Genomic DNA, 60,948 nt, shown 5'->3' with positions numbered 1-60,948 from the left:
TTGGATTGTTGGATTAGCTAAATACTCAATGAGACATATGATTTATTATTGGAATCTGGTTTAGGATGATATATGTATGGTGTGTGCTGATATGATGTGTTTAGGATTGTTGGATTACCTAAATAGTCAATGAGACATATGTATGCTGTGTGCTGATATGATGTGTTTATGATTGTTGGATTAGCTAAATAGTCAATGAGACATATGTATGGTGTGTGCTGAGACTGTTACTGAGAATTTGGCATCTGGTTTAGGATGATAAACAACTCTGTTTTGTTTTGAGACTGATATTGGAGTGCTGGGAAATTGTCTAGCTAAATACTTAAATCTGTTTCTGGTTTGTTTGAAATTTGAGCATTGTTTACTTAAATGAATTACTATAGGGACTAATCCCAGCCATACAAGAGATTTACCCAAATGCCAACCACAGATTCTGTGCAATGTATATATGGCAAAACTTTCGCAAGAAATGGAGTGACTTACAGCTAAAAATGTGCATGTGGTCTTGTGCCAAGGCAACCACAACACAAGACTTCAATGCTGCCATGGAGAGACTGAAAAGCATTAATGCTGGGGCTTGGGAGTACCTGCATAAGATTAGTCCCAAACAATGGAGCAGAGCTCATTTCAGTGAATACCCTAAGTTGGACAACTACACTAACAACAACTGCGAGGTGTTTAATGCCAAGGTTAAGAAGATGAGGGGTAAGCCGATAATTACAATGTTGGAGGAAGTCAGGTGCTACGTAATGAGGATTCTGGCTAGGAACAAAAAAGTTTTGGTTGGGTACAACGGAAGACTAGCACTAACCAAACAGAGCAGATTAGAGAGGGAAAAGCGAGAGAGCAACAAATGGATGCCTCTGCCTACTGGAGATGACGCAGGGAATGTGTATGAGGTGCATTGTTTTCCAACGAAGGTAAGTGTGGATCTTGGCAAAGGTACATGCAGCTGTCGACTATGGAAAATCATAGGTTTACCATGTAGACATGCCTGTGCTGCACTGGCTTACCAGAACAGAAGGCCAGAAGAATATGCCCACAACTGGCTCACCATGGGTGCATACAACGCAGCCTATCAGATTACTATGCGTCCAGTTCCAAGCCAGGAGTACTGGGAGCACGATGTTGATACCCTCCCCATTCTGCCACCACGGTATAGAAAACCAATTGGTTGACCTACACTCAAGAGAGACAAGAGAAATGATGGCCCTAAGGAGAAGAGTGACCCTCATAGAACAACGAGGAGGATTGGGACTATTATCTGCAAGTATTGCCTCCAGGTATGGTAAACCAATTATAGTTGAGATTCTGTCCTGTTCTATAGTTATTGATAAATGTGATTACTAGTTCAAATTATGACTAATACGTTTATCATTAGGCTGGTCACAATAAGAGAAGTTGTAAAAAGCGGAAGGAAGCTGCAGGTGAAGGGAGTTCTGCCCCACAAGCACCAGCAGATGTTGAGGATGAGGATTTACTGGCTGAAATGTACTATGAGGAGACCTTAGAATCTACACAGGCTGAACAGGAGGCCACTGAAGAAGGAAACGAATCTGCAAGAACCAACACTCAACAAGTAAGTGCATTGTTTTAATCATTTAACTAAGCTGCCTAGCAAACCTTGTGTGATAATAACTGACTTGTTTTATGGTTTGCAGCAGCCTCACCCAATGCCTCCCCCACCAACTGCACAGCCACAGCCACAGCCAACCAATGCAACAACCAGAAAACAGCTTAAAAGGAGAAGTGTTAAACGCCTGCCTCCGATCGGACAAAGACAGCAGCCAAGTACACCAGCTGCCAACCAGCCAGCAACAACTCCCTCCACACACAACTCTCAAACTACACCACATCCACTACAAGGTGCTAGTGCAGGAACAAGCACCCGGTTTATGCAGTTCATGTCCACACCTGGAGTTGTGACTCCAACAGCTACAGGTCCAGGCACATCTGATAGAGGGAGAGGTCAAGGTAGAGGTCGAGGCAGGATACGGGGGATCAAGCAGAGGAAAAAATGGTTTATCAAGCGGGAGCAGTAACTCGACCCCAATATCATAGACTAATACTGCAAAATTTAGAATCTGGCTTTTTGTTGTTTTTAGGTTACACTTGTGAGATACATAACTCTTGTGTTTTCTGATGCATTTTCATCCTATTGCTTAGTTCTGACTTAGTAAGGCTTTTTTTGAGGGTGTAAATTCAGTGGCCAGTACTTGGCTTTTTTGTCTAATATCAGAATATTTGGTGCCTCCAGCATCCATATATATATATATATATATATATATAATGAACAATTTATTTGTTAAGACAATTATATACTTGCCATCTTTTGCTTCTTTTTGATATCACTTTTGTTATTGTTACAACATTTTCGTCATCCAATTTGTTCCTTACTCATATATTGAAAAGCAAAATTATCAGGTTGCTAATTTCTACCTTACTGTTTGATCCTTAATGTTATCAGAATCATTTTAGATTGCAGCAACAAGTTCAAACATTGTGTATCTACATCAATGTATCACATGAAAAGCAAACTAGTATAGATTAGGAACAATCCATATTATGCCAATATCATTCAAAAATATTAACTATGACAGACCAAAGACCTCTCTTTTTACAAGTTTTATGATTTCATAACCAAATACAACTCACAAAACAGACAAAATGCTATCCCCAGTGCAACAGTAATAATCATCACTCTAATTCCCCTAATTTCACCCCTAATTTCAACCCTAAATTTGTCTATCTTCTTAGCCATAATTGAGGATGCTTGCAGATTTTCCCCCCTGAATTCAGAGTCAATCCATCATCAGGTGTTGCATAACAATGCTCGAACTTCCTCTTGGCTAAACATCTTGCCACGCCCTCCCATCCTTGTTCGAGTTCATCCACCCAAACAAAGTATCTGCAATCTCTTGTCTAAGAGAAAAAAAATCCCAAATTTGTCAACTAAAACTCAGAAATCATTGACTAACCTCAACAACAACAGCAGCTGTCCCGTACCGCCCATAGAGGACATCTGATGAACCATCTGTTAGGGTTCGTAATCGTTCCAGACTCCATCAACACAACATCTCTCCCACAGAAATATTTGCCGTCGAGCTTCTTCTCCTTCATCTTCTTTGAACTTGAAGAACTGCTGCGAGTTCCAAAATTTTCATCTGAGTTAAATCTGCGTGATGACATTGCTGGGGTTCTGAGATCACTCTGGGTTATGGTTCGAATTGCAACAAAATTTCAGATTTGGGGTTATGGTTCGAATTGGGGAAGAGAGCTTGCTAGGGTTTTCATTTCAACCATTACCAGATCCACGTGGATTGGGCTTTGGGAGGTTCGGATTGCCATGTAGGACTATACAAATCCGAAGCAGGTGCCAACCCAAGTCAGGCTATTTTTGTCACACGGAGTCCATCTCTCATGGTTACAAAGTCAGTTTCCTTCTACGATGGGTACATTTGTCAGCGTTCTGAACTATCATGAATACAAATGGTCAATTATTCAATAATCTAATAAGAGAAATAAAAAAGTAAAGTACTTATTAATTAAGAAGTGGGAATTTGGTAGAACTTTTTCTGCCGCTTCAAAATTGATGTCATTATAAGTAAAAGTTTGAGAAATTATTATTTTATTTTGTAAAAATACTATAAATATATTAAATATTATGTATTTATATATATATTTTTTTAATTATATAATCATCTGTAGAATATTCATTCTATAATATCCGCGGAAGTGGAAATTTGGACCGCAACACTTGCTTAAGTCAAAGTAATGATTACTCAACTAATCTAAGTTGATTATAATAGATGAATATTAATATTGATATGTTCATTAATGAATAAGTTAAATTAATATTATTTATCATTATTTCTTTTAAATTTTTATGGGTATGTCTAAAATGCACACAATAACTACGTGTTTATTGAATGCGCCATGTTTATATAGACCATTAGATTTTATTAAATGAAAATCAAAGTCTAATATAAAAGAAGAAGGGTATATCTAAAATGAGTACAATAATTATGTACTTATTAGATAGTGACATTTTACATTTATATAGATCATTAAATTTTATGAGATAAAAATCAGACGTTAATATGAAAGAACAACATTGATGGACTTTAATAAATAAAGAATATCCTAGTACATACCTTAAATGATACTACTTTAATATACAGTCTTTAAATAGCAACAGAATCTTTTATTCTTAAATAATTAAATATAAAACATATAAATACAAAAATATAAGTATTTTTTATTCAATAAAATTAATTATTATGCAAGAAATTTTATAATATTAAAAAATTATATTAAAATAAAATTTTAAATTGTACATAAAAATATAAAATAATAAAAATTTTATTTTATATTACTTGATAAATAATTAAATTATTATATTCAAAATTTATTAATTAACTAATTTTATTAAAAATATTATTATATAAAATATTTTTTATCAAAATATTTTGAAAATATAATTTATTTAAAATATTATATATAATACATGAAAATATTAACTTTTTTTATTTTTTAGAAAAATAAAATAAATAATATAATTTTAAATACATGCCTATCAACTATTATATTATTATATTTAATTATATTAGTAAGATCTAAACTAATCAAACTTACATAATTAAAAATGTAAATTTTGAGATACCGTGCATATGTCTTTTAAATCATGTTTTGATCGAGAAGAGTGTTCAGTAAATTTTGTGATTTGTAGCCATCAATTAGTTATTATTGGTGATTTTAATTATGTGAAATTTTATTTAAAAGTGTGAGATTACTCAATTTACTTTTGTTGATTAAATACTAACCAAATTTTAATAAAACTGGTGGTCCCTAGATTTTTTATTTGATTAATAGACAATTATATTTCACCTCAAACTTGCTAACTCCCTTCTTAAAAAATAAAATGAATTGAATTTTCAGATTGCTTATTTTTTAGCCAGATAGAAGACTACGTCCCATTTGTTTGTGGAATAAGAATGATTGATTCATTTGCTCATATTTAGCAAATAAACACTGAAAAATAAATTTATACTATGGAATTAGTGAATGCTTATATACTGCTGATAAAAAAATCCACATATAACAATCACTCAAACAAGAGATTTCAAGATTAAGTATATTGTGCTCAAAACCTCAAACACCACTAACAGCGAAATACATAGATAACAATGGTTCAACAAGGAATACTAATATTAGGTATAATTTGAGATTATGATGCCTTTCAAAACTTTTATAGAGGCACTTATATCTTGGAGTTTTATTTTATGCAAATTTTATTAAATATGTGAACAAGTCTACCATGCAATTTATGTTTCTTAGAGATGGTATTTCATGTTAATTTTATTGAATATGTGAACAACTCTGTCACATAATCTATATGTTTAGACCACTTTTTTTAATAAAAAGTATTTAAATAATAGCATCTCAACAAATTATGCTTATCAAATTTATTTTGTTCTTGATAATTAAATTCTTAAATAATGACAATATAACTTAAAAAATATTAGAAAAACTACTAGACAAGCATTAAAAATCATTAGTTTAAGATTTAATTGCTTTGTTAGTTTTTATGTTTTTATCAAATTTTTAATATTAAAATTTATAATTGACTTTTTTTTGCTAAATATATTTTTTTCACCTAAGTCTTTAATATCTATTTTTTATTAAAATATAAATGTTTTTTGAAAATTATTTTATCGATTAATCTAAGATGAATTGCAGAATAACAAAATGTAAATCTATTAAGATAATTATGTTTTTTTCTTAAAAATAACTACAAGTAAAAATTTAATTAAAAGATTATCTATTATAAAGACCAAATTATAAATTTTCTATAAATACCTAACTAAAAATTAGTAAAAAAATAAAGTAATAAATAAATCTTGAGAATTTATATTTTGAATATATTAGTCTTTAAAGAAATAAAAGTATCAATAAATTAAAATCCTTTAAAATAGCAAATATGGATACCTTATTTTTAAATTAACCCCTATGATTAGGATAGAATGTCTTAATTTAAACTAACTTATTCACATTTGTTATTTTACAGGACTTTATTAATATTTTTTTTAAGATTAATCTATTCAAAATCTAAATACTTAGAATTTAGGAGTTTATTTGTCACTTTATTCTTAGTAAATTACATAAATGATCAATCCTTAGTTCAAATAAGAATAAAGACCCAATCCAGTCTTTGTTTATTTTTCAGGAAAGACAAGACACCCTTTATCCAATAAAAAGAGACATTCCAGTTCTCAACTTTTTCATTTTAGAATAATACAAACTCATCCGTTAAAAAATCAATTAAATAGTAACAAAAATTAGTTTTGTGAGAATTTTATTTATAATTGATGGAGTTTTAAACACCCCACAAAGTTTTTTTTTTAACAAGATAACCAATTATGACTATTACTATCATCACCTTCTTCATTTTTATCATTATCACTTCTATCTCTACTATTTCTATTGTGTAACCATATTTTATTACCATCGTTATCTTTTCTACTATCATTATCACCAATATAAATATCATCAACATTAATATGATCTCATTTTATTTATTGTTTTATGCTATTTTTTTCTTAAAAGGTCTTCGTATTTTAATCACTTTTTTTTCTTGTGACATTATTTTTAACAATAACGTTTCTCTGTTTTATTATTGTCAGTGAAATTTTTTTTCAAAAGTAAACTTATTAATAGTTCGTAATAAAAGTTTAAAATTTTCACAAATTATAAATAAAATTCTCACAAAATTAATTTTTATTATTATTTAACAGATTTTTTAATAAAAATATCTTATTATTCTAAAATAAAAAAATTCAAAACTGAAATACCCTTTTTTTGACAAAAAAATATCTTGTACTTCCTAAAAATAAACAAGGATCCAATTGAATTTTTACTAATCGAATAATTAGTTTGTTGACGCAACATTTTACACTGGAGTCAAATTTTCAAAATTCAATTGACTAAAAAATATTAAGGCCCTCTTCTTCCCTTTTTTCTTTATACATATATATATATAAAAAGCGCGGGAAAAGCAAGCCTCATTGCCGCCAATAAAATCCCCAAATAAAACCCTCTCTTCTTGAGAAAGGAAAAACAGAACAACCGAGAAGAATGGAGATTCGAGTAAGATGCAACTGCGGAGAAGATAAAGAAGAAGGAAGATGCAAAGAATGGGCCATTGTTGAACTCCAAGGCGTCGTCGAACCCCAACCAGGTTTCCATGACTCCCTCCCAAACCTTCAAATCGGAACTCTCTGCCGTCCTTCTTCTCAGGTCCACAAAAAAAAATCATTTTTTTATTGCACCCCACAAATAAATTAGAGATTTTTGTTGCGACCCATGATTTCTTATGCACCATTGGTTGCGTGAACGGTCCTTGTTGTTCAGGAAGTGTATACTTTGACTATTGGGTATCACGAGCTGACTGGGTCAAAGGTTCCTCTGAAGAAGCCAATGATGGTGCTCAAGAAAGTGAAGCACTCTCCCCTTGACAGAGGAGAAAGCAGCGGTTGTGGTGAGATTGAGCTTCAAGTTGTTGGAATCATTCGACATAGGATCCTGTTCAAGAACAGACCTAAAGCCCTCATTTCTAGTAAGTCATTCCCTATGCTTATATACTTACATCTGTCCCTTGTTGGAATTTCAATATTTGTGGAACAAGGAAAAAAGGGTGCCAATGCTCTATTATATTTTATTGTCACCATATGTTTTTTTTTTTTTTAAATTGATTGATGCCGTCCTCATTCTAATACCTTAGTCCTTTGCTTTTATCTTTAAATAGTGTTTGGTATCATAGTTATTTAAATTTCTAGTGTGCAAATATATATTAAGGGTTTTACTAGAACTTTAGAAGTAGATTTTATTAAAAAAAAAATATATTTTTTTAGTTATTGATTCCTTGAAAGGTATTGAATAATTCAAAGATTTTTATTTCAAAATTCTTAAGAACACTAGTTAGCAAAACATTTATAATAATTTAACACTTAAATTTTATGAAAATACTAGAGTCAAGATATTTATATAGACCACTAGACAAATAAATAGATCTAAACACTTTAACTTTATTCTCTTTAACCATCCTCCTTGTGTTTTGTGGGCTGTTTTTTGACTTTTGCTATTTGTGTAGCATTACTCCTCATTGAATGTGCTATTGCTGCTCTCAGTTTTCTTTATTATTTTACTTTTGATCAAAATAATTGAGATGTTAAATTGTGGACACAAGACCATCTTAGAGGTCATTTGTTCTTTAAGTCTTCCTAAGAAAAGTAAGAATTTGGCTTCATTCTTTTCTGAAGTTACTTTTAGCTAAAGTGCTTCATAAAGTCAAATTCCTCCCCCTCCCTTTTATTTTATTAGGAAAAAAAAATGTAAATCAAACACTTATTCTTATGCTGGCAGCACCTTAGAATTTCTCTTTGTATATTAGGACAGTTGTGGAGCAACATATGACACATCAAAAAAGTGTCAGCATTTACAAGTTTTTTAGCGAGTCCCATTTGTTAGGGAGATTCTTAGGTGCATTCAGGTGTAATACAAAACCGTTGAATGTGTGTCTTATAACTTATGTGGGTCATTCTTCTCTCTCATTTTAGTATTTACATTTTCACTTTAATTTTTATTTAGTTTTTGAGTGCTCTCATGTAGCATGGCATGAGAATATTAAGAATCTTATCATCTGGTGTTATGCCTTTGGCTTTGGCTTTGGCTTAGTGCTTGCTCACTTGGTAGTAAGTGGGGTGTCCCTTTTTCTCAAAGTTTGAGGCTCAAGCAAATTATAAATATTATCATCTAATTAATTTAATATCACATCATTTGAAAGACTATGACTATAACCATCTAAATTGTTTTTGAGTTCTTGAATGTTGTGTTCAACAAAATGATTCCATGAATTCTTACACTATAGGTGGATCAGAATTAAACATAATACTAATAATGGTAAAAGTCTAATAATAAACTAGTTTTATATATTTCTGTTTATCTTCTTAGGCATTATTAATACAAGGAAATTTCAAATTTCAACTAAGATATGGTCCATGGTCTAAGACTTAACATAATGGGAATCTTTTTTCCTTTGGCTCTCTATCCGTATGTACTTATGTATGTGAAAAAGATTCTGATGTAGCAATCTGCCTACCTTAATGTGGGGTCTCACATGGTTCTGCTGTACAGCTTGTATTGCAAAACCACAAGCACTATCTTTCTAGTTTCTATCATTAGCATTTCAAGGAAAAATCCTTTTCACCCCGTTAGGTAATTATCCCAAACATAAAATACAAAGGCATAGAGATAATAATTAAAAAGAAAATTGTTTTGGTAAAGTTGTTGTCTGCCTTTATTTGTCATTTTTTTTACTGATTGATGTTTTGGTGTCAATTGATAAAATTTTTATTTTTTAAAAATAATTTATTAAAATCAGTTTATGAAAGATAATTTTTTTGAAAACTATATCATTTATATTTGACAAATTTAACTAAAATAATAAAAGTGAATTTTCATAATAGATATAAACATAAATGTAAATTTAGATGTTTATTAATATACAAGATTATGTTAGATTTTTAAATTTTAATATGTATGAGCGACTTCAAAAAGTATCTACCTAAATGTAAATGAAATACTTATGCTTCTCTAATAAACTTTACTAAACCAACCAAGTCTCAATATTATTTATTTTCTAAAAAGATATTCAAACATAGTCTTTTTAATTTGCAATCTATCTATTTGAACACGTCACCCATGTCACCTTCTTATCCCTTAAATGTTCTCAATCCAAGATGATCACTCCTACCCTTAAAGAAAACACTGCCTACCCCAATCAAGCAGTCCCAACCATGAAATAAAGCCTTCATAATTTTTCCTTACATGCTTCTTTGTACTAGTATTTGTCCTTCTCAATGCTACCAACTTTTGCAAGTTGCAACTCCACTTTGAATTCTTTATTAATTGCTTTTCTTACTCTTTGTCTTCAAGTAACCCAATTTTCAATGTATAATGCATATCAGGTGGGGGCATGCAACTTCTTCATCACAAAAGATCACATCTTCTAATTAAACTATAGCATGCTAAAATACTAACCCCATGATTTGTTTTATCTATCTCCCATTAGAATACTCACTTCAAATTTCCATTGTCCAATCTTAGTAGCATTCCTAATCATTCTTCAAGCATTGTTAAACATTATTGCCTCAAATCTAGAACTTTACTCTACTTATAAGATTCTACACTACATATAAAAAAATTGCCCCACACGCATTAGCTTACACCTCATGCCTCAAGGTGGGGAAAGAAGAAATTAGCAGATTCTTACAATGAAGAGATTGATTGCTTCTTTAGACATTTCTTTGAACCTTCACTTGTAGTTGCTACACGTGCCTTCATTGTCTCTCTTTTCTATTTTCTCTTTAATGGAAGTTTATTCTTTTTTTGCATACTCATAATATATTATCATTCATATTCTTAGAATAGAAATCTATTATTACATGGCTGCTAGAATTGGAACATAGATGGAAACCTGCTACAAATTTGTTGCTATGTTATATTAGCATTTAAGGGATGATAACCAAATGTAATTTCATTTTGCCATTTGATGAAAGATTCTGTCAAGCAATCATTTCAGTTCTAAAGGGTTAGTTAGATGACTGAAAAAAATCATTGAACAATTTCACCTAATTATTATCCTGATTAAGGCAGTGTTTGATTGAGGAGTAAAAGTAGGTGAAATTTTCTAAGAATGATGGCATTCATAGCTCCAACCAAACATAAAGTAAAAAGGAAAATGGGTAATCAATTTATTTCAAATAGGATATCATTAAAAGTTTATTTGGTATGTTAAAGTTAAACTGTGAAGTTTAAACCCTCAAAATCTGTTATCTATAGTTTAATAACAATTTTTGTGGTTATAAAAAGGCAATTATTTACTGCTTTGAGTACATGCACTTGGCAAAGATTTAACTTAGGTACAGTTGACTCTTCAACTAGTTATTGAGAAAAAGGAAATGATTGGTTTTGTCATTGTCAAATATTTGCATTATGTATAGTTTGTCACCATTTGGAAGGGCTTGCATTTATTTGAAGAAATTAGAATCACAATTGCTAATGTAATCCTTGCTTCTTGTATCCTTTGTTTTTGAAGAACCACAGCCAACATCAAAGGAAAGACAAAAGTCTATCATGTTGGGTTCTGTTCCTTCAAATCAAGCTTTGTGACATTCTAAGTCATTTTCACACTGAAATCACATTAGACCAGAAAGCTGTGAGGAACTTGAAAGAGACCCTTATCATCATCCTCTTCTTATTATCATAGTTTTATAATTATGATAATTTAGAAGCCAAAAATCATCTGAGTCCATCTGTCATTGATTCACATTTGTAATCTTAGTGACCACAGATATGTGGAACACCAATAATGGCAAAAGTGATTGTGATTTATCATTATTGGCAATTTGTCATTATCTTTACTATTTTGTTTTGATGTAAATATATGACTTAAAACTTAAATGATAAAAGCTTGGAACTTGTAGCAAATTATACTATAAAAGTTCTACATAGTTTTTTTAAATGTGTTGATTTGATAAAATACTTTGATCGTTAAAGTTATACTTGAGTCTTAATTTAGTTTTTAAATTTTTTAATTGATTTTGTGATAGAAATTACTGTAGAGACTGACGTGATTAAAATTTAAAAAATTTAAGAACTAAATATTGAGATTCGTGTGAAACTTCAGGAACTAAACTAAATATTTTCTTGAGTTGATTTTATTATTAATGAGATAATTTTGTGATTCTTAACTCTTTTTTTTAAATTCTCATATTTGACTTTTTTCGTCTTAATAATCAATAATAAAAATGAATACATGATAAGATTATGTAATTTTTTTTAGAGAATCTATTCTAATCATTGTAATATATGTAGGGACACATTTTTTAGTGTTATTGTTACATGTTAAGATTTGTATGCAATTTGTTGAGAAGCAATTGCTATGAATCTTATATAATCTTAAAAGTGAGATTAGTTAAGTATATTTAAAAATAAGGAGGATAAAGCTGAGTTTTGCAACCATGGAAGATTAGAATGATATTAGTAAATTGTTAAATGGAGCTGCCACTTCCTTTTTCATTAAATATATAAAGCTGTTTCCTGTGTTGTGTCATGTGAGATGCAAAGCGGTTAAGTTTAACAAATACTATTTGAGTAGATAAGATACCCTTTTTTTTAATACAAAAAATTTAATTTTAATGAATTATTAGTGTAAAGTAGTTTTATACGTATATTCAATTACATAATTTTATATTAATAAAAATAATTATTTTTTACATAGACCACATGAATAGTCATTTAAAAGAATAAAAGTGATTATATCAGCGTAAAACTGCATCAAAATTAAATTCAAAATAAACTTAAAAAATTGGGTCTATGGATATCTACGGATTAAATTTATGTAACTTTTCTTTCTTTCTTTTTTTGGGTGATTAAATTTATATGATTTTTCTCAATTATTTTGACGATGCATTTTCCTAGCTATACACTTTTTAGTTGTGTTGTGTGAGTTATCCATTGGAAATCATTATGTCATTTTGGGACACTATTCAAAAAGTAAACAAATTGAAAATCATTGTGCCTTAAGCCCTTTAAGATTCGAATTGGCTTGATTTGTTTGCCTTAGATAATGAAAGGCACCAACTTTTTTTTATATTGGTTTGTGATGATCAAAATATCTTCTGATTTCTGCTTTTGGTGCATCGAGGGGTTGGATAAGTTCTTTAAATATGAAATATGAATGGTTAATTTTTTTTTTCGGTATTGAATTTGAATATACTATTTTAATGTTTGGTATTTGTATTGTCAATAGAATATAGTTCTAGTATAGTTATATTATTAAATAAAAGAACATATTCAAAAAAAAATTGGAAGAGTTCAAATTTTCAATACTAAAAAAATGCATTACTATTAATTAATAAAAACAAAGTAAGTTTTGTTAAATTTACCAACAAAGTGAAAAATAAACACATTGATTCACGTAGCCATATGTTAGTTTTCTCTTCTATTTTAACATGAACTTCGTTTTATTTTTGGCTTTTAAACAATAAACTTATACAAATTAATAGATTGATTGCTTGATCACACCAAAATTTGTCTTTTGGGATGAACCTAAATCCTCCAAGGAATATTTATCTTGAATATATTATATATATTATCTTAAAATTCTAATTGTCAAGTTCAGGTGTAATATGAAAGAAGCACAAAGTATTTAAATATTTTTTTTCTAACAAGATGAAATTTAATATACTATGTCATAAATGATAAATATGAATAGAGACTAATAATAATATTAATATTAATGCGCGAAAAACAATAAAATATTTACCTACGCTCTAACAAAAACAAAATAAAAAATTCCCACAAAAACGAGTCAACTCGGATTCCGAAAGGGAAAGAACGAGTAGACTCAGTCATTGAACACTTCCCCTGTTCAGAATCGTCGTTCTTCTTCCTCCTCCTCCTCAATATCGCCAAAACCCCATTTATTGAATCACCCTAATCCCTAAACACCACCAGTATTCATTTTCAGAAGCTCATCAGCTCCATAACGATGCTAAAAAAGGGGTGCAATGCAGAGTGCAGGGAACATGTTCGATGAAATTCCCCATATAACAGAGAGAACAAAAACAGAGCAAGCTTCTTCAACCACGGCTACAAAGCACCCACCTCTCCACCTTCACCTCACCATTGTTGCTTCTCTTACCACCACCGCTGCTCTCTTCAATCTCACTCCAACACACCCCTCTCACCACGTTGTTGCCATTGTTGTTGTTGTAGCTGGAGGAACGCTGCACCGTTTCACCATGGTTCACCAGAATGTACCTCCTCACATCTTCCGGTAACCTCAGTGTGTACCTCTCCTCGCTCTTCACTTGCTCCACAACCGTGTGTCCCGTTGAATTTGACTTCAAAAGCTTCGGTTTTGACACAACCCCATCACTACCACCATCACCTTCACCACCACCACCACCACCATCGTTGCTGTTCAAAACCTCGTTTTTCTCGACATGGTTTTGTTCCACCGCGTTGTGCTCTTCACCACCGTTGTTTTCAGCTTCAAGTCCTAGACTTTCTTCACCACTTTGGGGAGTGCTCAATTGGGTCGGAACAGTTATGGCAATTTCGCATGTATCTTGGTTCAGATTCGCGCGACAAACCGGGCACGTGACATGGGAACATAGCCATGAGTCTATGCATTGAGGGTGAAAGACATGGTCGCACTTTGGTAGAAGCCTCAGTGTGTCATAGTCCTTGAAATCAGTTAAGCAAATTGCACATTCCAATGATGCTTTACCTATCTTGAGGTCCTTGATGGTGGGGTAGAAGAGGATTGGGAAAGTGTTGAGGAGTTCCTTAGTGATCCCTTGTGAACAAGAACATGAACATTCTGAGGAGGTTTGGTTGGTTTGGTTTCTGTTGTTGATGTGTGAACCAGTACAGTTACGAAGGTAGACTGTGATGATCCCCATGAAGAGGAAGGCACAGATGATGGCACCTATGGTGATTGCAAAAGAAGGTTGCCAACTGTGGTGGGAGATGTCTGTGGGAACTGGCTCCATGGAACCTTGTGCATGAACTACACTATGACTACCATGGAGGAGGAAGAGGAGGATGAGGTGAAGGTGAATCCATGTGAGATGATTGGGGTGAGGTTGAGCCATTTTTTTAGGGAGTTTGGAAGGAAGTTGTGTAACTTTGGAGTGAATAAAAGTGTGTGATTAGAGGATTTGAGGTGAGTTTTGTTTTGTGTGAGGGGGTGGCTTCAATGAATGAGAGGGTGAAGAGTGATTGTTGCTTGTTGCTTGTTATAAGAGGAGAGAAAGGAGAGTGGGGAATTCCAATGGGGGGTTTCTATGGTGATCAGAGAGGGAACAGGTATGGATTTGGTGTCATTGATAGAGATGGAACGATGAGGAATGAATGGATGATTGAATGAATAGAGTCAAAAAGAGAAACGGGTTAAGAGAGAGAGAGAGAGAGAGAGAGAGAGAGAGGCCAATCAGCAATGCATTGAGGGACTTGAAGAATAAGCCTCTGGTTTTGTGGAGAATGGAAAGAACGGTTAACCTTAGCCTGTTAGCCAAGCACTTTTCAGTTTTTTTTTTTTTTTTAATTATTTTCTCTTTGGTTTTGTTTAGAAATCCTCAAGTCCTATGTAGCAAGATATTTTTTAATTGAGCTTTTTAATTTTATTATGGAGAAGGTAACGGTGTAGGACAGCAAAGAAATTGGACGGTCCGATTTTCGTTTTATTTGTACAATACGGACAGTCCGATTTGCTTCTTTCAAAACACAGCATATCACATACACATTTTTATTTTTCGTGTGGGAGAGAGAAACGTGTATGACAATATGGTGTGAAGAGAGGTATTTTATTTGATTATGGGATGACACAAATCGGAGGCACAATTTATTTGTATTGTTTTGTTTTTTAAACAAATAATCATAAATCGATCGAAAATAAAAAATAAATTAATGTTAAAATCGGACCCTCCGATTTTTATTTTAACAAATAAAAAAAATAAAAAATAAAAATCGAATCCTTTGACTTAGAGTTTATTTTTTTTCTTCAAGCAAATCAGATCCATCAATTTATAATTTATTTTTTTTATCAAATAAATCAAACCGTCCAATTTAAATAAAATACCATATAAAAAAATATCTAATTTTTCAATAACAATATATTACACATATATTTAATCAATATAAAAAAAATTAGCCATCGCATACATGCCTCCCATAACAAAAAAAAAGAGCCTTTTAATTGTGCTTTATTTACTTGTTGGGACATCAATTCGGTGAAACAGATAGTGGATTAGTTGTTAAGAAGATAGGAGTAGCTACAAAATTAGCTCGTCACCTAAGGCCACCTTTGGTTTATGATAACAGAATAAGATACAATATTGATAATATAATATAAAAATAAAAGACACAAAAATTAATATTTTTATATTTTATTTAATAATAAATTAATAAAAATAAAATAAATAATAAAAATTTTAATTTATTTTTATTATTTTTCTTTACATAAAATATAAAAATAATAATAAAAATATATATTTATAAAAATTTAATAATAATAATAATAAATTATATGTTTTTTAATATTTTTATATTTTTTTTAATTAAAAAAATACACAATATATTAATTTAATATTTTAAGGCAACATATTTCTATTTATTTTTTATTTATCAAATACTGTTAGTGTTCTATATTTATAAATAAACACACACTTACTGAATGGTCAACAAGACTAGATGAGTAATTCCTTATTTGAACAGAAGGTAAGGTGCTAATTATTTCCCATTGACAACATTTATGATGATGATGTAACTAGTATAAGATATTGAGGAAGATTATACTATTCTAAGAACAGTGCATTTTATTTAATCATTTCTCTATTATTTTCATATACAAATTAAAGTAAATTTACTATTGGAACCTATTAAATTTAAGGATAAAAATTAAAACCAAAATATTTAAATGAGAGTTGTTAATAAAATTATGAAAGAATAAGAAAATAAAAGATGAAAAATTTTTACTGTTATGTTGTTATTGTGATATTTTATGAGAGAATAATGCTATTTATTTATATTAATTACTGAATTGATTTTGAAATTTAAAATAAACTAAAATAATCAGAATTTTTAAATAATTTTGTTAAAAAAATAAACATAACTAACTTAAAAAAATAAACATAATAAATTTTATTTTTTTAAAAAAATAAAATAATAAATAAAAATAACACACGAATTTAATAGTTGTACTATCAAAATTTGTTAACTATGGAATAGCAATACTCTGTCTATAACTAAAAAATATGTGTATTTGAAGAATAAGTACACACACTGACACACTTCCAATATAGGGTAAAAGAAACACCGTTAATTTTTTGCTGATTGAAAGCAGCGTAAATCATACTCAGCTTCTAAATTCTAAAATTAATGGTGTATCTGTGTTAAAAAAAAAATTTCTTTGCATACTTATATTAAAAATGTTTGTTTATTTATAACATTTTGGATATTTAATTTGTTGTTGTATACTTGTATATATAGCATGCATTAGAAGAGTTTTAACACAAAATATAATATTAATAGAAATTTTTTTACGGTATTTTTTTATCTAATAAATTAAGGTAAAATTTAAACTCCTAATATTTATTTAAATAAATGCATATACTAACTACTCAATCAATTTAAATTAGTTTAGTGTTAGGAGAAATTTAAAACATATTTTGGTACAGATTGAATCCAGCTTCTTACAAAAAAACATTTAATTAACCACTTTTCCCAATATTTGATTTGCATTATTTTGAGAAGCATAATACAGCTAAGTACAGTTATAATATTTGACAAACTCACAAGTCAAGATTATATTATTAGCTAAATTTATTTGAACACATAGCATTAAAAGTATGTGATTTAGCTGAAACTTCTAACCTATGCATGTGACATTTTCTCTACCATAAATTTTGATTTTTTTTGTCTAAAAAGAAAACGTATAAATAAATGAAATAAAATAAAATAAAAATTGAAATAATGATTAATGAATAAGAATAAGACGGAACAGAAATGTATTACGCAAGTATTGTCAAAACTTGATGCCCAAGAAGGCTCTAGAAGCGTCCTTGTCACTTGGCAGCACACATTACCTGAGAAATTAATAGGGTCTCCTCGTTCATACTAGTTGCGAAAATAAGAGGGGAGAAAAAAAGTTATGAAAACTATTTTTAGTGCATTGGAACATTTTACCAAAAATTAAAATTGATAAGGGGAGATGCTAACAAAGATAATTAATGAGAATTAACCAAATTGGTAAAAAAAACCTAATAAATGGAACATGCTAAGATCAGGTTTTTTTTTTCCTCCAAAAATTAAGCCACTTTCAATTTTTGTATAAAACTAGTATATGTTCTCATACTCTATATAGAATAATACTTAAAATTATATAAAAATATTTATTAAAAATTAAATAAAATATATATAGTAATTATTATTATTATAAATATTTAGTATTTATTTTAATCAATACAACTATTAAGAGTTAAAATTTCGTTTTATGTGTGTAGTAATTCATTAACTAGCAATAAATAGGACTGACAATTCATATCCTATCCGCGAATACTCAACCTGGTCCAACCCGTTCGGATAGGGTAGGCTACCTGACCCGCTGTGGTAGGATAGAGATCGGCACCCCATATATAACACATATTTTATAAAAATTAGGTATATAGTAAAGGAGGTGAAAGTTGAACCCACAACATCTCTCATGTAGTAACTTACGATAAGTGAGCAACTACTAAACTAGTTAGTTAATTTAGTAATTTAGACCATTAGTTTTTTTATTTTATTAATATGTATGAAATTCGAAATGATTGAATTTTATATTTACTTTGAAAAAATTGATATTTTTGCAGATAGGATAGGGTTTAGAACTTTAGGATGCGGGTAGGGTTAAGATAGAGTTTTAATAAAAATTTTAACCCGTGGGTAGGGTTAGGGTAGGGTCCATATCCTACCCTACCATACCCGTTGCCAGCCCTAGCGGTAAATCCTTAATAAATGGAGCATCAGTACGTGGTTAGACTCGCCAGGAGTACCCGAATATGCGGGTATCCGACCCGTCCATATATACCCGACTGGGAAAGGTAATAACTTAACTTGAGTCGGGACAGATTTTGCTTAGGACAACGCATGGGCGAATTTAGGATGTACCCGCCCCAGATATATACATATAAACACTTTTTAGTAATTAGGATTTGTCTCATATCACAGATTCAGTGATTCACAACTTCAATCTATACTCTATAGCCATGCAAGAAAAACTCAGTCATCCTCACCTAAAGTCTTCTTCTTGTCGGCTTCTTAAAAAAAACCTCATAACTCCCGTCATTATTGTTGTTGAGCCCATCGCCGCCTACCCCTTCACAGCTCCCATCTTCCTTCACAGCTCATGTCGCCATCTCTGCTTATCCCATTACCATCATTGTTGAGTCTGTCGCCACCTCCCCTCTCTCTCTCTCTCTTTCTCTCATTGTGAATCTGTTAAGTTCTTCTCTTCTTCTTCCACAGACTCATCACTTAGTCGCCACGTTATGAGCACGGACGTTATCGTTGCAGTTTTATCTGAGTCTGTTACCGAATAAAATAAATTTTTTATTCAAGTTGGACCAGTTGAAAATAGACATACATGATATCATTTTTGTATATAATTTCTAATTTTTCTCATCCAAATTTGATCTATGTGGTTGAGTATTTTTGTTTGGCGATCATCGTGGTTTCGTGGCGACACTAACGTGATAAAAGTTACGGTAATTTCATAACTAATATATGAGACAAACCAAATTATTAAAGTAATCATAGACATAACAGTCAGATGTGTGCATAAAATTAAATTTATAAGCTAGATGTGATTATTTAAAAAAAAATATATATATATATGTATAGCCCAAATAAAAATTGTTAAAAAATTATTATTTCTTAATATATTTATGGGCAATATATATATTAATTATAATTACAAATTAAAGAATTTCATATTAAATTATTTATATAACGGTGATCTTATTTATTGTCATAAGTGTTGAATTAAATAAATCATTATTACTTTTGATTTGGATAAATGAGATTAAAATCATAGATATTATTTTATTTGAGTTTTCGGGTTTAATGAGTGTCACATTTCAATATAAATAATGACTTCAGAATTTTGGTCAAATATACCATAAAATTGATTATTGTAGTCACCAAAAAAAAATTAATTATTGTTTTGGAGGAGTTTAGAATTGATCGGTAAAAGTACTTGCAAAGACTCTCCAGTACTTAAATTAGTTTAAGTATGAGATGTACTAATATTAAAGTTAGATTACCTTATTGGTACAGGTGAAAAAAAGTCAGACAGTCAGATGGAGTCTGTAGTTTGGCCTATATTTAGTCTAATTTATGTACTAATATTAAAGTTAGATTACCTTATTGGTACGGGTGAAAAAAAACAGATAGTCAGATGGGGTATGTAGTTTGGCCTATATTTAGTCTAATTTGGTCTGGTCTGTTATAAAATAAAAATAAGTTTAAATTTTTATACAAATTTTAATATGTGAATATACCAGGTTTACACTCCTAATTAGTTTTATTGGCCTGTCAGGTCTGTTTGGATCTGTTAACACATAATTATATATATGAATAATTTTTTTATTATTAACAAAATTATGAGATATTTTAAATTTATTATATTTAATTATAAATATTTTTGTATATTTTAAATATTTTAAAAATTATTATAAATATTAAATATAACATATTATATATAAATATTTTTATTAAAAAAATAATTTTTTTAAAATAATATTTTTATTTTTGTAGGCCTTTTAACAAATTTTAAGTTAGATCAGGCTGAATAACAGACTTCGTTTTCGTCTCCAAAGACTTATATGTCCTGTTACGAAAAGCTCCATGCCACTTGGCCTCCGTTACGTGCCACCTCATCACCACCTCTGACAGCTCAGCCTTTTCTGTCCAATGCAAACGGCTGTATTCAATGGAAGGACATAAATGTCCACGTTTTTCAGGGGTCAGGGGTTTTAATGTATTTTTCGTTACTTGAGGACGAAAATGTCCAAAAAAAAAGGTCAGAGATGAAAATGTCCTTTACTCTTAAAAAAAAGTCTATAATAGACTGCAGGTGAGACTCGGACCAATTAACTACATAAGAGGCCTACTAAAAGTAAAGCTGACTTGATCTAATTTCCACCCCTATTTATTATGACACATTTGGCCTTTTATTTATAATATTTAAGGAGTAATTATCTATGATATATACGAATACGGGACATGACATGAAATGAGATATGCAGGCACACGAATTTTAAAATCTTATAAGACACATAGACACGACATATATATAAAATATAAAGTGTTTTTTAGATAAATTATAATGATATTTTGATATTTTATTCATATTAAAATACAAAATAATTTTTTAACTATTTTTAATATATTTTTTTAATTATACAAAGTATTAAAAATATTTTTGTTTTAATAAATAATACTATATATTATGTTTAAATTTATTTTAAAAATTTATATTAAAAATAAAATTAGACATACTAATACGTGATAATATTTTAATATGTCTAATTGTGGCTGGAGTAAAATTTTTTATTTTTTAATAAGATACTATTAAATATAAAAATTATGCATATTGAACAAATATCAATAATTATTGTGTTTGAAATATATATACAAATATATCTAACATACAGATATAACAACTTAACAAAGTATCTGTCTTTGTAGCTGGTTATAAGGAAGACCTCGATGAAGCTGCACAGTGCACAAGATTTTACATGGATACCATCTTGGTTACGTTTTTATGGGTTACTATGCGCTCGAATGGGCTATTTTTGGGCCAATCATGCTTTTAGGCCCGGTTTAAAAGCTAGACTGCTTCGATAAGTGAAGCTGTTAAAACCACTATCATTCTAATTCATCTCAAATACAAGATCAAGAACAGGCAAGAAACACAACTCAACAAGGCAGATCATGGAAGGGATAGAAAACACAATCATGGAAGGAGATGTTCTAGATCTGGAAGCATCTCATGTTCAACACGGAGATACAGCTCAGAAGCTAGTTGGCAGGGTGTTGACGGACAAGATATTAAACACGGTCACAGTGCGTAAAACGATCTGCAATATGTGGGGAGATCCACAGGGCCTGGTGATCACCAATGCAGGACAGAATTGCTTCATCTTGAACTTCAAATGTCAGGAGGAAGCTAAGAGAGCACATGAAGGTGGACCATGGAGGATTGAAGGGCACATGCTGAGTCTGCAATGGTGGAGATCAAACCTGTCAATCAATGAGGTAAATTACAATCAACTTCCAATCTGGGTTCAGATACATGGTTTACCATATGATAAAATCAATATTAAAAATGCGGAGAAAATAGGAGCCATAATAGGGAGAGTGATAAGTGCTGAAGATCCTTTTGTTGAAGGAAACATGTTAAGATCCTTTCTGAGGGTCAGAGTGGAGATAAATGTTCAAGAACCACTGAAAACTGGGTTCTGGTTTAAAAGGGATGATAGAAGCCATTCTTGGGCTGAATTTAAATATGAAAAGCTATATGATTACTGTTATAAGTGTGGGAGAATTGGGCATGACAAAAGAGGGTGTGAAGAAGAGCTAGTGAAGTCACCAGTGAATCCAGAAATTCCCAGATATGGGCCTGAACTTACAACGGCAGGGCTGAGGTCGATAGAAAATGAGGCAAGAAAGGCAGGCATCAGGAGGAGGAAGGAGGAACAAAACAATTGGGTGGAGGAGCTGTGGGAGGCGCGTGAAAGAAGCATGCAAGGAAGAGAAAGGCTGATAAGACAGACGCAGAGAGATAGAGGGGAGTCAGGGATAGGGTGTGCAAGAAGTTCTCAAGCAAGTGCCTCAGCTAGATCTTGGGACAGAATAGCAAATCTAAAAGAACAGGTGGGAGAGGGACAAGTGGCAGCACAAGAAATGCAAGATCAACTTGAGGGATCTGATGAAGAGAGAAGAAGTGGTGGGAAACACAATAATATAATCAGATTAAAGGATGACAGGACAGCAAATCAGAGAAAAGGGAGAAAGGAAGGGGCCTGCCCACAAAAGCAGCAAGCCAGTGAGTCAGTAACAATGGAAAGCGTGAAGAAGGCCAAGGAAAAAGAAAAAAAAACAGACGAGAATGTGGAGGTAAGCAGCAGGATTCCTACAAAGCAGAAAGAAAAAAGTGGGCCAAGCAGGAGGAAAATAGGTAGTGACAGAAGAGGAACATGGGCTTTCATCAACCAAAGGCCCAATAATAACAAACAACAAATTAGAAGTGGGCCAGGGGAAGAAGGGAGGAATCTTACCATCAGAGAAATACTGGAGCAATTTAACAAAAACATGGCTGGAGAGAAAGGTAACAAAAACAACGGAGAAAATGAAGAAGAGGTGACCCAGAAAAGGAACAACATGGATGAGAATAGAACAGAACAGAAAGGGAAACAAATAATCACAGAGAGCGAAGGAGGATTCTACTATGTAGAACTAGCAGAGGAGGAAGAAGAAATAGAACAGACTAACAGCAAAGCAATAGTTGTGGCAAGGGAATACGAGACAGAGCTTGTTCAAAGGATGAACGAAAAGCTGAAGCTAAAGAGAAGAAGGGAAGAGGACCAACAGGAGCAGATTGCCAAATCCCGGAAAGAAGAAGAGGAAGACATGCAGATGTGGAGGGCCAACAAGAAGAACAGAGGAAACAGAAAGCTAACAGAAGGAGGAACTCATGAGGAAGGATCACTGATCAGAGAGGAATTTGATGACTTCATGGCTGAGGAGGCGGGCCTACACATGCCCCCAACTCAACCATGAGTATCATAAGCTGGAACTGCCGCGGGGTAGCGGCTCCCGCGACAGTTTCTGAACTGCACAGTATGTGCAAACAATTGAAGCCTGCAATAGTATTTCTAATGGAGACTAGAGCTAGAGAGAGCACCATTAAGAAGTTGAAAAAAAGGTTACATTTTGAAAATGTATTTTACATAGAACCCCGGGGTATGTCCGGAGGGCTATGCCTTTTGTGGAATGAAATATATAATGTTGATATTTACTTTTGGTGTGAAAATCATATAAAAACCCGAATTGATGATAGAAAAGGAAAAATATGGGAGTGCAACTTCATATATGGAAATCCATGTTTTGGAAGAAGAAAAGAACAATGGAGAGCTATCACAAGGAATAATAGCAGCAGGGGGGAGCCACAAGTATTCATAGGGGATTTCAATGACATTTTAAGCCAAGAAGAGAAAATTGGCCTACACTCAAAGCCACAAAGTCAGGTGAGAGAATTTAGGGAGTTCGTAGACATGAATTATCTCATGGAATTAGATATAAAAGGAGGAAGATTCACATGGTTCGGAAATCCAAGGAATGGAGTCATCACAAGGGAAAGGATAGATAGGGCATTGGTCAATTGGGAATGGAGGGCACTGTATCAGTAGGCATCACTCAAAGCTCTACCGGCTATTAGTTCAGATCATCGCCCATTGATTCTGAACATGAATCAGATTCAAAAGACAGAGAAGAACTTCAAGTTCGAGGCATTTTGGACTGACCATGAGGAATGTGAGAATATAGTAAGAAGGGGATGGGAAAAGGAAGACATCCAAGGTTGCGTATGGAAAGGAATAACAAGAAGAATCGAAAACTGCAAAGAGGAGTTGACAAATTGGAGTAAGAAGACACTAAAACGAGCAGATAAAGAAATATGCAAATTAAAGGAAGAATTAAAGAAACTACAGGATTCGGACTTATCACAAGAGAAGCAGCAGAGAATTCAGCAAATAAAAGAGAACATAGCTGCTCTATGGAAACAGGAAGAAAAGTATTGGGGACAAAGAGCTAGGTTGAAATGGCTAAAATGGGGAGACAAGAACACATCATTTTTCCATGCCACAACTATTCAAAGAAGAGGAAGGAATCGAATTGACAAACTCAGAAATGAGGCAGGGTTATGGATAGAGGACAGGGAAAGAATCATGAAACATATCGAGGAACAATTCGAGGGGCTGTTTACTTCCAATAACACAAGAAATTATGAATCAATATTAAATAAAATTCCAGCAAGAGTTTCGGAAGACATGAACAGAGTGCTGATCTCAGAGGTCTCAGAAGAGGAAATCAGAAAAGCAGTCTTCAGCATGGGCAGTCTTAAGGCTCCGGGACCGGATGGACTGAATGGCCTATTCTATCAGAAAAACTGGGAGATAATTAAGAAGGAGGTATGTGCAGTAGTCAGGGAATTCTTTCGAAGTGGAGTTATGCCGGAAGAAATTAGCGAAACCATAGTGGTTCTAATCCCAAAAGTGAAGAATCCGGAGGAACTCAATCAGTTAAGGCCAATTAGCTGTTGCAACTTCATTTACAAAATTATAACAAGGATCATAGTTTTGAGGTTGAAAGGAATCCTTGAGGAAGTAATATCCCCTACCCAAAGTGCATTTGTGGGAGGAAGGCTCATACAAGATAATGTAGTAATTGTTCAAGAAGTTTATCACAGCCTAAATAAGAAAGGAAGAGAGGGATCACAAAATATAGCAATCAAGTTAGACATGAACAAGGCATATGATAGACTTGAATGGGATTTCCTTGAAAAGGTGCTCCTGAAATTTGGGTTCGCCGAGAAATGGGTAGACTTGGTAATGAAATGTGTAAGAAGTGCGAATTATAAAGTAAAGGTCAATGGCGAGTTATCAAAGAGGATAAAGCCTCAGAGGGGTCTTCGGCAAGGGGATCCATTATCCCCATACCTGTTCATTTTAGCAGCTGAGGTATTTACAATTTTAATGGAGAAGGCTAAAGAGAGAGGTGATATAACAGGAATAAAGATAGCCCCATCAGCTCCGGCACTCACTCATTTATTGTTTGCAGACGACTGTATCATATTTGCGAAGGCGAAGGAGGAGGAGATTTTTCAGATTATAACCATATTAAATGAGTACACAGAGGCATCAGGACAAAGAATTAACACGAACAAGTCTGGAATATCCTTTGGAAGCCAAGTGCCAATACAAACGAGAGTTGATATTGAAGAGATTTTAGGGATGAAAACATGGGATACACCAGGAAAATATTTGGGGTTACCAGCAATTTGGGGCAGATCACATAACAAAGCTCTAGGATGGATTGAAGAGAAGATTATGAATAAACTAGAAGGATGGAAGGAAAGGTTGCTGAATCAAGCAGGCAAGGAAACGCTAATAAAGTCGGTAATTCAGGCAATGCCAACATACATCATGAATGTCATAAAGCTTCCTAAAAGTTTTTGTAGAAGAATTTGCGCAAAGATTGCAAGATTTTGGTGGGCAGGCTCGGGGAAGGAACGGGGGATCCATTGGAAAAAGTGGGACATCATTACAGCGAGTAAGAGAGATGGGGGGCTGGGGTTCAAAGATCTGGAACAACAAAATATAGCCTACCTTGCAAAACAAGCATGGAGAGTTTTGAAGAACCCGAATGCAGTTTGGGTACAAGTTCTAAAATCGTTATATTTCCCAAACGGAAATTTCTGGACAGCGACAGGCAAAAAGGGAGCGTCATGGGTCTGGAGAAGTATATTACAAGGGAGACAGCTTTTAAAGGAAAACGCAAAATGGAGCATAGGAAATGGCGCAAAAGTTAGCATATGGAAAGATAACTGGATCACCGGGAGAAGCAAGCCATTAAATTCAAACAGCACAAATGATTTGAGGGTCAAGGATCTCATTGTAGAAGGGGAAGGGTGGGATAGAAGGAAGATTGAATGTAACTTTCCCCAAGAAATTTGCAAAGAGATTCTTAGCACCCCTATAAGTGTGATGAATAAAGAGGACATATTATATTGGCCTTGGAGAGAAGATGGGAATTATTCAATTAAAACGGGATACTATGCAGCGAGAAGGAAAGAACAGAGTGACAATCATAGAAACCCATCAACAAGCGAAGATAAAAGGGAGATATGGAGGGAGGTGTGGAGTATGGAAGTGCCGCAGAAGATAAGAATGTTCTTATGGAAAGCGTGTCAAAACATATTACCAGTAGGTTCGAATTTATATAAAAGGAAGATTGCATCAGATCCAAAATGCCAAATATGTTTAAAAAGTCCAGAAACAGTTGAACATGCACTACTATTATGCGATTGGGCCAGGGCAGCGTGGTTCGGAGCGGAGGGTCAATGGACCCCAACAGCTAAAACAGTTACTTCAATCGGGAATTGGATAGTCGAATGTATAAAGAAGCTGAGGGCCGGGGGAGGGGAAAACCAGGAGAGGAGAATCAGCAAGCTAGGATTTCTCATGTGGGAGATATGGAAAACAAGAAATAACAAGTTGTTTCAACAACAAGAGATAAATCCTAGAGGGACAATTTACAGGGCAAAAATACTAGAGGCAATATATTGGAAACTAACAGATACGCAGCAGCCACACAAAAAAGAAGGAAATTACAGTAAGACTAACCTGGTGAAATGGAGGCCGCCCCCTTCGAACTGGCTGAAAGCTAATGTTGATGCAGCATTTAGGAAGGAAACCGGAACAGGCGCAATAGCTGTGGTCATCAGAGATTATAAAGGGAGGATTATATTAGGATTCTCAGGAAAGATTCAAGCTAAATCAAGTATTGCGGCAGAAGCTCAAGCGATAAGGCAAGCATTAATCATACTGAACAACCTACAAATGGATAAAACTCTGATAGAATCTGATAACCTAAAGCTAGTTCAAGCAATAAAATCTAATACACCCATAGGGGAGGCGTTGGCCATAATCCAAGACATTCGAATTCTGATGGAAATGTTACCTGAAAAGGGGTTAACCTGGACCCCCAGAAATGGAAATCGCCTGGCCCATGCAGTAGCAAAAGCAGCAGAAGCGGATACTTTACGAGCAAACTGGGGCACCAATCCACCTGAAGACATACAAATCATAATTGGAAAAGAGATGCATCAGTGAAACAAAAATTGAACAGAAGAACAGAAAATCTGTGACAAAACAAAGAAGCATGGATCGAACCAGGTCAGAATACAGGGAAGGCAGATTTATCCAGATCGTCAACGATCTGAGACAGAAGATTAACATGCAACCCGATGGGATGTGGTTGTAAGGGTATCGCTGCGAGAATGAGAGACAGAGGAGAAACAGGGCAAACTCAGCGACGGCGACCTAGGGCGACCACGGAGGGCAGGTTCATGGCAAAGACTCACGGATGCCCAGGCTAGGCCTTGAACGAAATCTGCCGTGGGTCTCTGGCCGCTCCGAATTGGTGAAGTTAACGAAGACATTCGGCATTGGATCAGGGGGTCGAAGGGGCTGTCTTTGGGCTCTGCGGTGTAGACGGCGACACGATGACGACGAAGAGAGGGCGTCCAAGAGCTGGAAAGTCCGGCCGGCGAGCTTTCCATCCGAGGATGTCAACAACATGCAGAGAGCATTTTAATTTTCTGGTTTGTTGAAGGCGAAGAATAACAGAGCATTCGAACTTCTCTCTCTCTCGCGGCAAGGGAAACGGGTCGGTCAAGGGTAGCATGAATCTCTGTTTTGGATCTGGGCTCTTAATGGGCCCGGGTCCCTGTCCAAAAAAAAAAAAAGATTTTGTTAGTAAAAATTAATGTACTTTATAATTTTCATGTAAAATAATACTTTTAAATAATAAGAGTTTCATGACCAAAAAAAAATAATAATAATAATAATAAAAGTTTTATAAGCTAATTTTTCAGAACATACAATGGCTTTGATGGGTTGACTGGTGTTTATTATTAAAAAAAATTTAAAATTGGTCCGGATCTTGTAGTTAACAACTTAACATCTTAGTTTAATAAGAAAAAAATCAAAGAAATCGGTAGATGTAGGTTAACGTCGTAGTATTTTCACTGTTTCTAATCCAGTGTTCACTTGGGAAAAAGAAGCCAGAATAAATTGTTCCGTTCCTAAAATGGGAAAAGAGAATAAATCTCAGGTTAAAAAGTAAAAAGGCTTTTAAAAAAATCAGTTACTTTGCCATGCAATCATAATAAATTAATAGAGATTTCTTTTCTCCAATGCTCTTTCCAGAAATAAGTAAGGAGAATTTTAAGGTACAGATCACAAAAGGACAAAATCCGTACAGATTTTAAAGATTTTTGCTTAAGTTACACTTTTTATAAAACCACACTTTTAAAAAGCATCACAAAGAAAAGCGTCACCTAATGGAAAAAAGTAAATTAGAGGATTTAAGAGAAGAAATAATTAATCTATCAAAATTAATAGACCAAAAACTAATGATTTTAACTAATGTCAATTGTAATGACATCGAATTCTTAAAATCGATACAACAAACCTAAAGATTAGACCACCTCTAAAATTATGAATATTGATGAAAAATTAGAAGAGGTTACAATGCTTTTTAAACAATTAAAAATGGCTCAAGAAGACAATCTTATGGAACAAGGTTTTCAGATTAAAGAAGAACCAGAATTTTCTGAAAGAGAAGAATATGTTTTAGACTATTCAAGTGATGAAGAACCAGTACATCCAGTACAAGTAAAGGATGAAGCTGGAACATCCGGGAATAATAATCAAACCCAATTTAAATGGGAAACAGGTTTTGAAAATTATGCTTTCAAAAAAGGTTTTATAAGCAAAAATTCGAAATATACTAAAATACCATCTAAATACATTCCTAAAATTCAAGATCTAGAAGGAGAGAAAATGCTTGATCTAGATTGCAAAAAGAACGAAAAAGAAATTTTCGAAGATTGGATGAACTCTTTTCTATTAGAAGCTTATACAAACCCAAAATTAAATGAATTATCTGAAATGGATATCTGGAATTTCATAGGATTCCACACAAAAGGAACTATAAGAAATTATATGTTATCAATAGATAATAAAATAATAGAAGAATTAGCAGAAAAAACAACAGCCTATGATAGAATAGCACACATAATGAGAGTTCTATACAAAGAATTTTTTGGAAAAAATGTCATAAATCATAGAAAAGAAATTTCTGAGAAAGAGTATTTAGAGGCAAAAAATCATTTAGCCAATATTCAGATATTCGATCTTTGCTATATAGAATCCTATATCTGTGAATATAGAATATATTATTATAAATTAAAAGAAGAAGATAAAAATCATTATCTTAGCATGTATATCACAAAACTTCCATATCCTGCTAATGAAATTATTATGGGAAGGTTTATTAGAGAAATAAATAATAAGACGATTGAAAATAATTTCGGAGGAGCAACATTTGCTATAAGAGAGGAAATAAAAGAACGCTGTATGCAAGAAGCCACTCAAAAAAGATTTAATAATATAATTAGAATTTGTTGTCAAGATAACGAAGAAATTCCTCAAAAATATGGTTCTAATAAAAATATTCGGAAATACCATCCTTATAAAAATATCCAAAGAAAAAGAAAATATCACTTTAGAAAAAGAAAATATTATCCAAATTGGAGAAAAAAGAGATATTTTAGGGAAAGAAGTATCAATAAAAAACAAAAGAACTATTGCCCAAATAAAAAAGAAGACTGCAAATGTTGGTATTGTCAAGAGGAAGGACATTATGCAAATGAATGTCCAAAAAAGAAGGATAAAAAAAACCTAACCAAGCAACTGGAAGTCGCAAAAACTTGTTTTATGGAACCTCTAGAAGAATCTGATAATGAACTAAAATATATTTTCGAATATGTCTCAGAAACAGACTCAGAGACAAACTCAGGAACTGAGTAATAGCGCTACGTTCATTACTGTAAAAATTACAGAAAAATTTATTAATGCCTTCATAGACACAGGGGCAACAAAATGTTTTGCAAGTTCAAATATAAGACTTAACTGGAAAAAGTTAGAAAATCCATTAAGAATTAGAATAGCCGATAAATCTATACACAAAATTAATTTTAAAGCAGAAATGATTGAAGTCTTCATTCAAAATTACAGATTCATCGTTCCATCTATATATAAATTAGAATCTGGAATAGATTTAATTATAGGAAATAATTTCCTAAAGCTATATCACCCTTTTATCCAAGAATTAACATATATAGTTCTAAAAGCCCCATATGATTCCTCCCTAAATCAAAAGGCAAAATTAATAAAAATCCCAACTACTACTATAAACGAAATTTTAAAATTCAAAATATTTTCAATTCTAGAAGAATGTTATTTGAACCTATATTTCCAGATAAAAACTCCAAAAAGTGACCTTGAAATTAAAATAGAAGAGCTTTTAAATGAAGTTTGTGCTGAAAATCCTTTAGATATTAAAAATACAAACAAAGAATTAATAAGTATTAAACTAAAAGTTCCTACAAGGGAAATAAATGTTCCAAATAGAATTCCTTATTCAGCTAGAGATAAGGAAGAATTTTCATCTGAATGTAAGGATCTTTTGGATAAAGGAATTATAAGACTAAGTAAAAGCCCTCATGCGGCCCCAGCCTTCTATGTTGAAAACAATAACGAAATTAAAAGAGGAAAACGAAGAATGGTTATTAATTACAAAAAAATGAATGAAGCAACCATAGGTGATGCTCATAAGCTCCCAAGAAAGGATTCCATTCTAGAAAAAATCAAAGGAGCAACTTGGTTTTCATCGCTCGATGCAAAATCAGGATATTGGCAACTTCGTTTAGACGAAGAAACAAAGAAATTAACTGCCTTTACTTGTCCAACAAAAGAATCAACAGGAGTATTACTCTATGAATGGAATGTCCTACCATTTGGACTAAAACAAGCTCCAGGTATTTATCAGAGATTTATGGAAGAAAATCTAAAAGATTTAAATGATTTTGTTCTAGTTTATATTGATGATATACTAATTTTTACAAAACATGATAAAGAAGATCATCTTCAAAAATTACTAATTGTCTTAGAAAGATGTAAGGAAAAAGGTTTAGTCCTTAGTAAAAAGAAAGCTAAGCTAGCAAAACAAGAAATAGAATTTCTGGGATTAATTCTATCTACTGAAGGGAAGTTAAAACTTCAACCAAATGTATTAGAAAAAGTAGATTTATTTCCTGATAAAATGGAAGACAGAAAGCAATTACAAAGATTTTTAGGATGCATAAATTATATTTCTGATCAAGGATTTTTAAAGAATATAACAAATTATACTAAAAACTTATTTTCAAAAATAAGTATAAAAAAGATTTGGAAATGGAAAGAAAAGGATAGCCTGCAGATTCAAAAAATTAAAGAACTTTGTAAAAATCTTCCAGAACTTTATATTCCAGAAGAAGATGACTATTTAATAGTAGAAACAGATGCTTCAGACAAGACCTGGTCAGGCTGTCTAAAAGCTAAAAAAGCTGAAAAAAGCTTGAACAAAGAAAAAGAATCACTAGATTCTAAACATTCCTCAAAGGAACTACTATGCAGATATATTTCTGGAACATTTACACCAACAGAACAGAGGTATACTACCCATGAAAAAGAAACTCTAGCAGCAATAAAAACTATTAAGAAATGGAGGATTGATCTACTTCCAAAGGAATTTACATTACGAACAGACTCAAGTTATTTAACAGGTTTTATTAGATATAATTTACAATCTGATTATAATCAGGGTCGTCTGGTAAGATGGCAAATGTTTTTATTACAATATCCGATAAAAATCGAGTACATTAAAGGAAATAAAAACATTATTGCAGATACATTGACAAGAGAATGGAGTTCATTGCCAACACAATGAATCAAGAAATCCAGAAGCTTGAACAAGAGCTTGAAAGGTGCAATCACTGTCAGCAGCTAAGAGCTCAAATTCAATCCATCAAGAAGGCCATGGAAGCCATGAAAGTAACCCAACAAGCAACATTACCCACTCCAATACCAATGCTGACAACACCATCAGAGTTCAGCCAGCTAAGCGTGGTGGACCATCCGCAAAACCCAAAACCAAAACTAATTTTTTCTGAAAAAATCCCTGAAAATAAAACTCTGGCAGAAATAGTTAAAAAATCAACTCAGGACAAAAAATATTATGTCATCTATAATGGCCCAATGAAAGGAGTCTACGACGATTGGGCTAAAGCAGCCCCATTCACCCACCAGCCCAAAACTATTCACAAAGGAGGATTTTTGTCGATAGAAGAAGCAAAAGAATCCCTCAAAGAATATGAAGTGCTCCACCCAGAACAAATTCTAAAAAGAGCTGACAAAGCTCCAGCCCAAGCCCAAAGAACTCCAGTCCAAGTCCGAACAGGAATGCTGAAAAATATTCCCACAAGGGCCGAAATAAATGACAAGAAAAGGGTCTACAGATCAAACTGTAGAGAAACCCTTAATCTGATTCTAAACTGGACTCTAGACAAAAGAGCAATATTGGGATATTATCCCATTAACAAAGAACAGCTAACAAAGCTGGTAATCTTCCCAGAGGCATCACCCTCTGATACATATCAGTTTTTCCAATATGGATTAATCGATACAATCCTAATTTTTGATAATTTAAATATTATTAAAGAATTTCCTGCAGGTTTTATAGATGCAGTAAAAAAATTTAAAAATATGATTGATACAAGAGAACCAAGGGATATATCCCTAAAATTTACAAGTAGTCAGCCAATCTTCAATGAAGAAGGAGAATGTTTGATCCCAGCTTTTCAAGTAGTTTTCATGTCAGTCTTCCCAGGAGATTTTCAACCAATAGAACAAGTTCAAGATTTATCAATTTATAGCGATGAAGGAAGATTGGCCAGCACATTGGCAAGAGTCTTCGAGAGAGCTCAAAAAATAACCAAAGAATCCAGAACAAGAATAAATTACAAAAGCAGAAACACTCTAATTGTCTCTAGTAAGAAAAACCAAATTGAATCAAGAGAGATGAGACTCCTAGTGGATTTTGAATCAGCATTTTACAACTTTTCTGGATTACTGGAAAAACTTCCTGACGGGATAAGGAGAAATCTATGCCATTTACTAAAAGACAAAGAAGACCACAAGTGCCAGCTGTGCGCCTCAGAAATGTCTGAAGAAAGCAACAATGCTGAAGACCCCACCCACGTGGGAAAAGAAGAGGATGAGACATCTGAGTCATCCATCAACATTATTGTTGAATGACGTAAGAGCTTACGTCACAAAAGCACTAATAATGTAGTTGGTGCAAACTTAGTGCTCAGTGACGCATGCAATGACGTCACAAGAAGGGTAAGGATGGGATTTGTCCATCAGACCCAACTATTATAAATAGAGTACTAAGTCATTTGAAAGGGGATCAGAAATCAGAAAGCAGGAAGCTTAGAGTACTCACAGGCCAGAAGGGCAAAGAGGAAGTAGCTGAGGCGATTCTGGAGTCTGATCAAATAGAAAAATAATTATAAAAAACTCCCTTCTGGAGTTAAATTGTAAAATCTCCCCTCTGGAGAAAAACACCTATTGTAAAATAACATTAAATAAAAGTTCATCTCCAGAAAGGTACATCTTCATCTCAATCTCTTTATATTATGAACTATTTAGAAGATTTGGAAATAACTGAAGAATCTGATTATTATAAAATAACTGCTTTACTTGATAATGAAAAACAAGCTATTCTAAAATCAGAATTAGATCTCAAAGCAAATGAGAATTTTAAACAAAGCTTTTTAAAAGAAATTTTTAATAGAAAGAACATAATATATTATGGAAAAATGCAGTTTGAAGCACCTGTAAAAATAGAATCTGCTAATGGAGAACTTGAAATAGCTCTAATAGATGAAGAACAAATAAACGAACAAATAAAGAAAATTAAAGATCAACAAAAAAGATCTAAGATTGGATGGATTCATATTAGTACTATCCAAGTTTTAGTAAAATCAACATATATGAAAGGAATTAATTCACCAATAAGTTTAGCAATTTGTGATAAAAGAATTATTGATCCCACAGATCAAATAATTGGAATTATTCATGGAAATTTGGCAAATGTAAATGTTAAATTTAATACCCATATTGGATATGCCATCCCCTTATCAACAAAGAATTTTGATAGATCTATAAGCTTAGCTTATAAGTTTCATAGACAAAGTTTAATGGAACAAAACGACGAACCTTTTTCAATTACATATGCAATAAACTATGCATTAACCAATAGTCATCATAGTATAGAATTTAAAAACAAAGAAGGAATTTATATTGATGATTTATTCCAGAAGGTTGTTAAAACTGAAACACCAAGGCGCAAACCTATTGAAAAACCAGTTTTATTATTAAGGGAACCATCAAGAAAATCATGTTCCTCTAGTTTTCGAATAAGAGAATCTAAAATCAATAGTCCTTTAAGTTTATCCCATTTAAAAGATGATGAAAAAGATTCTGAAATAAGAGATTTGACAAAAAAGATTGAAACACTAAATGAAACTTTAAAAAACAAACTATGACAATAAATAAAGAAGAAATATATGTGTCTTATCAAAATAAGAAACAAGAACTCTTTGAAAGAGAAAATCATTTGAAATATTTAAGGTTTTCTGAAATAAATCAAAGAGCTTTCAAAGCTTTAGTATTTTCTTATAATAATCTGAAAAAAGAAGTCGAAAAATTAGAAAAAATAATAGAATCTTTAGAAAATAACAATGAAGCTATGGCAGAAGATGCGGAAATTTTAATATGAAAGATTTTCAAAAAAGTCTTATTTCTTTAAAAACAATTAAAAGAAATATGAAAACAAGGATAATGGCTATAGCTATAAAAATAAGAAATTTGACAACTGAATCTTCAGATTTAGAAGCAGAAATCAAAAAGATAAATAAGAAGATAATTAAAATAAGAAAACTAATACAACGTTTTAAAACTAAAAAATCAGTCAAAAATCTAAAAGAAAATATTAAGAATAAACAGATTTATCGTGCTCGTAGATTGCATTATCTTCACATACAAAATATGATTGCATTACAAGCTTTTGAATCAAGAATATATGTTCAAAATATTCAAGTAGTGCAACCTTTACAGGTTGAACCCCTAGAACAAGTACAAATTGAATCTGAACAAGATTTACAAGTACCTTCATCACCTTTACAAAATCATATAATCTAAAGAAGCATATAAAATGCCTGGTTTAGCAAATCAAACACTACAAGAATTAAAAAATGATTTAGATCTTCAGAAAAATCAAAAAAGATATTATGAAGTAAAATTACAGAATAGTAATATTTACACAAGAAATAGAGAAGAAGTAGAACAATTTTGTAAAAATTGTATAGAATGCATATCAAGAGAAATAGAAAAGTTGCTAAAAGAAATAGAAGATTTTAATAATGCAAACCCAACCCAAGAAAAATATTTCAACAATTTGCATTAAGAAAAATTGGTATCAGAGCCAAAGTAACGATTCAAAAAAGTAACACTTTCCATTTAAACAACGCTTTTTAATAACACGCTTTAAAACCACTAAAAGACAAAAATCTGTATATCTGTATGAAGTTGCATCTTTACCCTAGAGTGACCCAATAAGTAATTGTCATTTGACAGCTAATTCAGCATTAGCCCTTTGTAATACTGTAGTAGCTATCAAATCAAATTATTGCTTAGTAATTTAATAGAAATAAAAAACGTTCAAAAGAAGGTGGTTGGCGATATAGCCTTTTTATTTATGATATTGTGTTTTATTATTATTATTGACATTTGAAACTTGAAGATAATTTCTAATTCTAACTGATGTTGATGGCCACAATTTTGGTTTTTTTTTTTATTATTATTATTATTATTATTATTATTATTAAGATGTCCACAAAATTTTCTTCTTTTCTTCCTGGGGCAATTTTACATATGGTATCTTTATCTTTAAAAACCCAGCCAGAATCATGAGATTTTAACTCAATAGTAGTAACTACTAGTTAGAGTGGTAAGCATGTTGGTTAAATATTTTGTTGTAATTAGTAAGCATGTTCCTTTCACAGCTTTCATGGGTTGTTATGGAATATTTTGGGATGAGTTAAAGTTGTAATGTGATAAGATATTTTTCTACTTTTTCCTTGGTCTTCAACCAATATGTTGCATTAGCTTTTGGCCACTCAACATGATAGCCCTGACCTAGAATATGTTAGCTTAACTTTCCTTAAAACTTTGGCAGATACCCCTTCAACTAATTAATTAGGTTGAGATCAGAGCACTTTTCTAATTGCTGATTATGTAAAATTACAATGATTCTCCTTTTATTTAGTATATATGTTCATAACGACACCTCTATAAGAATACTCATGTGTTAGTACAAGAATGTTCAGCATACATACACTCCCAAAATGTAGGAAGGTAATGTATAGTTGTATGTTTATAGTAATACAAATGGGGAGCTCATTTGCTGACGTGGCGTTCATACGTTGAGTCTGGGAGTTTATTTGCTTACGTGTCGTCATTAGAAATTTTTAGATTTATATTTATAAATTATAAATTATTATTTGCTTAGGTTGTTATTTTCAAATTTTAAGTTTGGGTTGTTTTACTTAGGTGGTTATTTTTTAAATTTTAAATTGTTTTATTTGTTTGGGTTGTTTTACTTAGGTTGTTATTTTTTAAATTTTAAATTAAAGTCAACCAAATTTAAAAAAATTTAGTTATGATGCAACTATAAAAGGATAAATTATGAGAGATGTAAAGCACCACAATTTAAAGTACATCAATCCTACAATCGACAATTTGTGTGTACGTATACGAGTGATACAGTTATAGACACTATCAAATTACAGAAATTCTCCATTGCCATACTCAATTGAGATGGTTTGGCTCGATGAAGACACGAGTTTTCTACTAATATCCTTTTATCCATGACTCCAAGGTTATTTATTTATTTTTTTAAATTAAAGTCTATGTACATTTGATTAGATATTGAATAAGTCTATATTTAACTTTTTTTTATGTTATTTTCTTTTTTAAGCAGGTATCGAATAAAGCTTGGTGTCATTGATGGTTCTAACGTGCATGTTATGTAGTCTTTGACAAGGAGGTAAAACAAGTTTTGGGAAAGAGCTGTGTAGAGATACTTGATCCACTCCTATTGGTAAGATCTAACCAATATTTATTTCTAAAAGCATTAGTGAAGATATTTTTATTGGTACTTTTTATATTATTTATTATTAATATATTATGTAATACCCTGCAGAAAGGAGATCTATCGGATACACCTACACTTTTACTCAACCTAATTGATAAGATCTTTCTCTTCATTGTTGAAGTTCAAATATCTGATAATCCACATTTTTCCCCTTCTTATAAAGTTAAGAAGATAACTGATAATGTGGATCTCATAAATAAATTCAAAGAGGCTCACCATATTCAAATTGTGAGTATATATAAGTGTACTTTCTATTAAAAATTAATTTATTTTTTGCTTTCTTGGTCATTAGTAGTATCTAATTTATAAATAATAATTAATTATAATTTTAGGAAGTTGACTACACCGGTGGTTTGCTTCCAATTTCAAAGACATCCTCAATCATTGAAGGGGAGAAAGTAAAAGGTGCTAAGGTATTTGTTCAAAAAATATATATTTTTTTTGTTCTCTCAAAATTAGATCTTAATTTTATTCAAAATATATTAGTGAGATAAAATCAAAGGTTAGAAAGAAGTCTTTAATTTAACATAGTTTTTTGTACAGAATTTGTTGATTGAATTCTCCAATGAAGTTACGGCCAATGATGAATCCGAATTATTGGAAAATGCTATTACACCAACTAAGCGACTATCCTCGGAGTCAGAAGATTCGAAGGTGGAAGGAGATACCTCAACTTGCAAGAAGATCAATATTGAGAAAGAAACTTGAGAATTTTGATGCACATGTTTTGAGAATCCCATTTAGAGTCTATCTAATAGAATAATGCCAAGTATATGTTTGTTTTGGTGGAAACATTGTATTTTCTTGAGTTGTTATTTTTTTTGTTCTTTTCGATTTTTATGTTTGAAATTTCGAATTTTTTAAATATAAATTGAAGTTATTTGGTTATTACTTGTGGTTTTATTTTTAATTTGATTCTCACCGTTGATATTCTGATAATTTTTAATTTAATATTTAATGTCATAAAGTTATAAATTTCTTCTTTGAATTATTGTTGATACAATTAAGTTAATTATTAATTTTTAATGTGTACTTATTTAAAAAAATCTAATTATAATTTTTAATTAAAGTATTATGTTTAGAATTTTAAATTTAAATTCAAATATACTTTTTTTTAATTTTTACGTAAGCAATTGAGTTTGAGAATATTTTTTAAAAATTTATATAATTTATAAGCTACTATGCTAATTACAAAGGATTATAATAAAGTAAATAGAATTATCAGTCTTATTAAGATGTGAAGTTATTTATACTATTTAAAAAAAATATAATACTGTTTAAATTTTAGAAAAAGTATAATAAAGTTAAACTATTTATGATGAAACTAAAAAAAATAATTTTTAAATTAACAAATTTCTATATTCCTAATGGACAATGGATGTTTGATTAGAAAATTTTATTTAAAAATTTAAAATTTATACTAGCTAATTAGGAAATTCTATTTAAAAATTTTAAATTTGAATTTCTAATACTAATTTCTAATTAAGTAAGTTTTTAACTATTTCGATTTTTAAATTTAAACTTTTTTACTTGCCACACTTATAAATTTTTATTATTATCTTTTAGATTGTCTCTCCACAGTAGAAGTACTTTTATCTTTTTCTCTCTTTTTAAGTATTTTTTTCTAAATTTACGTAATTTATAAGGTTATTAATTTTTAGATTGTATTTAATTTTATTTATTTTTATCGATAAATAATATGATTGATACTATTTATGACGAAACTAATAAAAATTATTTTAAATTAACAAATTCCTATATTCTTAATGAATAACAAACGTTTAATTAAAAAAGTTTATTTAAAAATTTTAAATTTGCACTAGCTAATTAGAAAACTCTATTTAAAAATTTAAAATTTAAAATTCTAATACTAATTCCTAATTAAGTGGCTTCTTAACCATTTTGATTTTTAAATTAAAAATTTTTTATTTGTCACATTTATAATTTTTTTCTATTTAATTCGTTTATATGGTTATTTTTTAGATTATCTCAGCACAACAATAGAGGTACTTTCATCTTTTTCTCTTTTTTACTCATAAGTTATTCATTTTCAATCTCTTTATTTAAGGAAATGGAAAAAAAGATTTTAACTATAAGTTGAATTTATTGATCGTGAGATTAAACTTATATTTATTTGAAAAAAGACACTTTTATAAAAAAAATATATTATTTTCTGTAAAATATGTTTACGTAACTAAATAAATGAGAATAAAAAAGAAATTAAAGCAGCCATTGAAAATAAAACTTGTGCAATTTTACATAGACATAAGAAGACACTAATTTCATATTCTATTTGGTAAGTTAGACATGAGAAAAAATTGTAAAAAATTAGTGTCTCAAGTTAAAAATTAGTGTTTTAGCATTCTAAAGAGACACAAAATACATGTTTTTAATGGGTATTTGTGTATGACTATGTCTTTCATCATTTTTGTCTCAGTAAACAAACACCATATATGTACTCCTGGGTAATCCTGTATCTATGTTTTGATGGACATATATACCAAAATCAAACGATGTCATATGTGTACTATTTTATTTTTTTTAATAATATAAAAAATTTGATAATAAAAATGTATTATGTATAATGTATATATATTTTTAATTAGTCAAAAATTTATTTATTTGATATTTTTAGGTATATATTGAAAGATGCAAGAAGTTCAAAGAGAAGTAAGATTATATTGAAGAGAAAATTGATATTAAAAGACAAAGAAAATACAAAGTGAAGCACAATTCAAGGTAGATTTCATATAAAAAAATAATTAATTATTTTATCATTTTTTTAGGTTAGAATAATATATTTTTTTATTTGGTATTTTTAAGTATGTCAGTTCTATATATTTAGTTTTTATTGGGTATACAAAATAACTAACATGTCATGAGTAGTTTGGCCGAATGAAAGCCCATAAAATACAATATTTTCTATATATTATTTAGCTATTAACAAGTAATAAATTATTAATTTACAATCTCTTCGTAATATGTTACTAAATTTGTTTACGAAAAAATTACAGGAAATTCGAGTGATAGTTTCAATGGTGTGCATTTTGAGTCGGTGTTGTCGAACATTACAAATAGTATTAATACAGATTTATTTTTGGATTTTTTTTTTGGAACTTGCTTATGTGACATGCACTTTATGTATTTTGATTTTTCTACTATTTATTCAATTATAAACTTTAACAGAAAATATGTTCAAAAATAATATCTCGAGTTATCTTATTAGGTAATAATCCAACACCATATCGATCAAGGTCTCCAACTACTAATCTACACTCTGTAGATGAAAAAGAACGATGTTCCAATATTAGTGATATTAGTAATTCGGGTATCACACGTGAAGCATATGATAGCCCATGTCATCAGACAAGTCAGCAATATCTTCAACAAACATCAAACCATATCGACCAATTACAAAGCCAGCGTATGTTAATATGCTTTTATTACTTAAAGACCAAACATTTAACTTTTCAATTGGTCTATTAAAAACAATCTTTGGTATATGCTAAATAATTATTATAGATTCATTGGAGTACACAAATCGAATTAGATTGCAAAGGGATGCAAGACTGAATAGGAAGACTATGCTACTTCAAAAGAGACATGGTAAGATAAGCATGATAGATTGTAATTATCACAAAGCTAAAATTTTACTTCTTTTATCTTTAATATTACCTTCATAATATATATTCATAATTCAGCTGATTCAAATATTTAACATATATTCATTTTTTTTATAATATAAATTACTTGATGTATTATCTCTAATGATTACAGGAGCAAGTACATCTAATTCAAATTTAGATACTAAAAAATTAGAAGAAGCGTGCATAGCCAAAAATATTACAATTAGTTATTATCAGTGTTAAAAATAATTATTAACAATAATTTTTAACACTGATAAGTATAAAAATAATATTTATAAAAGATTACCGAAAAATACGATTTATGGATTAAAAAGATGAGATCATATAATACAATTTTATTGTGCCAACCTCAAGATTTAAGTTTTACATGCACGTTAATCAAACAATAAGAATTACAATAAATCAATGTTCAAATACAAAAATTATAATATATAACCATATCTTAGTTTGAATTTTAAAACTTGAACACTAAATAATAATTGTTTGTTTATAAAAAGCATAACAATAGTAAATAATAAAGTGCTGATATTGCTACTTCTTAAATTACCTATATTCTCAGCAACATCGAATATGGCTGGGTCAGTGGGGAGCTAGACTAACTATTTAGGGGACGATGTTTAATAATTTACTAAAATTATTACCTACTGCAAAGTAAAAGTGAGAAATTTGAGTGAATGAAGATATCAGAGAAGTCCAAAACAGGATCCAATTTTGAGTTCTCAATATGTTGTATGCGAGGGAAGGTACAACTGCCATTTTGAAGCACTTGATCGGACGCTCAGGGATCTTATGTCAGTTATCGATCAACATAAGACACATCAACCATTTGGTGGTAAGGTTGTTGTTCTAGGAGGTGATTTCAGACAGATACTTCCGGTGATTTCGAAAGAAAGTAGACACGATATATTGGCATCCGCTATTAACTCATCTCATCTGTGGTCATTTTGTAAGGTTCTGAAACTGCATACGAATATGAGGCTTCTAATGTCTTCTTCGGATCAAGATGAAGGTGAAATGAAGAGATTTGCTAATTGGATACTTGATGTTGGAAATGGAAATATTGGCTCTGTTGTTGGTGATGAATCAGAAGTTGAAATTTCAGATGATCTATTGATTACAACTACTGATGACCCTCTCTCTCATTTGGTAGACTTTGCATATCCAAATTTGTTGCAAAACATGTCAGATTACAGGTATTTTTAGAGTAGGGCAATTCTTGCACCCACGCTTGAGAGTGTCGAGAAGGTAAACGATTTTGTCTTGACAATCTTTCCGGGGATGGAAAAGGAGTATTTGAGCTCTGACACAACATGTCAAGCTGATGAGAATGAAGATGTACAACAAGAGTGGTTCACACCAGAGTTCCTAAATGACATCAAATGTTCGGGACTACCCAATCACAAGTTGACTTTGAAGTCAGGAGTTGCTGTAATGCTATTGCGAAACATAGACCAGACTTCAGGTTTATGCAACGGGACAAGATTAATAGTTAACGAACTTGGCAGCAACGTAATTGGAGTGACGGTAGTGACTGGTAGAAATATTGAAAATAAAGTGTACATTTCAAGAATGAACTTGATCCCTTCAGATTCAGGATTGCCATTTAAGTTCCAACGGAGACAATTTTCATTAACAGTATGCTTTGCAATGACCATTAACATGAGTCGGGGTCAATCATTATCACATGTACGGCTTTATTTGTCAAAATCAGTGTTCACCCATGGACAACTTTATGTTGCTTTGTCAAGAGTTAAGAGTCACAGTGGCCTCAGGATTTTAATTATAGACGAAGACGGCAATCCAAAGTCATCAACAACAAATGTCGTGTTCAAAGAGGTTTTCAATAATATTTAGGTAAGAATAATATTATTTTTATTTTAATAGCATGTTATGATTTACACTTTTGTACAAATATTTACTATAGATATAACTAATTTATCTATAACTCTTTTTTCAAATTTGAAATGAAATGTGTAACAAGGAGCACAACATCCTATGCCAAATGCTTTTCTAATGAAGTTAGTAAGATACTAGGTTGTCGATAAATTTTTATTAGCTTTTTGATATAAAATTTAGGGTAAACTTAACATGCTATTATTACAGTTATATATGTTCTTATTTTTTTATGGCTCCATCCTTATGGTTCAAGAATATTATAAACTTCAAACTCTTCTATTTATATTTTACTTTGAATAAAGATAAAATAACATATTTAACACGTTTATTATATAACGACGATGATAGTGTTATACTAAATTTAAATATAAGCCCGTGCATCGCACGGGTTTAACACTAGTTTGTATACAATGTGTAACATTGCATGGTTCCAAGAAAACTCAATGTCAATTAATTTACCCTAATTGTCAATGGCATTCAAACAATTACAATTAGGACTCCAATTTGGATTCACAAAACATGTAACAGTGGAACAGCTGAGACTCAAATTACATTCTACATGGGTTTAGGAAATCTCAAAATATCACTTCTCTTATTGTTGATCTAAATCTGCACGCATAACCACACTTCAACAATAAATGCCAGAAAATTTTTATATACATGATAAATATACACTGAATTAAGATATACAACTAGAGGCTAGAGCTAGTGAAGCTTGTTACAACTTACGAAGTAACAAGGCGTATTGTGAGTTTATAAACAGCTGAGAAAGCCAGTAATTGGGAATTGGTTATTCTCTCATGGCATCCAGCTTGTCCTTGGTGCTGAAATCAACAAAGGAGCTCTTTGCAGCCTTTCTGTTAGACAAGTTGGGAGTTATCAGATCATTGTAGTTGAAAACTTGAATATAATATGTTCTAATCTCATACGACTAAAAATTAAAGTAAACACAGTCCTATGTGACATAAAACCAGATGAAAGCCACTGCCAATTAAAAAACAATATTAGTGTCTTAATTAATATTAATTTAAGCCTATACATCAGCAGAAGCAGGATGTAAGCCTCTAAACAACTATAGCGCTTAATTTTTGTCCTTATGAAGACACTTAATTACTAACAAAACTATTCATATAAACAATGTTAAGAAACAAACAAGAGCATTATATAGTGTAATAATAGTACTTAATTTCGTCATATACCTGATGGACTAGAAAGTCCAATTTTGTTATTGATCCACTTCCACCCGTTCCAACAAATGGATCAGGTTGATTAAGAAACTCATCCCCAAAAAAGTTGGAATTTTCATCACACCAGTTGCAAACCCTCTCTCCCTTCACATACTTTCTCTTCTCTTGCCGCTGAAGAACCCCAAAGCCTAGGAATCCCAGAGCATGTTGAGCACTCATTCGGCGGTGCCAAACCAGAAGAAGTACTAAAATGACCCCAACCGCGAGAAACAAACGGAGGTGTCATAGACAGCACCCACCTGCTATTCTTACTCCCCTTATTACTACTACTACCTTCACCAACTTCACTCTGCAAAACCACGTCGTAGCTTGCAGAACGCTTCATCCCACCACTACCACCACTACACTTATGATTGGCTTCCAGAATCTGCTTCCTCAATTCCTCAGGCAACCTCAAAGTGAACCTCTCCAAGCTCTTCCCCGGTTCCACAAGAGAGTGACCCGTAGAGTGCGACCTCACCAACAACCCAAAAGCTCTCACTTTTGAGGTCCCATTACACTTCCCAACAACCCCATCAACTCCCTCACCAACCCCACCTTCGTTCCCATCACAAGAAACCTCACCCATTCTCCCAGACATTTCATCGAACACATGGTTGGCAGTTCCCTCTAACTCCTGAATCTCAACCTTGAACTCCATGTTTTCCGACTTCATCTTGGCCCTGCAGACAGGACAAGTCACGTGCGAGGCGAGCCACGCGTCGATGCACTCGGGGTGAAACACGTGACTGCACTTGGGCAAAAGTCTGAGCTTGTCCATGTCCTTGAACTCGCTCAAGCACACAGCGCACTGAAGCGACGCACTGTGACCCGTTTTGAGGTGCTTCACGGTGGAATAAACCGTAATTGGGAACGTGGAGAGCACCTCCGGATCGACACCACGTGGAGCAGTGGCGGCGTTGGCAGCGGCAGCTCCCTGAACGACGTAGCTTTCATTGCAGTGGCGAATGTAGACGGCGCAGAAGCCAGTCATGAAGAATGCGAAGATGAGAACGACGAGAACAATCGCAATCGAAGGGTTTCCGTCGTTGTTTTGGGTGACTACTGGTCGGTGAGCTGACGGAGCCGCCAATTGAGCAGTAATGTTGGGTACTGATAGAAGGAAGATGGTGGTGATGACGTGGCAGTACCTGAGGAAATTCATCGGGTAAGGTGGTTGTGAATTGTGTTTGTGAGAGATGAAATGAGATATGAGATGAGGTGAGGTGGTTATAACAAATAATTATATAGTGAAAGTTGGTTGGTTTAAGGTTCAAGAAAAACGGTTTAGTTTGGCGGCAAAAAAACAGAATCACTATAACTAGAAAACCGGGAGTAGTAGTACATTGGTTTGGTGAAGACTATGGTCTACCAAGTGGCGGCTACATTACTCCATTATTTGTACGTTAAAATCAATTAATAATATATTTATATATAAATATACCTATAATTTAATTTATTTTTAATATATATTTATAATTTAATATATATTTTATATTAATAACTAATTTTAATATAATATACATATAATATAATAATCGATTACTCAATTCACATGTGTTTACAAATTTTTTTTTTGTAAACTTGACTTGAATAATAAATTATTTAAAAATCTTTATTCACAAATAAATGATGAGTAGTTAATTGCTAAGAAAATACGGCAAGTTAATAGAAACTTGTACAGGCTGGTAGTGAACCATAATCAACGTAAAATGAGTTGAATTCAAATTGAATTCTTTCTTTGACTTTTCAAATTTTTATTACTTGCTTATTTTAATTTATGATATTTCTAGCAAGTAAATAATGTTCATCTAATTATTACCATCAAAATTTCATCAAAATTCTTCAGTAGTTTAAACTTATCTAACAAGTTGTATATCCAAAGAAATTAAATGTAAGAGAATATAAAATGAGATAAAATACCATAGCACAAAAATAATATTTCTCATTGCATGCACTTGAGCACTAAATTAATAGGGAGAGTATATGTTCCAGACAAAATTGTTAGTCAAACTAAGCTCCACTTTCGCCTGCGCAATCTATGGACCTCAAATGGAATTAGTTTGGTGTGCCGTATGAACTATTGTAATATCAATTTCTTATGTTATCAAATTGACTATAATAGAAATTTAACAGGTAATATAAAACATGGCCTAAAACCTTGGTATATACTATATAGGTAGAGAGGTTTCTAGCTTCATCGTTCCCTAATATTTTCACCAACCAAAAATGTTATTTAAAAAATAATAGTTTATATTTTTTAAAATATTTTAATTTAATTTGATATATTTTAATTTTATTTATTTAATTATTAGATTAAATCTTATATTTATGCACTTAAAATTTTTATATTTTAATTTAATAAGAGATTATAAATATCTCATAAATTAAGATAGTTTTAATATAAAAGGATTTAAAAATTTAATTTTTTTATTTTATAAAAAAATCATGATTTAAACAATTGAAGTTGAAGAATTTTTCTTTTGTTACATTAAAAAATTGAGTAGAAGATTGAAAAGTCTATTAAATTTAATTTTTAAATTCTAATGTTAACAAATTAGGCTGAAAAATCATTTTATTATCGCGTTAAAAAATTAGATAAAAAATAAAATAATTATTTTTATATTCAATTTCAACTAATTTTTTTAATTTTTATTTTAATTATAATTATCATTTTTATTTAGTTTCAATTTTTATTTTGCTTATCCTTTTATTTCTTTATGATATTGGTTCTTCCAAATCGATTTCTTCCTCTTTGTTCTAATCATATGCCCGGTTTGAGCCAAATTATTATAGTTTGATGATGAATCTTTAATGGGTTTTGTTTACCTATTATGATTTTGAATTACACGTCATTGAAAATTGACTCCTCAGTGTCCCCCCCCCCCCTCCTTTTTTTTTTCCAATGCAAAATCAAATTAAAATGATGACAAAAACTACACTAGCTAGGCCCGACTAAAAATATCTTTTATCTACCTAAACACTAATGAATAATGATGTTTACATATTGTCCTTTATCCACAAAGAAGGTGAGCAAATAGCCTTCATAACTCTAAATATCAAACATTGTGGCATAATAAGGATAACTACTTTTTGGAATTTATAAGTGAGGTTGTGTTGGTGTATGTCAATTTGTGATATAAACATAGAAACTTTTGGAAATGAAGCACAAAGAAAAATTTTCATATCATAGTTAATTAGTATTTGTTCTAGAGTTTATTGCTGCACATATATCATTATTATCACATATGCATCACAAAGTATAATTTCCAAAATAATTAATGACATAGTACATATGTTAACTTTTCCGCAGTAAGTTAGAACCAAAAGCTGGAAGATAAGATTATTAGAATGGAGTCACTTTGATTATCTTCAAGCTAAAAGCAAAGTAATAAAATGTGCAAAAAGCCAAAACCATGTGTAGGGACAGGCGAATTCATTACTTGTTTTCTTTTCTTATGCAACTAAAATCTAAGAATCATATGTAAGAAAATGAATATATGCGTGTATATATATATAAATAGAACACTACTGTTCTTTTCACATCTCTATATAAGAGCGACTAATATAACGTTTCTCTATTAAGAATCAACCAAACCTATCCCACACTGGCCACACACAATTCTTTTTTTTTTTTTTTCAATAAATTTTTTGAAATTTGAGTTTTAAATTTTAAGTATAGAATGAATAGAAAAAGCCTATGTTGTTCTCTATGACATTTTAGTCTCTAAAAACTTTTTAAGTCAAATACTCTTTTTTTTTTCAACAAATTTTAAACAGTAAATTTATTTTTAATATTTTAGTAGAAAAATAAGATAAAACACTTTTGTAGTTATTGAATAAAGATATAATAGTTCTTAGAAAAATTTAAATCAATCTTGTAATTATTGACCGACAGAGGCAAAGACGGTGTCGGTGAGAGGATGCGGCGGCATTGGTATGACCGGCAAAGAGTCCAATGACATAAGGTGATGACCGAAAACTTTAAACGTGTATTAAAAATTACGGTAAAATTAGAAATAATCGTACATAGTGTGAATGGATTTAAATACTAATCATAATTTTTTAAAATTTAAAATTAAATAATTAATTAATGATCTAATTTTTAATTATAATTTTATTTTTTTAATTCATTATACACGATTAATATTGGTTTCTAATACTTTCTCTTAAAATATATATCTAATTAAAAAACTTTTAGCAACTAATTTAGATATTACTCATCATATAAATATCGGTTCCGCTAAAACATGATATAATTTCTAAATTCTAATTTTAAATAATTAATTAAAAATTATCATTAAAGTAAAATAAAAATGAAAAGGGTAGGACTGGAAATATGAGAGAGTAGACTATGGAGAAGAAGAATCTTCATTCTTGAGAGGTAAAAGTTTAAAGCTTTAAGCATACTGCACCTGCTTCCTCCTTTAACACGCCGAATTCATCTTCCAGGTATATACAACTCTATATTTTTCTTTGTTGTTTGTTTCCCGAGAAAATTCAATTCTATATTTTCTAGGTAAAAGTTTTCAACCGAAATTTTTGGGGTTTTTCTTTGCAATGGACTCGTCTTTCTTTCTCTTTTGGGATTCGATGAGAATTTAATGACGCTAAGCTGTTTTAGATCACCTAATGTTTCGTCAATTAAGTTTTAGGGTTTGTTAGTTTGTGAATTTTTCTGCTTAATTGTGAAGTTCATCAAAATCGTGGGTTGTGAACTGTAGAACGTAATTGGAGTAGTTCGATTTGCCCAATTTGGATTCAGTTTTTTTTTTTTCGCGTTGCTTAATGTTTACTGTGTAATGAAAAAAAAAATTTGCTTTTTGTTTATTGAGTACTAATTATCCACAAGGGTTTGAATTTTCACTGTTAACTGTTAACTACCTTACTCTTCCCAATCATGGTGTGCTTTCTCTTTCAAATGCATAGTTTAGAGTTTATGTTTTATCAGTTTGTGTATCTAGTTGCTTTCATGCTTTGACAATCTTTGACTTGTTTGGAATGTCGTCTTTGAGTAGCATTTTCAGAGTTTTCTTTTCTTATTATTTGGTTTCTATTAATTGTAGTGTCCTGAGGCTTAAAGGCTTACCACATGACTTGTTATGTTTTTTCTCCAGCTGATCAGGCCACTTGTTGATTGCTTTGAATAATTTTGGTGTTTGAAGAGATCATTGTATTCCAAAATGAGGTAATGCAAGCAAGTAATTTTCTGTTTGTTAGTTGCTTATGCTCCAGCTTCTTCTATATTTTGTATTATAATATAAGGAGAAAATTAGACAAATTTGTCTGTCCGGGTAATTTGCACTACATTCTACTATGGAAGTTTCTGAACAGTTAATACCTTCCCTTGAGTTGAAAATTCATCTTCTAAGACCATCTTAAGAATTAACTCTTTTAAAGGAAAGGGTTGAGATGGGTTTTATATGTCCATCAATGGAAATATTCCCAAAACCATGATGCTAAATTGAGAGCCTATGAAGGAAAGGAATGACACCCTTTTAGTCAAAAGATATTTTCAACATAACCTTCTCTGGGTCTGGTGGTATGTTTACCTGTTCAGCAGAAAGTGTGTACTGTGTACAAATGCAAGACTAAAGGGGATAGTACACATCAAACACTCCTTAGGTCAAAATAAAGAAAGGAACAGGAATGGTTCCAAATCCTATTTGATCCCTTTTGATATACTGGAAATCTGTTGGTTCGGCTAATTTTATAGGTATCTTATGTTGCTTGTTTAATGAACATGATTGTCGATAGAAGAATGAAAATTGTTATGGAGTCCCCTCTTGCATTTCTCCGCTGATAGGATATATCTTTATAAAGCATCATCACCATGTTTTTTATTTATATAATGTCTTATTTTCAAGCACATTACATTGCAAGTTCCAAATATCATGAATTTTTGTTACACATTGTAGGGGACGCGTAAGATGGGACGAGGCTAACATTGGAGAAATTGAGGCAAACAAACCTGTGAGGCAGAAAATTACTGAGCCTAAGACTCCATATCATCCGATGATTGATGACGATAGTATGTAAAGAAGATCACCGGAAGTGCAAATTTCATGCTGCTTTCTCGTTCACATCAATTTTTTAATTAGTAATTTAGTATTCAATTATGCATGCATTGATATACCTCTTCTTGCAAATAATAGCTTGATTGTATTTCAGCAAGGGGGAAAGAGATATTTTACTGCTTTAAACTACAGTATTGCTTCTAGTGTTTTCTCGATGGATTTTTTAATGGTTTTCAAAATTTTCATTTCAAACATTTACTTAGGCTTTGGTGTAGTTCGGTTTCTTCTTGTAAAGAATATTAAGTTAACATTGTTAATGACTTAATGGGATTTCTAGAACACGATTTATGTGTAACAACTGTTCTGAAATAAACTAATCTTTTAGGTTCTCTATCCCCTGTACGAGGAAGTTTTGATGCATGTATTGGTGATGAAAATGATAATCACACAGTGCATGCTGAAGCAATATGGAGTGCTCTGAATGACATGGCTTCTAGTAGCCAGAAAGGTGCTGGGCAATCCGGCGGTTGGTCATCTGAGGATGAGGCAGAAGCAATGGATCAAGATGGTGACGGTATGATACTGTTACTCGATCTTCGCTTGGTGGTTTCATCACATATGATTGTCATTCTTTCATTTCGTAATAGTATTTGCTCATATGGGACTTTTGGTTTTGATGATTGATTTTTTATCCAATAATTCAAATATTTGAATAACTAATGTATTATACTATATTTACTTTATTGCATAAGTTGGGTTTGTCCATCAAAATATTTCTATAGAAAACACCACGGTAGTAGTGGATTAATGATGTGCATGGTATTGAATTGAAAGAGTACCCTTACATGTTGTTAGTTTCTGAAACAGAGAAGAGCTTAAGGTTTAAAGAACATAGAAAGGCCCACTATGACGAATTTCTGAAAGTTAGAGAGTTGCGGCAGAAGGGGCTTCTTGAAGAAGAAGAAGAAGAAGAAAAGGATGAGGATGATGGTTCTGTAGTTTGTAAAGGAGAGTATGAATCTGAACCATCGTCTTCACTGAGTGATGGCGTCAAAGAGATAGATATTGAAGGGAAACAAAAAGTTTCAATGCCTTCAGCTAATGGTTCTTAGACATTGGTTGATAAACAAAACCCATTGTTATTATTAGCTTTCTTTTTTTCTTTTAACATATATCATATCTTTGGGCTTAAAATAATGAATAACACTAAATCATGTACTGTATTTTTGTATTCTTGTATTATTGTTGGTACATAAGTTATTTCATGAAAATCTCTGGCAATTTTCGCCAATTTGCTCTGGCTTTTATTATGAAACGTTTTAGGTTTTATAAATTTGTTGTTTAAAAGTCCATTTGTTACGAAAAAGTTGAGACAAAAAAAAAAGTGATAATTAAAGTTGATAGCTAAAAGTCGTTAAATGAAAATTTAGTTAAATTTATTAAATTATTTTATGATTTTTAACTATAAATTTTACGTGAAATTAACTGTTTTTGAATTTTTATAAAAAAAAACATGAATTTATTCCGATAGTCAGATACAAATATTTTTCGTAAAGGAAATTAATTTTTTTGTCCAAAAAGAATAAAAAAAGGAATGGGCCATAGATGAGAAGAGAAATAATAAGAGATGTCACCCAGCACTGAAATATTATCAATGGGATAGAAAACCCAAAGGACACCACAGAAAAAATAAAACTCAACCAATAAAAAAAGCTTGACCAAAAAAAAAAACAATAAAAAAAGAAAATAAATAGTTCTTTTATTTTTTGAATTGTTTATTTGTACCTCTAAAGAAATAACAGAAGCAGAAAATAAGTAGTTCGTCTATGTTTTTTTGAGAAGTATCAAGTATAAACAAAAGTGTCCATTATGATCTAACCAAAGTGAAATAAATCATGGCTTCACATGGAGAACGCTTGTTACTGTTTATTGTTTGGCTGCTCCTTAAAATGTTTTCAACAATATCTTATATAATCATGATTAAATTATTAAAGAATAACTCAATTGAAAGAATGAATTCTCCAAATGCTTTGCAAACTTAAATATAAGAAATAATTAAGAGGGAAAAAAGAGGAATAAATCAATTGCACATAGGTATGCAAATCTCTATTTATCGAGGAAATAAACATATTACTCATAATATAGAGGAAATTAAAACACTAGTATCCTACACCAAAACTCTCCGAATATAGAGGAAATAAAACTCTCTATATAACTTCATATTATTCATAAACTTCACTTAAGAATTAGAGCATATATAAATCTCCTAACTTCTTGCCTTCTAGTTTTTATTCAATTTTGCTTTTAAATATTTCAAAGTTTTATATTCTTCAACGTTTGGCCAAAGCTTAGCAACTCATATTTGACTTTAATTTGAGTTATTTTACCTGCTTAATTCTTCTTACTTCTAGTCCGTATAAAATGGTAAGGAAAAGTATATGGAACCAACTAATAATTAGCCAAGAATGGAACAACATAATTAATTATAATTAGTTTTATTAATTTATAATTTAATTTGTTTGTTAAATTATTATTGGCCACGTTCAAAATATGAGGGAAGATACAGATGCTTTAATCATTCATTAGTTGGTTTCATATAATTAATTATGTTTTATTAATGCATAACACATGAAACATAAAAATCATATCCAAAACCATCCAATTTACAAGAAAAAGAAACATCCGTGTGCCTATCAGTAGCAACATCCAGTTAAAGTCACCGGTACCTCTGATTTATCAGTTAGCTAATTCTTAGCTTATATAAAGTTAGTTCCCTAGCATTGTTGGAATGGTAATCAACAAGTCAACTTACATGAGTAAGCAATTATTAGATACGTTTTGATTTGTCAAATATTTAACTTTTATCATCTTTTTCTTGTTTTCATCAGTATTAATAAATTTAATTTACACTTTTATTAGATATTTGAATGTGAGTTGTCATATTAGAGACTTCTACAATCTTTTAGCAATTTGATCAATAAAGACAAATTTATTTATATATCTAACGCTTTTTAAAAACAACTTGCTATTAGAGATAATAAGTAAATTAACAGATTGTATGCTTTTATTTTTCTTATAATCTTAAAAAAAAGTAGAATCTGATATAAGAAATAATTGAAATTTGATGAACAATTTGATAAGAAATAATTTTAAATATAAAATATAAGAAATAATTGAAATTTGATAAGTAACAAACATTAAAGCACTCCATATCTAATAAAAAATATTAAAAATTGAGTTGTTTATATTATAAAATCTTTTCTTTATTTGAACCCATAAACTAACACATTATGATCCATTGATCTGTCGATTGTCCACCGTATCTAAATTAATGGACTATATTTTTATATTAAAAAAATAACACTTTTAGATAATATTTTTTTTTATTCGATCAAAAAATTTGATCTATCAACTAAAAATAATATTATTTATTTAAAATTTTTGACTTAAAAATAATATTTTTTATCAAAATATTTTTTAAAAAATAAAATAAAACAATAAACAAATTAACCTATTTAGTGCATTGGACTTATCAAAAACGATTCTAACTAAAAAATTATAATAAAATTTTCAGGAATCAAAATTTACTCGTGGTAGATATTATTAGTAGATTTTTTTTTTATTCTCCAATGAATGGAGTCGTAATAAATTTTATGGTTCTTAATAATTATATCAAAGATAACTAGAAATTATCATGACTAGAATTATTATGTTACTTTTTATTATTTTATATGCTTTATTTTATTTTATTGTATTGAGTTTTTTTTTTTAAATTAAAAAATTATGACTTACAAATAAAATAAACTTAAATAGATCGAATTTAAATAGAATAAATTGACCGATTTGACAGCCCTAACAAAAAAAACCTATACTGTATATTTTCAGTACAGATACAATAAGTAGAACCGGAAGATGCAAAGGGAAGTATATATGTAGTACATGACATGTTTGTGTTGGTTTCATATTTCGAAGCAAAAAGGTCACTCTCAAGTCTCAAAAGATTGATTTGGACTAACCATTGGTCGCCATCTGAACTTAGCTCATAGCACTTTCTTTTTTTATGTTTTTTTCTTCGTTAATTCCCAAAATATCTTCTTACGTGCATCACATTCATGAATCGCAGAGATATTTTATAGCCTCATCATGGTCATGCCTATATCATTCACATTCATCATAAGTTAAAAAATTAACAAATTGTATAACTTGAAAATATAAATACCATGTACATTATCATTTATTATGTATCTTAAACTCTTTTATATATTAATTAGGATCCGTTTAGAAAATTTTAAAAATATTTTTTTAATTTTTTATTTATAAAAAGTAATAGTATTAATAATTGGTATAATTTTAAAATTAAATTACAGTTTTTTAAGAAGTTATTTAAGAACTTATAAAAAAGTTAAAAAAATAATTTCTCTCATAATACTATTATTTTTTATTATATTTTTATAAAATAAACACTTTTAAAATTAAAAATTTAGACACAAAATAATTTATTTATAAGTTATTATTAATATAATTATTTATTATTTAAACTATTTTTCAGAAATAACTTAATTAAACTATTTACTCTAATTGGACCTTAATCGTCTTCAAAAAGTTATAAATTATACACTACAAGTTAAAGTTAAAACAATCCTCCAGTTGATTTGTGTTTTAAGAGAAGTTTAGGAAACTAAGTACTAAAGAGAGTCTTCATTGTATATAATTAATTTTCATAATATAAAAAACGAAAAAGAAAATTTACACAAGTAGTGTTGTATACAAAGAATTATAGAATAATATATTTTAATATATACTTTTTTTTTAATTTATCAACTCATTATCATAAGATACACTGATTCTCATTTCATTTTATAATAATAATAATGAAGCGATGATCATGGTCAAAAGAAATTGATGACTCGCGTATAATTATTTTTAAGTAAAATTAATAATTAAAAATTATTATATGATAATTTAGTTAAATCTATTAAAAAAAATTTATAGGATTAGCATTTTTTTAATAATTTGGCCAACACTTATTCATAAAAAAATAAGTGATTTCTTATTATTGAATGTAATCTTACACCATTAAAAATATTATTGATGGCCAATTAATAATTACAAAACACAAAATTTGCTAATCTCCTAACACTCCTCAATCTATTAAATTATTTAACGATGTTCAAATATTAACTTCACACAAAAATAATTACATATACGAGTTTTCGCTCTAAAAAAAAGTATACTTATTATTTATTCAAAATTGAAAAGAAAGTTATTATTGATGATTATAAATAGAGAAAATCTTGTTTGTGCGAAGATTTTTTTTCCCTAGCTAAGTAGGTCTAGTATATATATAATCTTAGAGGATAAAATTGGCACATACATTAGAGGCTGAAATAAATTCCCAGTTTGTTGTATCACTATTCTAGTGGTTTATTAGTTACATCCTCTTCATTATTCTTCATATCAAAACCAAGAAACCCTCTTCAACCACGAGCATGGAGTCTCCGACATATTGGACACAAGAGAAGCACATGCAATTCCTCAACACCATAGAAGCCTCCTTTGTCCGCACCATGCTCCAAAATAGCATACACCGCCGCCGCTTCCTCCGCCTCGATCGCCACCTCCCGGACGCCTTCGATTCCACCCTCAACCACCGCCACCGCAACCCCAGTTGTGCCACAAAACAGAATGCACGCTCAGGTACGTGATCCTAACCATCCAGGCTTCCACCGTTACACCAAATTAAAGTGTGAGTGAGTCGATAAGACAGCGTTTGGGTGGATGCATATTGTGGCATTTTTTCCGATTAATGAGTTTTGACTTGTGTGCTAGAAGCTGGTTTTTGACTTTGTGTGGCACCTGAACCAAACAGCACGTAACTAAGGGGACCCTGAAGAAAAATACATGTGGAATATGCCTTAGATATTTATTATCCGCATCAATCTTTAAGCTTTTTCTTTTAGCTTTTTTCCTCCTTCTTTAATTATTATTCACTTTCAAAAGTTTATAAACAATAATATATGATAAATGATGGTATAAATTTATCAAAAATTATGTATTTGAATATAATATATATATATATAATTTATTTTTTTAATATATATTTTATTTTAATAATTAATTTTAGTGATTAATTATATCTTAGATGTATATTTAGTGTATGTCCATTTACTTAATTTATGATAATGGCTTGCATGTTCTTTAAAATACATTTAGTGATCTTTGATATTTGTTTTGTTATAGATAATCCTTTAACATCATAGGAAATTAAGAAGTGAATAATGAAGTAGCTATAAATACACTCGCTGAGTTATTGATACTTGCTCGTCATTTATTGTATTCGTGTGTAATTGGATACATTTTGAATATGATACTTATTTAATATTTATTTAATATATTTATCTTTTATACTTAATAATGTATTGACAAAAAATAAAAAATATTTTTTAATTTTAAATATATCTAAATAAACATATTTAAATATTATTGTATATTAACGTATTTAATTTTATTTTTAATTTATATTTTTAAAATATATTTAAAAATAATATATATTATTATTTATTAAAATAACAAATATTTTAAATATTTTATATAATTAAAAATAATTAAAATATTAATTTATATTTTAATATTAATAAAATATTTAAATATTATTATAATTTATCAAAAAATATTTTATATTTATATATATATTGTGTTTTTGTATCTTATAAAAAATTAAAATTTATATATTTACATATGTGTCATGTCATATTCTATGTTTTTGTCCGTATATCATAATAAATTAGTATTTTTGAAACAATATATTAGATACTTAATAATGTAGAGGCAACATTCAACCATCATTTAGATAGGACCATTAAAATAATTATAATCACAAACGTCTGAATTTAAATTTATGAGTGTTCCTCTCACCTACTAATTTCAAAACAAAAACAGAATCTCTAAATAAATAATTTCATCTAACGACGTTTAAGTATAAAAATACGTTGGAAATTAGCTAAGTAATATGTGTATTATCATATAAATATATAGAAATTAATTTTTGGTGATTGATTTTTAGGATGCACATTACACTTTTTATACTAGTTAAATGATATATAGGAAGGTGAGATATTAATTAAAACAATCAAATTTTTAATTATACATCTTGTTGAATATTTATTGGAATAATATTATATAATTAATAAAATTTATCAATTTTAACCCAAAACTTAGTTAATTCTAAATACTGAATATTAATTTTATATTTTAATGGTATAAAATTAAAATATTAATCTAAAATATTGACTAATTAATATTATTGATATAAGAAAAATGTTACATGTATAAGATTTTTTTTAAACTAAATTTAAGTAAGTTAAACAATAAAATTTAGGTAAGTGAGTCAGTAAGAATGATAAAAATAATAATTATTATTGACGTTAGATCAACTTAATTGATAAAAAATTTGTATGTATAATATTATTCTAAAAAATATCAACTTCCTAATATTTTGTCTTTCTAACCTGATTTTATTTGAGTACCATTCTCCTTTTGAAACATTTAGACTAGGAGCTTGAGCTTGCGAAGATTCTCTTTCATTTATGTATATTTTTTGGATTTTGTTAGATAGACAATGACTTTTATAAATAAAGTGAATAATGAATTTTTAAATTGACCTAATAAAGTAAAAAATATTCTATCTTAGAAATTACTTCTTAAATCTTAACATTAGGATAATAATCTGCATATTTAGTGAATTGAACATTTGGCTATTGTTAATTATGCATGAATAAATCGAATTAAAAAAAATAATAATAATCTAACTAAAAATAATGAATATAATCATTTGCATATCTATTGAACTAAACATTCGATATATCCATTATTTACATTATTTAATATTCTCATTATCTATATATATATATATATATATATATATATATATATATTCATATTTTTTTCATCAAAAGATCTTACGTTCTTTAATTATCTTTCGTGAATCATGTGTTTTTATCATAAAAGTAGTTGTTTTATTTTATCTCTATATTTTATTTTTTTATATACGACGGATAATTCAGTGGGTCTAGCCATCATCAGAAGAACAAAGAGATCATCGTTGTCGTTCAATTCATTAGAGGATCAGGTTTGTTTTGCTTATTTAAAATGAATATTATATATAAAAAAATTGAGAATCAAATTAATCATGTACAAAGATATTATTTTAATACTAAAATTAGTCATTAAAATATAATATATTTTAAAATATAAAATATATATTAAAAATAAATTAAATTATATATATTTATATATAATATATAATAACTAATTTTAATATACATGTATATATACACATATGTTAATTCAACATATATTTTATATAAATAATAGATTAAATAATTAATTTTTTATGTATAAATAACATAAAAGATTTGAGTGTGTATTCTAAAACAAAACATGATGAGAAAAAGGACTAATAGGTAATTTCAACGTGAACAGGTGGTCCCACAAGTTGGAAACGAAGGTGAAGCTGCGTTAGTGATATCTTAGTGATGATCGTCAAAAAGATAAAGTGGCAGCACAGAATTAATGTTTTTAGGAGCCTGATTCAATGCTCCTTAAAGCTTTGGAGTATCAGAACTCTTTTTAAAGAATTAAACAAAAGTTAACACTTAAAGCTTATATTTTTTTTTGTCCTTTTTATTTAAAATCTCTTTGGATTAAGATTATTATTTTAATTTGGACTATTTTAAACCCATTATATTTTAGATTAATATTATTCATATTAAACAATTATAACATTTAAAAAAGATTATTATAACATTATTATAAAAAATTTAAAAATTAAACGGTATTAATATTAAACAAATAAATAAGACGTTTTTAATTTTAAAAGACTAAAATTTTTTTAAAATTAAAGTTATTTAATTTGAATTAAAAATTTAATTTAATTTTAAAAAGAATAAAAATAAAAAATTATATTTAAATTTAAAAAGATAAAATTATCTTTTTAAAAAATTAATTTAAAAATTATAAAATATTTATTTAGATATTAATAAAAAGACAAAAATATCTTTTTGGTATTCACGTTATTTACATGCATCAAAAAATTAGAAATTTAAACAATAAAAATTATTTTAGGATTAAATTATTTTAATTTATCAAATATTCTCATAGATAATTTTATAAAGACAAGAATACCCTTATAAAAATTAACACCGACTTACAAGCTCAAACAATTAATCTAACAACAAATTATATAATTTTTATCTAACCCTAATCTCACTTTAATTATCATTCACCTTTTTTTATTTATATTTTTCTTCATTGCAGAAATTTTTTTTATTTTATTTAAAAATCAAATTCTAATTTGGATTGATATCATTTAATAAAGAGTAAAGTATTATTTTTGTCATCAACGTTTAGGGTAAGTCCTAAAATTGTCCCTAACATTTAAATCGTCCTATTTAACTCCCTAACATTTTAAAACTGGCTCAATGTTGTCCTGCCATTAGGGATTTGTTAACAGAATTGACGGCCGTACAAAATTGAGACGATTTTTAAACGTTAGGAAATTAAATAAGACGAAAATGTTGGAGACAAAAACGATACATAAAATTAAATTTTAATTTTATCTTTCAATAATATCAATTTTTTATGGTACATTGTTATTCAATTATTTTTTTAACCACATCTAAGTAAATTAAATTTAATCGCATTACTTTTATTCTAAATAAATTTATTTTTTATAATTTTACTCTTAAAGATTTTTACTCATCATGAAATTTTTGTAAAATGACTAGTACATAAACTTGCAAAAAAGAAAAAAAAATAATACATATACAATAAACTATAAATTGTACCTTTTGTCTCTAATGTGTCGAAATTCTTTAATGTTTAAGAATAAAAATATTTAAAAATAAAATTATAAAAAATAAATTTATTTAGAATGAAAGTAATGTAATTAAGTGTAATTTATTTAGATGTGATTAAAAAATAATTAAATAACTATGTACCATAAAAAATTGATATTATTGAAGGATAAGATTAAAATTTACTTCTATCTATTATTTTTGTCCCAACGTTTTCGTCTTATTTATGTCCCTAACATTTTAGAATAGTCTCAATTTTGTCTCGTCGTCAATTCTGTTAACAGATCCCTAACAACAGGACAATATTGAGTCAATTTTAAAATGTTAGGAACTTAAATAAGACGATTTAAACATTAGGGATAACTGTGAGACTTATCCCAAATGTTGGGGACAAAAACAGTACTTTACTCTTTAATAAATTTATAATGTCAAAATTTAAATTTGATTTTAAAAGACTAAAATGCAGTTTTCATATAATTTTAAATGATAAAAATACTCTTTAAATAGTTAAAGTTGTTTTATTAAATTAAAAAATAAAAATTTGAATTTAAATTTTTTATCTTTGGTAAATAAAAAAAACAACACGGGGATGTGAATTTGAATTTAATTAATAGAATCAAATATATTATTTAGTATTAAGTTTAAATATTAATACGTTCTTTTAGGATTATATTACTTAAATGAGTTAGAA

At 30.1% G+C, this 60,948-nt stretch overlaps 6 protein-coding genes across 7 annotated transcripts; 4 read left to right on the top strand and 2 right to left on the bottom strand.

Annotated features, from left to right (window-relative positions):
- Positions 1–440: 440 nt before the first annotated feature.
- LOC112804014 (uncharacterized) lies at positions 441–1,178 on the top strand. Its single transcript, XM_025847452.1, has one exon. It carries the CDS (start codon positions 441–443, stop codon positions 1,176–1,178), a length of 738 nt encoding a protein of 245 aa, XP_025703237.1.
- Positions 1,179–6,918: 5,740 nt separating this feature from the next.
- Positions 6,919–11,582, top strand: LOC112802836 (uncharacterized). The gene is made up of 3 exons (XM_025846196.3): positions 6,919–7,296; positions 7,411–7,615; positions 11,156–11,582. Exons 1-3 carry the CDS (start codon positions 7,135–7,137, stop codon positions 11,227–11,229), a joined length of 441 nt encoding a protein of 146 aa, XP_025701981.1. The 5' UTR covers positions 6,919–7,134; the 3' UTR covers positions 11,230–11,582.
- A 1,751-nt stretch (positions 11,583–13,333) lies between these two features.
- LOC112802835 (E3 ubiquitin-protein ligase ATL31) lies at positions 13,334–15,366 on the bottom strand. Its single transcript, XM_025846195.3, has one exon. It carries the CDS (start codon positions 14,721–14,723, stop codon positions 13,704–13,706), a length of 1,020 nt encoding a protein of 339 aa, XP_025701980.1. The 5' UTR covers positions 14,724–15,366; the 3' UTR covers positions 13,334–13,703.
- A 28,222-nt stretch (positions 15,367–43,588) lies between these two features.
- On the bottom strand, positions 43,589–45,717 carry LOC112802834 (E3 ubiquitin-protein ligase ATL31). Its single transcript, XM_025846193.3, has 2 exons — positions 44,360–45,717; positions 43,589–44,017 (listed from the first exon to the last, which is right to left on the bottom strand). Exon 1 carries the CDS (start codon positions 45,549–45,551, stop codon positions 44,466–44,468), a length of 1,086 nt encoding a protein of 361 aa, XP_025701978.1. The 5' UTR covers positions 45,552–45,717; the 3' UTR covers positions 43,589–44,017; positions 44,360–44,465.
- Positions 45,718–47,966: 2,249 nt separating this feature from the next.
- Positions 47,967–51,694, top strand: LOC112802833 (protein phosphatase inhibitor 2). Of its 2 annotated transcripts, none has more exons than XM_025846191.3 (5): positions 47,967–48,838; positions 49,504–49,574; positions 50,305–50,417; positions 50,789–50,977; positions 51,271–51,694. In XM_025846191.3, the coding sequence occupies exons 2-5, from the start codon at positions 49,570–49,572 to the stop codon at positions 51,513–51,515; spliced, it is 552 nt and encodes a 183-aa protein (XP_025701976.1). In that variant the 5' UTR covers positions 47,967–48,838; positions 49,504–49,569; the 3' UTR covers positions 51,516–51,694. The 2 variants fall into 2 exon arrangements, with proteins under 2 accessions (XP_025701976.1, XP_029154424.1); XM_029298591.2 differs by lacking the exon at positions 47,967–48,838 and adding an exon at positions 48,841–48,905.
- A 4,008-nt stretch (positions 51,695–55,702) lies between these two features.
- On the top strand, positions 55,703–59,251 carry LOC140184628 (uncharacterized). Its single transcript, XM_072236564.1, has 3 exons — positions 55,703–56,100; positions 58,467–58,531; positions 58,885–59,251. Exons 1-3 carry the CDS (start codon positions 55,893–55,895, stop codon positions 58,933–58,935), a joined length of 324 nt encoding a protein of 107 aa, XP_072092665.1. The 5' UTR covers positions 55,703–55,892; the 3' UTR covers positions 58,936–59,251.
- Positions 59,252–60,948: the final 1,697 nt, after the last annotated feature.

The sequence above is a fragment of the Arachis hypogaea genome, chromosome 5 (genome assembly GCF_003086295.3).
Source record: "Arachis hypogaea cultivar Tifrunner chromosome 5, arahy.Tifrunner.gnm2.J5K5, whole genome shotgun sequence".
Taxonomy (NCBI): Eukaryota; Viridiplantae; Streptophyta; class Magnoliopsida; order Fabales; family Fabaceae; genus Arachis; species Arachis hypogaea.
Note: the sequence above shows the minus strand (reverse complement) of the source record. Positions and strands in the feature narration are given on the sequence as shown.

Bases quoted from the DNA above. Each gene is read 5' to 3' on its own strand.
- LOC112804014 (XM_025847452.1), top strand. From the start codon at position 441: ATGTATATATGGCAAAACTTTCGCAAGAAATGGAGTGACTTACAGCTA.
- LOC112802836 (XM_025846196.3), top strand. From the start codon at position 7,135: ATGGAGATTCGAGTAAGATGCAACTGCGGAGAAGATAAAGAAGAAGGA. The intron at 7,297-7,410 runs GTCCACAAAAAA...CTTGTTGTTCAG, and splicing joins TCTGCCGTCCTTCTTCTCAG to GAAGTGTATACTTTGACTAT. The intron at 7,616-11,155 runs GTAAGTCATTCC...TTGTTTTTGAAG, and splicing joins ACCTAAAGCCCTCATTTCTA to AACCACAGCCAACATCAAAG.
- LOC112802835 (XM_025846195.3), bottom strand. From the start codon at position 14,723: ATGGCTCAACCTCACCCCAATCATCTCACATGGATTCACCTTCACCTC.
- LOC140184628 (XM_072236564.1), top strand. From the start codon at position 55,893: ATGGAGTCTCCGACATATTGGACACAAGAGAAGCACATGCAATTCCTC. The intron at 56,101-58,466 runs GTACGTGATCCT...CGGATAATTCAG, and splicing joins AAAACAGAATGCACGCTCAG to TGGGTCTAGCCATCATCAGA. The intron at 58,532-58,884 runs GTTTGTTTTGCT...CAACGTGAACAG, and splicing joins TCAATTCATTAGAGGATCAG to GTGGTCCCACAAGTTGGAAA.
- LOC112802833 (XM_025846191.3), top strand. The intron at 50,418-50,788 runs GTATGTAAAGAA...CTAATCTTTTAG, and splicing joins TCCGATGATTGATGACGATA to GTTCTCTATCCCCTGTACGA. The intron at 50,978-51,270 runs GTATGATACTGT...TTTCTGAAACAG, and splicing joins AATGGATCAAGATGGTGACG to AGAAGAGCTTAAGGTTTAAA.
- LOC112802834 (XM_025846193.3), bottom strand. From the start codon at position 45,551: ATGAATTTCCTCAGGTACTGCCACGTCATCACCACCATCTTCCTTCTA.